Source organism: Hordeum vulgare, chromosome 3H, assembly GCF_904849725.1.
Source record: "Hordeum vulgare subsp. vulgare chromosome 3H, MorexV3_pseudomolecules_assembly, whole genome shotgun sequence".
NCBI classification, from domain to species: domain Eukaryota; kingdom Viridiplantae; phylum Streptophyta; class Magnoliopsida; order Poales; family Poaceae; genus Hordeum; species Hordeum vulgare.
The window spans coordinates 12356480-12419796 of NC_058520.1; the positions used below are offsets into that span (position 1 = coordinate 12356480).

The window sequence follows — 63317 nt, forward strand, 5'->3', positions numbered from 1 at the left end:
AACTATTTGAAGCGAACCAACTATGATTCCAATGGAACATATTAAACACTAGTTGATTCTAATACGATTTTTCAGATTATGAAACACTATTCCAATGAGATTGTGCTCCCCTTCAACTAATCAAAATTGTTTCACTACAACTATTTGAAGGGAACCAACTATGATTCCAATGAAACATATTAAACACTAGTTGATTCTAATACGATTTTCAGATTATGGAACACTATTCCAATTAGATTGTGCTCCCCTTCAACTAATCAAAATTGTTTCACTACAACTATTTGAAGGGAACCAACTATGATTGAAACAAATAAACTTACAATGTCATTACCTTGGATCAAAGAAAGCCTCAAAACTTACCTCGCCCATTGGAAGATCAAGACATGGCGTGCGAAGCATAGTTGGATGACGGCAACACCGTGTTGATCGGCCGTGTACTCCAGATCAAGCCCCAAGGACTTCTCATGATCCGCTGCGTGGTCAAACCATTTTTCCTTCAACTGTTGAAGAAAAAACGGCACCTCGTTGCTCAGGTTCGTGTACATGACATCGAGCATCGTCGTGCCATGTGCGAGCACCTTACGGAAGCTAGTTGGCATGGTGGAAGAAGAGAAGGGAAGAAGAGAGGAGAAGAACAGAGAGGGTGACGCGAGAGAGAAGAAGAACAGAGAAATGGCGACTGTACGCTTCGGTTCGTGCTTTTCATCGCCCGAAACGACGCGGGATGCAAACCGTTTGGGCCTTTAGTCCCGGATTGAGCCACCAACCGGGACTAAAGGGGGATACCAACCGTCGCCACCACTACGGCAGGCCACGTATTAGTCCTTTAGTCCCGGATTGAGCCACCAACCGGGACTAAAGGGGGATACGAACGGTTGCCACCACCACTGCCCACCACGTAGCCCTTTAGTCCCGGTTTGGGACACGAACCGGGACTAAAGGCTCCTTACGGGCCGGGACTAAAGCCTCGAGGGAGGCATTGAGAATTGGGGCGACGTGGTCGGGCCTTTAGTCCCGGACCAGAGACAGGCCGGGACTAAAGGGTCCAGGCCAAAGGCCCGTTTTCCACTAGTGGCCGCGAGTCATATCTATAATAAGAAGGTGTTTTAAAAATATTCTTAGACTTGAACCTCAAAGTTACACGCACACTAAATCTTACTTTTTAGAGATACTATCTCGTTATCAACTTGTACAATCTAGTTTGGAAAGAGTATAATAACTGCAAAAAATGTTGAGACCAACTAACTAAAAATACATCAAAGTAAAATACATGACGTATACGGTTCTGTGTACCGGCGCAGAACATCATTACATAGTTTAGCAAAGGTTATTCAAACAGATATGGTGAAAAATTTCAGTATCACAAATTTAGTTATTTTGGCCATTTATGCGCAAATAACTCAGCCAAAAGATGTTAAAACAACCTTATTTTTTATTACATGGAAAATATTATCGATCCATTAATTTAATTCTATACAAACATTAATTTAATGATTAGCGCAACAGTTAATATGACTTGAAGTAAAATGTTACTAACAGAGCTGAGGTGTCCAACAAAATATTGTAAGAATACATAAATTATAGTTAGAATAATAACTTTTATTGAGGAAGATGTATGTTGCGCTAAGAATAGCCGTACATGCAAACTGGTTTTTCAGTCCAGCTATTTCATCGGCCTGAAAACAAAATGACATAAATTTGCCAAACAAACCATAGCACTTTAAACACCAATGAATGGTCGATCTGACATCGTACTCTGGTTCAATGCATTGTAACATCATCAATACCTTGCAAAACTGGAAAACGAAATTCTCGTAATGGGTGTGCTCTTATACCCAAGTAGCAAACTATTAGCAAAATATATAGATTGTTGCAAACTATTGTTGTGAGGTATTACTGAGGTTCTACAACCTTCCGTCCAGAACCTCACTAATACCTCGCAAAACCTAAGGAGACAAAATCGTAAAGACGATGATCTCACATTCCTTAGTAATGGAGTATTGACAAAATAAAGGCACATAAAAGAAAAACTAAGGCACACATATCATTCTTGCTATATATGATGAACAAAAGAATGTATCTTGCAAACCTAATAAACCTGTGTGGTCCATGATAATCAAAATAGCTAACCACAACATACATGACGACCTACTTAACAACATAATATAATGTTAGTGATAAGGTTTAGAAATATCCGACTCACATAAATATAAGAAAGCAACAATCATATCTAGATCTATTTTATGTGGTTTATACTTGGCTATAACTCCCATGTTCAAATCCCATGTAGCAAAGCAAAATCATATCAGTCTTGTTCTTACACACAACATCACATCCGGTAGCCCATGCAAATATTGCAAGAAGAGAATGAAGTACACAAAAGGAAGTAGAGTAGATGCAGGGAACGGCAGCGAACCAGTGGATATATGTAATGCACCTTTGATTTTCCGGTTGGAGTCGAAGAAAACATGGGTGGCCGCCATTGGCGTACCAGACAATCTGCACGACACAGAAAGATCATGGAGAAGAAGACATGGTTTCTGTGGACAATGGGATGGTGATCAGCTGCGATGAGACTTGAATGATCACCTTGTGCGTTTTTAGGAGATAAGCAAGGCATGTCAGTTTAAAATAAAAGAGACACTTACAGTTAGTTTCTTTTCGTTTTCAATCTGTACATTCATGCAGATTTTTTTGGGAAAAATACATGGACGCGGATGTTTTTTGTACGTTCACAAATCTTGTATGCGCTCTCAGTTTTTCTAAGACCTACATAGCAAGTACATTCTTGTTGTGTTATCCAGAGTTTTATATAATTCTAAGATGTAATACTTGGGCCAATCAAATCAATGGCTAGAGAGACACACGTGAGATACATGAGATATTTTATTTTATGGAGATACGTGCGATTTTGGGAGGAGTGTGCCATGGAAAAAAAATAGAAGGGAGAGACATAGTATATACTTCCTCCGTCCCAAAATTCTTGTCTTAGATTTGTTTAAATATAAATGTATCTAGTCAAGTTTTAGTATTTAAATACATCCATTTTTAAACAAAGTTAAGACAATAATTTTAAGACAGAGGGAGTACAAAGGTTGAGCCAGGAAATAAAAGGATATGTGAGACGTGAGAGTTTGGGTCATGTCTTGGACGCGAGATTGAGCGAGTAAAAAATAGGGATGCCTGAGAGATTGGGTCAGATTTAGGTGCGGTTTTAGTTGGTTGATTCTTTTTTTTTTTGGCACAAGAATAACCTAAATCATAGGGAATTTTTTATTAATGTGGAACTTTTATCAATTAATCTAGACCGTAATAACTCAGCCCCACAAGATTAACGGTTCCTAATTTCTAATTAACATGAGAATTTGTAGGAAGTGCATAATTAGTATAAGTAAGTATAGATAGAGACCATAATGAGACTGGACGTTTGGAGGCCGAGCTCCATGGAGCTCGAAATTTTTTTTAAAATCAAATTTCAAACTTTCTGGTTTAAAAAAAACTGAAAAATATGCAAATAAATAAGGATGGTATGTGTATGCGTATTAATTTTGAGGATGAAATACTTTTAAATACGACCTGCACTGAGACGATGAATAGTATCTTGTGTTAAATACGATCGAGAGCAATTGGAAGGCACTATGCATGCTTGCGCATACGACCAGCGGAAGCTGGGACCGGTCAGCCGATTTCAATCGAATTCGAACCGGCCGGAGTCCAAGAAAATAACGGGACGAACTGCTTTCTATGTAAGCTAGCATACGCCCGGCGCTGCACGCACAACCCTACCCTCGACTCCCCGACTGCTCAAATCCCGAAACCAGGGACCGCCGTGGCTCCTAGCTAGCGGTAGCGGAGATCGACCGACGATCGAGGACGACCACCGCCGGCAGGCCGAGCAATGTCGATTCCGTGGGAGAAGCGCAGGTTCTCCGAACCGATGCCCGAGTACCGGCAATGTGTCACCCTCGTCGTCAAGGACGAGGCGGGGCGCAGGCTCACGCGCACCATGAGGAGAACCGAGAACCTGCAGGTCCTCGTCGACTTCTACTACTCCACCATGGCGCCCGCCGTCGAGCGCGGCTCGGGGGTCTTCGAGTACCGCGGCACGCAGATCGTGTTCCCCCTGCATCAGAAGCCGGTGGACTTGGGCATGAAGGACGGCGACGTCGTCGACTTCGTCCCGGCCGCCAAGGCGCACGCGCTCGTCACCCCCGTGCTCAAGGAGCGCGACGGGGTGTTGCGCAGCTTCGCCTGCACCGTGCGGAGGACCGATCAGCTCATGGGCTTGATGTCTTTCTACCGCACGACGGCGGGAATTGCTGGGGCTGTTTTTGAGTTCAACGGCAGACCTCTTCTTGGCGAGGAGACGCCGGCGGACTTGCAGCTTGAGGATGGGGCAGTCATCCTCGTTTCTCCATCTTGACACGTGGGCCTATGGGCTTGGACACATCCCTATATCTTTCATGTTGCATGCAATTCCTGGGGTATAATTTTGTTTTGGAACTTATTAGTTAACACCTTTTTTTTTGTGTGTGTGTATGTGTAAAAAGTAAGCATGTTATGTGAATTACTGGAAGTGGTACGTAGTTTATAACTATACTAGTACAAATGCCCGTGCGTTGCTCCGGGCTAAAAAAAAAATGCAAAATCTACTTGTTTTATCATTATGCGGCATTAATTTTAATAAATGTTAAATGTAAGACATCTATTTTTGGACGGAAGGAGTTTCTTTCAAAGTTTTAATTTCTGTGGGATGAGTTACAACAGAAACAACAATGATGGCAGTTCACCCATTTGCTTGTGACACCAATACGGCAGTAAACACAATAGCAAAGGAAAACATGACCCTATAGAGGTAAAGATAAAGATACACACGGCAGGAGCGCTGCCGTCGCAAACAGAGCGGGGGCTCGAGAAACAGAGCAGGCGCCATGGATCCGCCGCAACCACCACACCACCACCACCGGCTCCACCTCCGCCTCGACCGCGGCCGGGCGGCCAGGAGGGCGCATCGACGAGGGGCGACGGCGGGGAGGCTGGCGGTGGCGGAGAGCCCGGTGCTGGTGGTGAGGAGGCGAGGATGATTGCGAGGGGGTTCACATAAAAACGAAACGTTTTTTAACTCATAAAAGGACCGCGGGTTCAATACAGGACAATACATCACAACAAATAAAACACAAACAGACCAAGTGCTAAAACGGCATTTGTGGGCGCAAATCAAAATTACCTTTGCTGAAAATTGACACTCCCACTAAACAGGCAATCCAGACTTCAGAGTTTAGAGAAATACCTTCACAGGATGAAAAGCAGACAACAATCCAGAAAGAAAAAAAAAATCTCTGTGTAAACTCATGAGCATGATCTTGGGAAGAAACAAACACCTCTCATGCAAGAAAGAAACGACATCTGCCGAATGCGATTCTTTCCTTTTTTTGCTGCGTATATATCTATAGTTGATTATCACTGCTAATCTGCTACTGTATATAGGAGTATATCTGAAATGAATAATTGGATATGGATATGGCTATGGATGGATCTGTGGGTGGCTGGCCGTATGCACAAAGTCACAAGCAAACAGGAGCACCACGTGCGTGCGTACGTACATGCTCAGGTTCACCGATCACGTGTGGACGTGTGTAGGTGTAGGTGCCCGTGGCCCGCTCACGACCACGCCCTCTCGCCGTGCGCGGTGCGCCGCCGCGTCAGGCTCCGGATCCAGCCCCGGCCGCCGCCGCCGCCACGCGCCTTCGACCGCTGGTACGCCGCCGCCGAGGACGACAACTGCTTGCCCGACGCCCGCTTCCACCGCGCCAGCTGCAGCCGCCCCACCACCTGCTTCCGCCACCGCGTAACGCCACCCCGCCGCCCCGCGTGCTCCACCACCAACGCCGTCGTCTTCGTCGTGGCCGCCGCCGCCTCGCGCACCGGCTTTGCTCCGGCCCCGTTCTGGCTGTCCACCCACGTCGCCTTGCCGTTGTCCTCGAACTTGATCGAGATGAAGGAATCTGCAGACCAGCCGACCCGTGAGCGAGAGCATGGAAAGAAAGAAAGACAGCCTCGGATCAATCATTGCGTCCGTACCGTCGAGGCTGGCGACGGAGGTGGCGTCGTCGGCGTCGGTGTCCTTGTCCTCGCCGGCGAGGTCGTGGTCGTGGACGACCTCGTCGGGGTGGTGGTGGTGATGGTGGTGGCGGGAGGAGTCGAGGCGCTGGAGGAAGGAGCCGAGCGCGAACACCTTGGGGAGCGAGCTGGAGATGCTGCCCGTCCTGCGCCGGAGCGCCCGGCAGTAGGGCCGCGCCGACAGGTAGCTGGCGCCGTCCGCCGGCGGGCGCGCGCGGCCGTTAACGTTGTTGCTTTTGGTGGCGAGTAGGAGCAGCAGGCGCTCCCGGAGGCAGTGCGCGCACACGCCGACCAGCAGCTCCCTCGGGTGGAAGTAGCACAGCACCGTGCCGTCGGCTCCCCCATGCTGCTCCCCTCCGCCACCTCCATGGCCGCCAGCGCCGAACATGTTGCTCATGGCGCTGCTCGCTGTTCTGCACTTCTGCTACGGCTAGTGGGTACGAAGTGGTGTTGGCATGCACAGCTCGTAGCGAAGCTAAGAGGCTCCGGCCAGGAGGTGGAGGGACCTGCTGCGGATGCGGAAGCAGCAGGCGTCGGCGTCGGCGTCGTCTTCCTCCTCTTCCTCGACGGAGACCAAGCCGCTCCGCCGCCTGCTCCGCCGCGGGCCGAAGCCGCCGGAGCAGGAGCCGTCCCTCAGCCTCCCCCTCCTCCGCGACCCCAACGACGCCGACATGCCGCCCGCGTCGGCTCCAACTCCATCACCGACCCCGCCGCCTCCCGTGAGCACGTCGCAACACCAGCTGCCGCCAAAGATCCGGCTCACGGCAGCGCAGGGCGGGCACCGTGAGCCCGCGACGGCGCCACCAGGAGCAGGAGCTGCCCACGACGCGGACTCGCGCGCGACGTCCCTCTCCTCTCCCTCACCGCACACGACTCCCGAGCGCAGACCCTCGCGAGGCGAGGCCGGAGAAGGCCGGGGCGAGGTGGATCCGGGTTGGGGTCAACAGATCCGAGCGGCTCCAGTTCGGATCTGGCAATAGACGGGCGCGAGGTGGCCGACGGCGGAGCTTTGAGCTCGGGCTCCCATGGCGGCAGCCTCGCAGCAGGGAAGAGGGAGACCGAGTGAGAGAGGAAACGTTTTTTTCCAGATCCATATAGGGACTGCGGGTTGAATACCCAGAAATGGAGGGGGTTTTGTGCAAAACTACCGACGACGTATGACAGAAGCGATCGGCGCTTTATTATTAGGGGAGATATATCAAGACTTAATTTGCTTGGTTGATCTAAAAAAGAGAGGAGACGTACACTATGATTGGATTTGTATGCAAGTTCAACTCTTCATCTGTCATCACTCGATCGCCTCATTTGGAATTCTTGGTAGCATATGCTTGTTGCTATCAAGTAATGCTTGATATGTTTGGATTCGATCGGTGCTGGTTTTCAATAGATCTTTTTAGATCGTGTTTTTGTTTATCTTTATTTGGGTGCTTGCATATTTGATTCCTTTCGATCTATGATTTTCTTCGTCGGCGATGGTTGTTGCTCCGGTAGCACGACAACTTTTTGACAATTACTACAACAAGATTTACCCGGCTGAAGAAGGAGGGGGGGGGGAGGGGAGGATAACGGAGGCACACTTTCAGTTTCTGCTTGTAGTTGTCATTAGGTTGTCCACAAACATGCAGGTTGTAATTTTTATTAGCTCTGGTGTTTTTTTGTTTTATCATGATTGAAAATGAATGGATTGAAATTTTGTAAAAAAAAATGTTTTTTTGTTTGCTCAATGATTATATATATATATATATATATATATATATATATATATATATATATATAAAGTGTGCAAGTTTATCGGAAAACGAAGATCTCCCTATTCGATAGAACCATAACTAGAATGTTCCCCGCATATACACATATGACCGAAATGTTTTACGTACTCATGCCCCTAAAATTCCTCTTTTACGGTTCTCATAGATAAAGTTGTCCATTATCACATTGCAACTCTTCTTTTTCTGTAACGCTCATGGTAGAATTCAACCTCATGGAGGTCGGAGTAAATTCATCATTTGGCATGCTCCTGGTTGCTTAGCTTTGGTTTCTCTACCAACCCACATTTATTTAGAAAAGGAGGAAGACCCCGGCCTCGGCATGTGAGCGATACATGCAGTCAATTTATTTATTATTCACAAAAATCTTATAAAGTAATACATCAGTAAGTCTGAAGTCATCATTTTGGCAACATATGTCGCTACTCCTATCCATTTGATGAAGAGGTGATGATAGTCCGAGTCGAATACCAAATAGAACTCGCAGCAAAGCCTAACATCTAATACCGGAGGGCCTAACCAAGCCACATTGTCGAGTCTGGGTCACACACCGGTTCGGCACACTCTCATAGGCGGCTGCCACCGTCTTCCGCCGATCAATCTTCAGGGCAGTTACTGACGCATCGACCTTGTCAGATCTACCGTCGACATCACCACGACGCGAGACAGCGATATCCTCCTGCGCTAATCCGTCTACATGCAACGGACGCCGAAACTCCAGAGCGCCACGCCGCCGAGATGCGATGTCGTCAATGCGGAGGAAGTAACACCGCTCCACCTCTGGACCCCCTCCATCCAGTACCTCTTGCATCATCGACCACTTGATGTGATGCCGTGCAAGTCTAGCCCCGGGAAAGCATGCAAGAAATGACGATTTCAAGATAACGTCCTCAAGAGGGAAAGCGACGTGGATCGACACCATTGTCCGGCCCTGCACCGCAGGACCTAGGTTTTCACCCAAAAAACTGGCCCAAGGGCGAAAGAGGCCGGAGAGCTCCATGACGGCCCCTAGGAGGAGAACGACATCCGCAGCCGCTGAGCCATTGGCTATCGCCCGATGCAACCGTACCTCCACACCCTCATGCTGCTAAACGAAGACGGGGAACCCCCGCGCCCCCAGCCTGTGAATCCACTAGCCCAAGAACCTCATACACGGCAACGGTGTCATCACCACGTAGGACCACCCACCTCATCGCCGACCGGAGCCGTCGGGCCAGATCGGGCCGAGCCCACCGCGGCCAAATCTGACACCTCGAGAGGCCGTCGTGCTGAGGCAGCCACGAGCAGCGGGAGGGGGAGCCATGCTGAAGGGGGACGATGGCGAAGCAGGTATGGATCAAGGTTTTAAATTGCCGGCTATTGGATTTAGCTCCTGGCTTTTTCGTTGAGCTATTTGGGGCTATAGCTGGGTTATTTGAGGCTATAGCGGTAAGATTGTAAAGGAAAGCAAAATAGCTGAACACTGCAGAAACAGCAATAGCGGCAGCTATAGCTGATAATAGCCGGCAATTTAAAACACTGGTATGGATTCCCCGAGCCGACCTAGGGACGACGCGGGGTCACATGCCATCACCTCCACCAACCCGCATTAAAGCTAGAAAAACGACACCTTGACCGTGTAGTAGCCCCAATCGAGTCTTGATCTGACACTTTGAGATTTGCATTGGAGTCGTGCATGCACGGTGGTAATGGCTATTGGTTATGCGCGCCTAAGTGCGCTCCCAATACGTTGCATCTTAACGCGATACCTTAGGTGGTGTACCATTCCAATGTATTACCTCTTAGGTCATGTATCTAAATGTGTTGCATTTAGTAAGTTCAGTGATCATGTTTGCATCTCAACACTGTGGTCTAATTTGAAGGAGAAAGGATGCAGAGAAACGCAGGGAGAGAAGCCACAGCAGATCAGAGCCTTAATTACTATGCATACGGGAATGAGCTAAGAGTTGCATCTCCACTAACTTGCAGCTCCCCTCTATATCCACTTTAGTTACTATGACACCTCAACTTTTTTCCTATGAAATTGTCCTGGGAGACAAGCATTCAGAGTGCCCTAAATAGTAAGACAATGTGATCTCTCCATGAGGAGACAAGTAAAGATCATGCGCACCATGCATGGGGAAAACCGAAAATCTGCAGGTTCTCATGGACCTCTACCACTCCACCACGGCGCCAATCATTTACGAGTAGCCCGGGGTCCTTCGAGTACGGCGGTACTAATATTGTGTTTACGAACGATTAGGTGACGGTGGAGCATGCCACGAAGAATGGCGACGTGATCAACTTGGTCAAGCTATAGAACCTCGTTGATGCCGCTTTAAGATCGGGTTCGGATGGCAGAAAGGTTCCCTGCCGACCTTTTCCCGAAGGAGTGGCCGTGGGTTATTGAACCACGAGAGGATATGGACTACGACAAAGGCTCTCACAAGTTCTTGCTATATGACTTGATTCCAGTTTTTAAACCAGATAGTTAACATTAGAGGAGTAAACACTAGTACTAAAAACTGGCATGTCTATGAGTTCTTACACTTACAACATTATGTTTGTGCTTGTGATTATCGCAATACTAAATTGTGCTCCGGAAGATAATAACTGTTATAATCTCTTGTGACATGATGATATGGAAATGTGTCCGAAGTACGTCTTGACCGATACGCGACTTGTACCAAGAACCGGTTGTCCAACTGCAGGCCTTTACCGCATCGAAGGGTTAGCTCGATAATTAAGAATAAATATTTGAACAAAAGCATTGGACACCTAGGGGGCTCTGTAGATAATGTATGATGGCTCTTCGGCTTGCATTCGCTAAGTTCTCCGATGCAACTCATCACAAAATTATATGTAGCAATTGAGCCGTGGAAAATCTGTTCATGTAGTGCCTTCCGCCGAGCATGCCAGATCGACCATAGTGTATGAACCATGCGAACCACCATCCGGCCGGGGTCGCTGCCTCGTTGTCCAAAGCTTGAAACAACGTCAATCGCCCACTTCACAGCGCACCAACCATGGTAAGAAGAGCAGAGACACCTCCATCCACTCCTAGCCAGGCATCAGCCACCAAGTCTGGGTCAGCACCTCCACGGTAGAAAACGCCCACTCATTTGTGCCCAACCTATCATGGTCAACCAGAGGAGGACATGATCCAGTGACTGCCAAGGGCCGTGGTCGAGCAAGCCCTAGACATATAGCTTGGTGGCCTTGGCACAAGAGAGCTCACAGGACGCCATCTTTGTGTTCATCGACGCCGATCCATCCATCAGTGTATATAGCCATGTCACGACCCCCATCAAGGGATGGAGCCAGCATTTATGCATAGGGGGCAAGTGTGTTCATGAAGTAGGCAAAGTTCATATGAAGTAAGATTTTTTTTACTGCAACAACCATAATTATAGTAAAAGAATCAATTTGTTAGGAGGATTTCGCCTCCCTCGTCCCTCCTAAAATCGTCCATGCCCCCACCACTGCCCACTCTGCTCACAAGGAGGAAAACCTCTGCGCCCACGAACATCATCCAGACCAAGCCCAAGCTCGCCTACCAGAGACGGCGTCCATGACCCGCCTTGGGCCCAGTATGGTCCCCTCGAGCACGAGTCCTAGGCCATAGCCAACTCCACCGCAAGAAAGGTGCTTAGAAAATCTCTGAAAAAAGAAAGATATTACTATATGAATATGTAGGCATGTGGTCTAAGTACTTGTGAAATTTCATTCAATAATTCGGTGTATTACGTGCTGCGTACAAAAATGAATTTTCGCCCCAAAACAACAAATAAAAACTCCTAATTTGCATATATTTTGTCTTTTTTATCCTTCACATGCAGGCACGTGTATTGCTAAAATTTTGGCCCCTTATACTGCATTGTTAATTTGCTATACCTGATTGGACACAAAAATTTAAAAAAAATCAAGCCGTAAAATCTATTTTTGTTACACTTCAAAAAAACAAACACAATGTGGGTGCTCAGATGTCAATTTTCAGATGTGAGCTCTAAAAGCAATTGTAATAGACCCCATAAAAGCTCGCGCCCATAAAATTCCGACGAGTATACCGGTTTGGCCCAATTTCTTGGTCAGACCAGAACTCGTATACTCGGGCCGGCCAATAAAAATTTACAATGGCCCAGAAATGCAACCCTCCCCCCCCCCCCCCCCCCGCGCCCGCCACGCGATGTATATCCGGGTCCGCGAGGTCGATACGGGTTGAAACCCTATCCCTCTGTCGTCGCGATTCCCCATTTCTTACCTCCATTTCTCACCGTCGGTGGCCAAAATCCGCAGCCTAGCTCACCGATCCGCGAGATGTGGAGCTCCGGTTGGCGCGGCGACGACGACCCTGATCGGAGGTGTTGCGTCAAAGCCGACGCGGCTCAGAAGCACTCCGCCCTGCAGTACAAGAATCACGTGCTTCAGCCGCCGCCGTCGCTCCTCCATCACGAGACGGAGGAATACAACCGTGCGCGGGCGGCTCTTCTCTGGCACAGGCAGCTCCTTTGGGGCGTCGAGCTCCCGCTCGTCGCTCACCCCAATGAAAAGGGAGCCGAATGAGCTCCCCCCACTCGGTGCGGTAAAAAGGGAGTAGGAAGCTTTAGCGGCGCGGTGGTGGCGTCATCGGGCCGGAGGACTTCCTCCCCCCGACGAAGGCGGACGCCATCGAGGTTGCCATTCTCGCGCGCAATGCGCGGGAGGAGGAAGAGAAGTTGCAGTGCCGTCGGCGGGAGGGGGAAATCAACGCCGTGCTCTACGAGCATGACCTCACAAAGGCCCTTGCATTCTACAAGAAGGTGGGAAGAGAGGTAAAGCCATTGCATGCGCCATCGGGATGCAAAGTTTCTCAACCCAAGCTCAAATGAGTTCGAGTGAACACTAAAATCAAAACAAATTAGAAAAATATGATTTTTTTTGTAACAAACATTTACAAAAGTTTTAAGTGCTTGCAAAAAAAACTCCATGGAATCACATTCCGAGATGGCATGGCAAAAAAAAAATCTAGTTGCTCTAAAAATGCGACTTTTAAAAGGCATTTTGGAGCACTGATTTTGTTTTTGGCACACCTTATAGGAATGTGATTGCTTTTTTTTCAAAACTAGCACCAAATTTATAATAAATTCGAAATGAATGGTAACGTTTCTAAAAATGTCAAAAGTACCACCCGGTCGGCCTGTGGGTGGCCGACAGGCGACGGGGGACCTGTAGGCCTCTGGGTGGCCGATGGGGGCCTGTCGGCCTGCGGGTGTCGGGAAGAGCCACATGTCAGCCTGGGGTTGGCCAAGAGGGGCCGTCGGCCTCCAGGAGGCCGAAGAGTGTCAGGGGCGTAAAATGTGATTAAGTTGATCTTAAATGAAAAAGATACCAACATGATAAATCTTCGTCTCGTTGAAACGGTTGATTTTGATATAAAAATCGTCTTAATCCGAGATCGTATGCGACCTGTAGAGCCGAAACAAAAATGTTCAGTTTTTTTCAAAAAAAGTTCCTAAAATTCGAGAAACGTTTTTTAGAAAATATTCCGGATTTTCAAACAATGTTCATAATTTTCAAAAAAAATATAATTTAAAAACATTTGAACAATATTTAAAAAATTGTTCAAAAAATTTAAAATTTGTTCTTAGTTTTGAAAATGTTCATGTTTTTAGAAAATGATTGGGAAATTCAACTTTAATTCGTTTTCATAAACAAATGATAAACCGAAAAAAGAAAGAAAAATGTACCAAGAAATTAAAAAAAAAAGGAAATAAGCACAAAAGGAAAAAAAGAAATAAAAAAAAGGAACTGGGCCAGCTCAGTCGGGCGACCTCCCTGTGCGACCGAGGGACTCCCTGCCGCAAAAGGCGCAGGTAGGAGCTCCCCTTCTCTGCTTCTTCATTAGTTACGTTTTTTCTTACTTTGTTTATATTTTCTAAAACATTGCAAAAACATACATTTCGACTTTCATTAACTTTTTTTAATTCATGGTGTAAAAAATTTATTTAAGCATTGTTTTTAAACATTGATGGCTTTCAATAAATCTTTGTTAAATTTGAAAATGTTCATGGATTTTACGAAACAGTTTATAGAATTCACACAATGTTCATGTAATTCAAAAAACATTTTCTTGTAATATTTGAAAAATATACGTGATATTTAGAAAAACAATTATACAGTCAAACATTTTCTTGTAATATCCAAAACTGTACGTGTAGTCCAAAATAAGTTGCATATCAGTCAAAAATTTGTTCAACGAGTGACATGCATGCCCTCCATAAAGTAATATAACATCTTTTAATCACTACCTGAGTGACTAAACGATCTTGTATTAGTTTACAGAGGGAGTATTAAATATGTTAAAAATATTCATCATGTAATTAAAAGCTGTTCAACATGTATCAAAATAATAGTCCATATGTATATGAAAAATTTACAACATGTATTGAAAAAATAGTCATGTACTCCCTCCATCCCAAAATTCTTGTCTTAGATTTGTTTAGATATGAATGTATCTAGTCAAGTTTTAGTATTTAGATACATTCATTTCTAAACAAAGCTAAGACAAGAATTTTGGGACGGAGGGAGTATTTTGTAAAAATTAGAAAAACAGAATAAAAAATTAGCATGTATTTTTTAAAAATTAAAAAAAGAAAGAATAAACTGGTTAAGAAACACATAGTATAGAAAACCAACAGAAAAACCAACACATAAACACACACCAAAAACCGCACATAAAGTTCGAAAAACGGTCTAAACCAAGTGAACGTGACCAAACTTGTGTACTCCTGCAATGCAATTGCCCTGACCTTCAAGGGGAGTTTAGACCACCTGGAATGCTGCAGGACTATTTGATCTAAATTCCACTCAGCAGAATGTGTAGAGTTGGTCTGCACAAAAGCCTTGAAAGGGTGCATATGTTGGGCCTTGGCTGCTCAACATAGTATCAACATAAACAAACATGACAGGAACACAACTGCACAACTATCTTTGATCACATCCAAGATATAGCAGACGGATAACTTCAGTTGGGTCTAAGAACAAACCCCTCTTTCATGTATTTTTTTTTTTGTTGTCAGTCGAGAAAGCAGTTACACACAGTCAGTTGGGAGAACAGGCTCCACATGCATCCAGGCAATTCAAAAAATATTACAACCTTCAAGCATACCAAAATTTCGCGGCAGAAACACTTGCAGCCGATTATATCCAAAGGCATACAAACTAAAAGATGATTTTACCAACTTACAACCTATGTCCCCTTTTGCGCCCCCTTTTACTATTCTGGAAGGGGGCTTTTCGAGTGCATCAGCACCTTCCAGGGGAATACTGTCTGAGGGTACCACCAATCATTTTCTTCTTGCTTGAGATTAATATATCAGGATATCAACATCCAATGGTTGATAGGCAACTCGCGGCGCGAAGGAAAATGTGTTGCCCTTATTTGTTAGTACGTACCAGTATCTTTTTCACGATCTAAGTCGCATCGCATTTGCTGTAAAGAACAGCCACCAGATTGTGGTGGTAAGTGTACAACAGCCAAAAGGGCAAGAAACGTGCTCCAGTGGAACTCAGAAGTTTGTTAAGATTTTATCTTTGGACATACCATCAGCAATAAGAGCTCTAGTAATTTCCTGCAAATATTTAACATAGACGAAGATGAGCCTATGAGTATAGAAACAAGCCACCAATTTCAGAAGTAGAGAAATGGAGTACTACTCTTCAATGGCAACAGTCGGCAATAATACAGGCTTCAGTTTCAAAGCTGTCTTTAATTCTTACTCTATTTGTACGGTCAATTGCTACGTCTGGGCAGAAAATTTGTACTGGTACTCTGTTAGCCTATGAATGTGGCCTCAAAGATAAGAGTATTATTAACAACAAATCCAGAGCAGTAAGGATATGGCCCACAAAAGGCAATGGCACACTGGTGTCTATATTTTATAAGTAGGTTCATCTTGAGAAAGTTTAAACTGACCACAAAGTTGCCAGAAGGGTATGTTTATGATGTACGGATGTCTAAATAACAGAACACATGCAACATCTAACGCACAGAAAGCATTGAGACAATTGAACGAAGATCAGTTTGACTTGTATCATTAGCTACAAAAGTTAGAAATGAGAATATATACCTCAGTCATCTGTTTATGTCCACACAAAATCGCTCCCGTCGATGATGGATTTATAACCTTCTTTTCCCTTGAAAAGGCATTCTGAAAATGCAAAATAAATAAGAATACAAGGGAACCTGGTGAGCTAAGAACAGCCAAAAAGGAAAAATGGTAACGGTACCTGAACATAGCCTCGCTGACCAGTCCATTGATCATCTGGTCTAGAGAGAACAGGTATAATTTGTATTCCTCTCGATTCCCAGTCACTGAACCTTTCCTGTAAGAGCAAGTCTCCAGCCGTTACATAAAGAAGATTGTACTTGTAAAATGTAACTTTAGACTAACATCTACCTGATAAGCCATCCTTTGAAGGTTTCTAACCCCGTAAAAGAGGCTTACATCAATCTTCTCACTTTCGCCAAAACCTGACTCAATGAGTGACCGGATTGGACTGCGACACAGAAATATAAAAATGATGATGATGTGAGCAGACTTACATACAACAATGAAATATATCTTCTCAAAATGCACTTTCAACATCACTGATACATTTGACATGGCAATAATGTTGCTTAATCTGAGGGTGGATTGGTGTGTTGACATGGATGCAACATATGTAGAGAGCAGAAGGCTGGACCCGTGACGCTGCGCATCACCAATGGAGATGAAGAACCTCATGCTGATATCGGTGAACGAATACTTTAGTGATTTAGTGTTGATTTGGACTGGTCTGTTTTGTTCTCGTTTGAAGTTGGTTTTGGGATCATGTGTCGATTCATGGGCAGCAGCTCTAAGTGCTGTCTGTATATAGGAAGTGTGATGCAGCTGTTTACACTTTTCGGGCCAGCTATAGAGCGGCCTTTAAACCTCTAGTTTAGCTTAGCTTTTGCACTGGATGCTGCTATTTGTTCCATTATCAGTGATAATGGAATCGGACCAAGGATAGCTTGGGAAAAATGTGGAGAGCAGAATTCTAGATGTACCAACATCCCAACTCAACAAATTAGGTAAAACTATCCATGTATGCTCATCCAGTCAAAGTGCCAGGAAATTCCAGGAGAGGTCATCACCAATCAACTACAGAGTACACGGCATGGGAAATGTGGCAGTCTAAAACAGATTCTGCGGTTACCAAGCATCCCAATCATCATATTAAGAATTGCAATCTAGAACAATTGGGGTGTATCTCGCAATATAATTGACGCGGGCTTGTCAGATTCCGTTGATCGGTAGAAGCCAACGAATAAATGTACAGAGCAGAAGCAGAGGGGCAGTTAGTTAGTGAGGCACCCACCTGATCCCGGATCCGGTGGCGAAGACGAGGACGTCGCGGGCGTGGGCGATCCTGCGGACCTCGAACCCTTGGCCGACGACGCTGCCCCCAACGGGGACGAGGTCGCCGGGGCGGAGGTCGCAGAGGCGCGCGGAGGGGGTGCCGGGGAGGCGCTTGACGAGGAAGTCGAACGATCTGGGCGGGGACGCGGCGGAGGAGGCCGGGGGAGGGGAGGAGATGGCGAGGAAGATGGGGTAGGGCGCGGATGGGAGGCGGAAGGGGAGGAACTGGCCGGCGGCGACGTGGGAGGCGAGGAGGGGCCCGTGGGCGGAGAGGTCGAGGGAGACGTGGAAGAGGGAGGCGTCGGCCGTGGCCGCCCGCACCGACGCGACGGGCGCCTCCGTCCACTCGGTCGGGGCGGGGGGCGGGGCCGCGAGCGCCGCGGCCGCGTTGGAGAGGACGCGCAGGTGGCGCGGCCGGAGCAGGTGGAGGCGCCGCGGCGGCGACCGGAGGAGCATCGCGGCGGCCGGCCGGTGCGGGGAGGAAGGGGAAGGGGGGTGGGGAGGTGCCGGATCTCGGTGGCCTCCCACCGCGGGGCAGGCGGCGTGGGGGTGTATACGCACGTGCTCATGTTTGCTTTCTCCTCTCCCAAGTCAAGAGGGAGAATTTGTTATTAAAAAAAAAGTCAAGAGGGAGAATTATACTCACCCAAAATAGAAATTGATATATTTTTTTTCTTGGGAAAATGTTTCCATCTGATTGTGCGGTGCACAACACACTTCACGCCGCACACGTGTTTCGCAACATTGGTCGTGTTGTAAGATCGCAACAGAATACGTGTTACGGATCTATAAGTCGTGTGTCGATCATTTATGTAGCCTTGTCTTCTCAAGATGTCTGTTTTTCTTTTGACGTATCTTCTTCCTCTTCCTCCTTCTTTTTTCACCTTTCCATGTCCGCTCGTGATAAATGACCATAGCCGCTCGAGCGCGCACGCCGGAGCTACGTTTCATCCCAATGCTACATCACTTTATGCTTTGTTGTGAGCCATTGTCGTTGGTCAAGCTCCATGGCCCTTCCATTGCCAGTCATGATCATCTCGTAGGCAACACCGCACGTCCCTTCCCCAACCAGAACGAGCTCCTACTCAAGGTCATGATGTGAGGGGCACATCGTCGTGGATATGATCGACAATCGATGCCTCCATCGAGCTTTTGTGATCACGTAGGGGGATCTGTATGGACCACCAATATGGGTGCTAAAACCGGCGGGTCTTGGATAGGAGGTCCCGAGCTGGTGATCTTAGCTAGATGGTTACCTCCGCCTCAGATCTGCTTGAAAATCAATGTAGATGGAGCAGTTGCTAGACAGGAAAAAAAAAGAACAGTTGCAGCAGTCTGTCGAGACAATCAGGGTTCTTTTCTTGGGTCGTCTGTGGTGGTGGTCCAGGGAGTAACGGATTCGGTGGTGCTTGAGACACTGGCTTGGAGAGAGGCTCTAGCTCTTGTAAAAGACCTTAACATACAAAGTTTTTTAGTCGCTTCGACTGTTAAGAAGTCGTCAATGATATTACCAAGGGAACGGGAGGACCCCATGGGACCATTATTCATGAAATAGTAGGGCGTAGTAGTATTTTTCAGACGTGTTTTTTTACTCATGAATGTAGAAATTTTAAGCATGAGGTTCATAAACTTGCTAAGTTCTCTTGTAATGTAGGCTAGGTCGACACTTATGGTTGGATAATCCCCATGACCGAACTTTCTCTGGAATAAAGCTTGGCGAGTTTTTCTAAAAAAAACTACTAGATATAGAAAGTTTGTCTAGGTCTCAGTCGACTGAGACTTTGGTCAAGTAGTGTAATATGCAAGAAGAAAAAAACTGAAAAAATAATATCTACACGAATCTCAATGCAAAATCAACGGATTAAAGTATCGATTAAGACTTGACGACAGTCGACTGATTTTTAACAAAGCCGATAGAAATATAGATTGCCCTTTCCCCTCCCTCGTCCCAGCCGCCATCAGCAGACGGACCTTCCTCGATGGAGCATTGTTAGATCCGCCCCCTTGCCCTGCACAATCCGTACGTCAACCAAGGCCGGCCACCCTGCGTGGTTCCTCGCTGCCGCGGAAGGCTTCGCCGGCGACCGGTCCAACGAGAGGTCCTGAGCATCAAGGCGTCCTTTGCCCCCCAACCACCAGCCTCAACCATCCAAGCTGTGGGTGCACTGCCCGGAGGCCGTGCACGTCGGCACCCCCTGTCTCCTCTGCATCGCCGGCGACCTGATCCTCTTCCGGGTCGACAATCTCCGATCGTGTCCCAGACAGCCGTTTCTCGACGCGGCCGGATGGATTGCGACTATCTCATCTACCATGCTGACCCCCGGTTTGCGAGTGCTCAGCTTCGAAGACACTGAGGTTGGTCTTCTTCCCCGTGGTCTCCACCACTACACCATCGCTGCGCTGGTTCCTTGTCCTCTCTGCAGCTTCCACAAGTTCGAGCTCTCCGAGACATCCAGCTGGACCTCCATGGTGCTTCGATTGCGTCATCCCCACTAACACGGATCTTTTCTACTGTACTACCATAGTACTTCCAGCGTCATCGAAATCGGTGGTAAATAAGGCACCATGGGCTGGGTCGATCTCTGGCGAGGCATCCTGCTCTGCGATGTGCTGCGTGAGAAGCCAACTCTCAGAGGAATAACCGTTGCCGCTGCCGATGGAACAGATCATCCGCGGTGATCGTTTAGGCCGTGCAATGGATTGCCGAGGCATTGCCTTCATCAATGGCTGTCTCAAGTTTGTTCAACTGGACATCAGCGCAAGTTACCACATGGACATCATGGACCCGGAAACAGGGCATCCAACTTTGCTGCTATGGATTTTATGGTGAGTTCGGCACATCAAGCCCTCTATCGAGCCCCTATCATACATTGGCTCAAGCCATTGTGGAAGGCCCCTCTTCCTCTCAAGATCAAAATCTTTGTGTGGCAGTTACTCCGCAATTGCCTTCCCTCGGGGATAGAGGTGCGCATATGTCGGGTGATGACATGGGCCTCTTATGCGTGATCCCGGAGTCAACGACCCACATTATTTTTTACTTGCATGGCGGCAAGGGCCATGTGGGAATTCTTACGCCAGGCCCTGGGACCCGACTGGGAGGCCCAGGACCTCACAGAGTTCCTACAAACCAAAGACCATCACACTAGGTAGCGCCGACACCTGTTCTAGCTCATCTTTGCTGCTAGGGGTGGACACGGTCCGGTCCGGTCCGGTCCCGGTCCGAACCGACGTTTGGACCGGCCGCCGGCGGTCCGGTCCGGATCGGACTGAGCAGGTTGGCGGTCCTCTTTTCAGGGACCGCACCGGCGAGGCAAAAGCCCGGGCCGGACCGGCCAGCAGCGACGGCGAGGTGGTGACCATGGCATCGGCTATCGAAGGCTCTAGGCCGTAATCGGAAGCGGGGACAGAGGGAATAGGTGCGCGCACTCATGTAGAGCTCGATACCGAGGTCGGGGAGGCCGGAGAAGCAGCAACGGCGAAGGAATCGACGACGAACGACGACGGCCGGAGCTGGAGATGGAGCAAGATCCCGACTGATTCGTGGCGAATTCGATCGATTTGTTTCTCCTCGCCTCTTGTTAGTAGGCATAAGAGTCCGCTTACCTTCTCTCTCCTTCAACTAAGCAAAAAATATACTACTTTATTTCTTATAGCCAGCTGACTCAACTCTATTGTACTTACTCTTAGTCTATGTTTACTTTTTTTGCAACTCAAGCCTTGTGTAATATATATGTCCCTTGGACCTTCAATAAAGATAAGTTACTTTTCTAACATGGTATCTATAAAACGGGACAAAAACCTATTTCGTGACACTTCCCTAAAAACATTAAATAGATACAGAAGGTCTCACCACCAATAGGACCCACACCGATCAAAAGCATGGGGAATCTTGTTAGTACACATCAGATTAGGTGCACACATGACATCTCGGCCTTGTTGTAAAATTTGTGCAATTGTTTGAGCAGCAAACCTTGGTTCTGCACCTTAAGGTTTATCACACCCAAACCGCCCCTATCCTTAGGTCGACAGACTAAATCCCACGCCGCAAGCGAGTTCCTTTTGATACCATCATTCGATTTTTTCTACCATAGGCAGCATCTTTGTAACTTGTGTGGGCAAACTCGATTTACCTCTTGGATAGTTCTTGTTGTGCGTTTTGAATCATATGTTCCATGAAAATTTTGTTATTCAAGATGTGATCGTTACTCTAAAATTGGAATGAAGACAAGGGTTTAAGATTTCTACTTGGCTAAGCTCTTAACACAAGTAAGCGAAATTGATCATATACCATTATTTGAAAGATTAACTTACACAAAGAGAGAGAGAGGTAGGGAAGGAGAGAGAAAGAGATGTATCTATGTGTACTAATTTTTTTGCTTGTTCATTTCTGTCTTAGATGTCAGTTGTCTTTAATTCATGTACATAGAAGTAATGTGTTATGATTAAACACCATTTATCCATGTCGTCAAACATAATCAAAATTTAAAGTGTGGGTGTGGAAGATGTGACGATTTGAGTCGGATGCTCCATTATTAATGATGGTTAGCTTTGAAGAAGAAGACAAAGAAGCGGCATGAGGAGGAGGGAGAGAGCGACATACCCCGAGAAAACAACAATTGTTCTTGATGTGAAGGAGGAGACACTTACCCAAAAATACGACAATTTCACTTGATGTACATAAAAATGCTAACGATATATATTAGACACAATTGATTTTGAACCACTAGACTAAGTATGTCCATGGGCAATTATTTAGAAACATCTATACATGTGAAATTTGATACATATATTCATAGGTGTAGTTGGAAAAAAATTATAAGCTCATGACAACGCAAGGACATTCTACTAGTTGTATATAAAATTCGTGCCTTTTTCTTGATAGAATAACTTTTTATTTAATTTGTTATTGTCATATCTGGTGATACAGCGGCACTGATTTGTCGTGCATGGCCAATAACTCTAGACTTACGAACAAAGCTCGTTGGATCACATTACAAGATCTCATACAGTTCCACGCGCGGCACAATTCTTGGAGGCAGCTTCACCAATCATCATCTTCTCCGTCCCCCGTGCCGGCGGCCGGGGCCTGCAGCTGGACGAAGTCCTCCTTGCCGAGGCACGACTCCGGGAGGACGTCCCCGGCGTGCTTCCCGAACGCCTGGTAGCAGTAGGCGGACGTGCTCCCCCCGCCGGCCGCCTTCAGGCTCACCCCGTCCAGATACAGGCGCCTGCACGGCATGGCGTCGCTGCACGCGAACGTCACCGCCCGCTCCGTCGCCGACGTGCCGGCGATGTCGATGTACTTGATCCTATCCACCGCCGCCGCGCTCCCGTTCTGCACGGCAATCCCAACACAAATTCAGAGATCGTGCACGGTGTTAATTATATCGTGAAATGCATCGTCGGACTCAGACAAGGCGACCGGCCGGCGAGCTGATCGTACCGGGGTTCCACGGCGAGTTCCCCGGTTGGAGGCGGAGCGGTTCTGGTCGATGCTGATGGGGTTGGCCACGTTCCTCATCATGACGTGCTCGAACTTCACCTTGCGCACGAAGCCGCGGCCGTTCTGAATGAATTAATGAAAGCCAAAACCACAGCACGAAAGATGACGATGATGAAAAAGAAAACGATGTCACTCACACCTCACATAACATCTTTTATGAAAGGAAATGGTGCTATTACCTCGTAGATGCTTAGGCCGTTCTTGGTGTTGGCGATGAACATAGTGTCCGTCTTGATCTTGTGTATCCTGTGATCACTTTGGTTCTGGCTCAAGCCCCCAATGCTGACCATGGAGAAGAAGATGAAACATTCAGATTAAGATTTGACGAAGGTTTCGTCTATATACATCCATTTCAACGACAGGTAATATGGATCGGACAAAGTATTATTCGTTAAGATTGCACGTTAATTACCTTATGCCGAGGCCAGGTCCGCACGAGATGGCTTTCAGCTTGATATCCGAGGAGTCGCCCACGATCGACACGCAGTCACCACCTAATATAAAAACGACAGGCAAACAGTTAGAAACGCCAGCAAAATTTCGCCTGCCAGAAGAAATTTTGGTTGACAACCAATGCAACGTACGTACCTACGGAGAAGAGATCGTGCTTGATGTGCACGTCGGTGGAGCCGGCGACGAGGACGCCGACGGTGGCGGGGCTGTGCTCCGGCGAGGTCACCCTGAGGTAGCTGGCCTCGACGCCGTGGCAGCGGGTGAAGGCCAGGTGCTGCCGCTGGGCGTTCTGCACCGTGATGCCCTTCACGCTGACGTCCCGGCAGTCCTCGAAGTGGAGCGCCATGGGTGCGACCTCGTGCTGGCGGTGCGAGGTGCAGTTCTCGTCCTCGCAGGTCCCCGCCCACCATTGCTGGCCCCGCCCGTCGACGATGCCGCCGCCGCTCAGCGACAGGTCGCCCACGCCCCGGAAGTGGAGCCACCTGCCCTGGTCGCCGTCCGACCACTCTTCCGGGCTCTCCGGCGCGATGATGTTCCCCGAAATCTGACGACGCACACATTACTATTAGGTTGGAGTAATTAATAGCTGTGAGTCTGTGACTGATGTGGTAGAGGAGTAGGAGGAGGGAGGAAGAAGAAGAAGAATACCAGGAGGTTGATCTCGTCGCGGCAGGGGCCGGCGAGCGTGACGGGCCAGATCTGGTAGGACTTGCCGACGGGGACGTTGAGGTAGGTGTGTCCGCCGGTGGCGCACGCCGCCTTCCACGCGTCGACCAATGCCTGATGAAGAAACAAAAGAGAGGGTCAAGCCTCAAGGGAACGCCCCCGTGCCGGTGCCGCCGCCCGACATGGCTCGCGACATGGCGTACGTACGTGGGTGTCGTTGGCAATGCCGTCCCCGACGGCGCCGAAGTCGTCGAGCGAGAGCAGCACGTGGGCCTCGACGGCGCCCGGCAGCAGGAGGGCCGCGGCGGCGCCGGCGAGAGCCGCCAGCAGGAGCGTCGTCCTTGCACGAAGCGCCATGCAGGCAGGTCAGCTAGCTACCTCGCTCGGCGTGGCTGCCACTGCTCAGCCACGGCGCGAGTTCACAGTCGGGTGAGTGTGCGGCAACGCCGGCGGGGGGATGATAAAGGGGCACGGCAAGCACGGCGCTGCACGATCGAGCACGAAAGCGAAGCAAGATGCGGATCTGCGCGCGGGTGGAGGGATCGGGCATCTCATGTCTCGCCGGTGCACGATCGACCTGCAACCTTGCATTTGCCTGAGCCTGAACCACGTGCTGGTGGCTTCTCTCCTGGCGATCTGTTTGACTTTGTGGATAGACGATCTTGGCATTAAACCGCAGCTGGATACTCAGCTTCCATGATAATGTGATGAAGGAGAAGAAGAAGCACGATCTAGCCATGCGTTTGGGCATCATGCATGCATGATCCACGGATCATGCAACGGGCTCTTCGTTTTTGTTTGTTTATTATTAGTGGCCGGGAGACCTTAATTAGGCCACCCACCCTCAATGCACACTGTCATATCATAAGAGCATCTCCAACAGGCGCGCTTCGCGCCGCGCCTAAAAAACAAGTTTGCAGCGCGTTGGACGACTGGTTTTACGCGTCGCGCAGCGCTGGCTCCAGCAGCCGCGCTGGTTTGCAGCGCGCGCGCTCCGCTCCAGCAGAGCGCACAATTTTTTTTAATAAATAAATTGCATTTAAATAAAAAAGATACAAAGTTATTTTACATAGATAGCAACTAGACAGGTAGTTCGAAAACATAGATAGATAGTTCGGTGCTAGATAGTTCGATAAAAAAAAATAATCCTAGTCGCTCCAGTCATCTGCACCACCATCGTCGTCGGTGTCGTCGGAGGTTGACAGCCAAATGTCAAACCATCGTTCATCTTCTTCAGTGAAGAAGGAACTCCCGCCTGCATTGACGAGGTCGGCCTGCGCACACGCCAAAGCCTTCCGACGACGTCTATCCAACCGCTCCTCGTGGCGCCGGCGCGTGTCCTCCTCGCGACGCCGTTCCCAGTACTCCTGCTCGTAGGCGACGTCTTCCGGGTGGCGCCGGCGCCACTCCGCCATGACCCGCTCGTCCTCCTGGGCGACGAGGAGGCGGCGCTGCATCGCAGCGTGCTCCGCACGGTCTTGTGCAGAGTTAAGACGAGGCGGCGGGCCAGGTCTAATGCCTGCTGGAGCGTGCGGACGTCGGGGAAGTTCATCTGCAGTCGCGGCCTGCCTAGGTGCCACGCCGCCGCGTCGAACGCGCGGGCGGCCTCGTGCGCCGTGTCGTACGTGTCGAGGCTCAGTCGGAGATCGCCGGAGCGTATCTCGGCGTAGAACCCGCCGTTGGGGCGCTGGCGAACGCCGCGATAGCCCGACGCAGACCGGCGGCGCGGCGGCATGGTGGCTCGTCGGCGGCGGCGGCGACGCGAGAAGGGAGAGAGAGCGCGGCGTGAGAGGCAGGGAGAACGCGGCGGCGGCGCGAGCGGCAGAGGAGGAGAGAAGAGAGAACGCGGCGCGAGAGGCAGGGCAGCGCGGTGCCTTTTATGGCGCGCGCGGGACGCGGCGCCGCAAAAATGGCGCGCGGGCTGCCGCCTTTTCGCGCGCGTGGTTTTCCCGCCGCCGCTGGAGCGCGCATTTCAGTCCCGCGCGCGGTAAGCTGGCGTTTTTAGCGCGCGCGGGGCTTTTTGCGCGCCTGTTGGAGATGCTCTAAGTACTCGCATGAACAGTGAAGAAAATGAGTAGTAGGAATATATGATAGTGTCAAAATGTTTTATATTATGGGACGGAGGGAGTAGATTTCTACACACAAAGCTAACACAGTGTGTAGCACATTTAATAATACACGCATGAACAGTGAAGAAAATGAATCGAAGCAATCTGGATTTTTTGACACATAGGTTTACCCAACCGGATTTGCTTTTTCTAGCAAAACCAAATCGGATTTGCTAAGTCTCATCTAGATGAGATTATTAGCGATGTCATATCTAAGACATAGTCATAACTTTGTCCATCCTGCACAAGAACGCCTCCTTAGTGCCATTAGAGAGGGTTAACATAAGGGAACGCCCCCGTGCCATCCGAGATGGCTCGCGACATCTCCTACATGGGTGTCATCAGGGGGGTGACGGCCCCAGCGAGAGCCACTAGCAGGAGCGTCATCCTTGCACGAAGCGCCATGTAGGCATGTCAGACAAGCTACCACAATGTGTAGCACATCTAGTAATAGAGCATATAGATGGTTCTGTCACGAGGACGATGTTTTGACACCCTACTCCCATGGATGGACAGTAAATCAAAATCATATGGATTTTTTCATTGGGTTTGCTAAAGCTCATCTAGATGAGATTTAGCAGTGTCACATCCAAGTCCATAGTCATTGGACCAACTTTGTTGTATGATTTGTGCAATGTTTTAATACATGATAACAAAATCATCATTTTTTGTACATGGTCAATATTTTTTCTATATATTTTTAACAATTTTCAAATCCTTGATTAACATTTTCAAATATTGTTCAACATTTTATTACATTTTTATATACATTATCAATGTTTTTTTCATCATGTTAATACGTGGTCAATATTTTTTCTATACACATTTAACATTTTCACTTAATAAACATTTTTCAAACACTTGTTCAAAAATAAAGCTTGATTAACATTTTTTAAATACATGATCAAGCTGTTTCACACACATTTTATTTTATTTGTATACATTTTTCGTATACATGATAAATATTTTATCTATACTCATGTAACATTTTTCAAATGCTTGGTCAACATTTTAAAAAAAATATGTAGAGTGAGTTTTTTCATTTATTTATTATAAATATTTCAATTTTAAACGAGAGAAAAAAAGCAAAAAAATATAAACAACAGAGCAAAAAGCGAGTCACCTGTTCCCGCGCGCCTGGGCTGGCCCAACTTGCGCACCCTTCAGCCGGTTTAAGGGCCCGTTGGCCAGGTCTGGTTAAACCCTCCTCTGCTTCTGTCTCCCTCCCCAACTCCCCAACTCGGCGACTCCAATGGCGCCGCCGCCGCCGCCGCCGCCGCAGACGCCGACGCCGGTGATAGCGCGGGAGGCGTGGGAGGGCTGCAGCGTGCTCCTCGACATCAACGACGGCGACCGCCTCGCCTTCTTCCGCCTCACCCCCGCCGCGTCCGTACCCTCCCCTCCCCTCCCCTCTTTACCTTCCTGCTCCGAAACCCTAGCTGGCGCGGCCGGGCTAACAAACATCTCTCCGTTGTGCGGTGGCGCAGGACGGTGAAGATAGGGGACAAGAGCTGCTCGCTGCAGCCGCTGCTCGGCCGCCCCTTCGGCTCCCTCTTCCGCGTCGGGCCCTCCGGCCTCGTCCCCTGCGCCGCCACCGACGCGCCGTCTCAAGGCAAGCAAGCATGAGAATGTTCTTTCCTCCGGCCCATTAATGTGCTCTGTAAAACAAAATTCTGCTAATTTTATCTTAGCAATAACAGTGGCTGGCATTGGTATATACAGATGATAAGCAGCGAGACGGCGGCGCCGACGGCCAGGCGCAGGACGAGACCAGGGACAATAGGTCCCTGGTTGACAATAACACGGCGCAGACGCTGTCGAGCGAGGACATCGAGGCGATGAAGCGGTGAGGGTTCGACCGTGATCCACTGTGTCCTGGTTGAGTAGGATGCGTATTTGTCTGATCCGTGTTTTAATAGGGAGGGCGCGAGCGGCGACGCGATTGTGGAGGCTTTGATAGCGAATAGCTCCACATTTGGAAATAAGACCGTGTTCTCACAGGTTAGCATCAGACTACCTGTTACTGTCTAGTTTGATTCCTTGCTGTTCTGGAGGATGCTGAGGGATGATTTAGTTCAACCGTTTTGGTTGCAGGAGAAATACAAACTGAAGAAACAAAAGAAATATGCACCTAAAGTGCTTTTGCGACGCCCCTCTGCCAGAAGGTATATCCTGTGCTGCCCTTTTTGCAGCAGGACAAATGTCACATATCTTTTGAAAGTGTATACTATCAAACTTGTGGTGCTGTACAGTATGACAATCACATATGTAGTTGTTCGTTTTGAATACAAAGATAATCTTCGGATTTGCTCTTTCTAGTGGATGGGGCTGGGTAATATTCGTGCTGTTCTTTTGAATATTCGTGTATCCTCTGTTTAATTAGAAAGTGGTGGTATAGGGTGTTCACAACAAGAAATAACTTGTCACATTATAAAATTCGCAGTGCAAATTAATTTTTTAGGTTTGTTGGGTGGGGCTGGGTAAGTTTTGTTTTCTCTTAATAGAACATGTCAGTTTTCCAGCTTTTGGTTTGAAAGATTACCGAGTGAACTGGATTCAACTTAGCTATCTGGAAAGTTGGTGTAATTTTGAAATAATTCTGTTGTAACTCATATTTGCAAAGTGCTTGGCACTTGAAAAGATAATTGCCTTTTTTATTTCGCTCATTAGACCTAGTGCAAAATTATCTAATATTGTTGTTCCCTTTTATGCTACAGCATTTGTGAGACATATTTCAAGAAGTACCCAGCTCGAATAGGGTAATTATTATTTCCCTTTCATTACTTGCTAGAGCTAATCTATTTTTGTCCTTATCATCATCATAGTAAATTTCTTGATCTTGTTGTCTAGAAACAACAGAAGTGCATAGCTATAGCACTTAGTTAATGCTGTCTTTTCTGTGTTCCCCAGGTTTATGCGAGTTGATGCGCTCTCCCTCTTGTTGTCTATGGCAAATGTTGGTGCATATTCAGATGTGCTTGCCGTTGATATGGTGGGGGGTTTAATTGTTGGAGCTGTAGCTGAACGCTTAGGAGGTGAATTATGCTTTCTCTTGTGACACTGGATATTATTTGGTGTTAACCAATCGAATGGAATTTAGTTTGATTGAGATTGTGCTCCATTTAATATGTTTTGTCAAAAGACACTATTTTAACCTAGCTGTTTGTTGAAAAATCACCCTGATTTCAGTGGAAAGCTGTTACATATCAATCTTTTACTTGGTATATGTGCAATAGAAAATGTTATGGCATGTAATCACTAATTCTCACAAGTCGTGCTTGTTTCCACCAAACTGCAATATACCTCTACGAATATAAAAGCTATAGACTGATCTGCCACTGCCAGCTCGAGGTGTTTGTAAATATTTGTAAATGTGTAAAGTAAACCTGATTCTTGTGTTTGTGCATTGCCATTTTGATGCATATGTTAGTTACACTCATTATTGATTGTCTCTGTTATTTCTATTATAGGCACGGGATATGTTTGCAGCACATATCTTGGATCAGCGCCCAGCTCCATAGATATAATAAGAATGTATAATTTGAGCAGCGACATGGCCAGCAGGTAAATCTACTTTTTGGCACTACATGGCTTCTCATTTACAGAGGGTTCTCATTTAAGGAGATACTCCTTTGTTAGAGAACCTTCGGAATACAACCAGGAGCATAGTGCCATACATTAATCTGTAACACTACAGTGTATCCTTAACTGGCCATAAGAGCATACTAAGAATGTTGGCAATTACATTATCTACGATTTCATATAATATATGCAGTACCATTTTACCATTTTCTATTATGTCTGAATTGACATCTAGTACTTTATCCCTATGTAATGGAACTGTATGAAGCAGTTGAAATTATAATTGAAGTAGCAAGTGTCCAATACTTCAATATATAATTCATATAATGCTCAAGAGTTGAAATTATAATTTCATAAACACTCCATTCAGGATTTTCCAGGCACCACTTGGTGACCTCTTCTCCTTGCAAAGTTCTGGTGACCTTTGCTCCTTGCAAAGTTCTGGCGATGCTCCTTCAGTCCTCAGTGGTAGCATTCAAGGCGATGTGGTCGAAACTGCTGCTGTACCAGATGAGGCTCTTCAGTTGTCCCCGGCAAAACCAGTTGATACAGCAGTATCAGATGGGAATGCGCAGTCAACAACAGCGCAGCCAATTGATATAGAGGTCCCTGAGCCTGCAACGGATGAGCACCTTAATCAAGGTGACATTTCTATGTTGGGTAAGCAGCGATCAAGCTAATATGAAGAACTTTCCACAAAAACGCAGTGTTCCAACTGTTGATGCTATATTGATCTGCAGATTGCAAAGGAAGTAATGGCAATTCAATAGCTCCCAAAGCGCCGAGAGCAGGAAAAGCACCCTCACCAGAGAGGATGAAGTATTGGGGAAAACATGGGTTTAGCAGGTAACGCGAAATATACTCCATCAGTAGAAGACAACTGCAGTATGCGGCTAAATATTTGCATTGATATACTGATTTTATGTCAACACAGTTTGATTGTTGCTGCTCCGGGCCATGAGGTAGAAAGTGTGGTTGCCGATTTGCTTCCACTCCTGTCTTACTCGGCCCCATTTGCTATCTATCACCAATATCTTCAGGTAAATCATAATCCTTTACAGTTGACACACAAGCATGACAGTTCTTACTTAAATGTAGCTTACGGCATTTCTGCAGAGAGCTTACCTTTCTAGGTTGAATTTTATTTAAAAATTATTATCCTGTTGCTTGCCTAAAACCATCAACTTACGTGTTAAATTGACTGTGTTGTTTCATCCTTATTTCTGTTTGCTCCTTTTGCAAAGTGTGGTTTTGCTGTTACTTATCTTTTGTTTTCTGGGATCTACATGCAGCCTCTTGCGACATGCATGCATAGTTTGCAAGTGTCGAAAATGGCAATTGGGTTACAGATTACTGAACCCTGGCTCCGAGAGTATCAGGTCAGTACATTAGCAATGATGATGTTACACCGGAAATAATTATACTTCAGAGTTTTGTTTGAGTTATTACCTTGCTTGTCTTTTATAAGCCTGATTAATGTGTCGTGCCAGTAATAAGGAATATAAGAAACCTATCTGAAGCCTAAACTTCGAAAATGTGGCTGTTAACTGTGCAATTTTGGGAGCCGTTCTACTTAAATACTAATAAACTGATGAGCATTATGATGTGAGGAACATACTCAATACTAATAATCGAATGCACAGATTTTTATTGCATGTTGGTTTGACACACAAGGTCGGTCTGCTATCACCTGAGGCCTATTAGTCATTTAGGCTTGAAATACAACAAAGGATATGTGATTAGTGCTTACTACTTCCGCATGTAAAAAGTTGTGATTCCTTTTCTTTTTTCAATCTTCCTTTCTTTTCTCTGAATGCAGGTCCTTCCATCGCGCACCCACCCACACATGCAGATGAATGCATTTGGTGGTTATATCTTGAGCGGCATCCGGATACACAAGCCTGACCCATCGGAAGCCCGAATGCCAGAGAAGTCATCTTGCGTGACTGGCGTGACGGAGAGCATGCTTGTCTTGTGATTTATAGTTGGTTCATGCAGCTGTAGCTTTTCTTTGCGCTGATATGGTTTGGTCGCGGCTTTTTCTACATGTTGCAGTGTGATACGGCTTGGTCGCGGCTTAGGTCAGAGAAGGACAATATCTATACCTGAAAACAAGTATGCCATCCCTCCCTCCACTGTGGGAAGGAGGTGTAACATATGCCTTCATTAATTTCTCCATGTTGTAACTGTGGTCGATTCTCACCCCAGTTTGATCCATTCACTTTTCTACAAGCAATGGAACATTTTATTACAAAGAGGGGTACACAGCAGGATTATATGCGGCGATCGGAGGAGCATAGGGGAGGAGGAAAGCTGCCGGATCTCGCCGGCCTCCCGCGAGGCAGGCAGCCTTGCTGTATACACATGTGCTTGATTTCTCCTCTCCAAGTCAAGATGGAAAATGCTCCCCAAAATAGAAAACAAATAGAGTGTTTCTTTTCTTGTATTGAATTGAACATATGAAAGCCAAAGGCAGTCACCGATTTTTCTTTTTGATAATTACAATGCACTAACATGGATTTGAACATTTACCATTGGAAAAGAAACGCCCACCTCATAGATTCGCCATTGATTGTTGAAGTGCCTACATAAATTGTTTGGGTTCCTACATTATTCGACGCATCCTATTAACATTTTGAAGCTACAACTGGGTTTCATCTTCCTGCAAAAAAAAAAAGAACAGTTTTTTTTGGCAAAACTACATTAAACATTGTACAAAAAGTTTGCCAATCAGATTTGTGGCTAAATATATGAAGGGCTATCTTAATTCTTACCATGTGGCACATGTGGTGTGAGAGATCAAAACTTGATGAAAGAAAAAGGCTAACTAAATCGTTTTGTTTCTCACTTATTCGAAAGAATCATATTATTCAGTGGATCATGTGAGTATTCTAAGCTACAACTCGTACATTTCATCATAAATCATAGACAAATAGCATCGCGAGAAATGTGTGCCTAGATTTAACGCATTCAGAAACTGCCCTACATACTTGAGATGTGTGTGTCTACAACTTTTTTAATTTTGTTGCGTTTGAATACATGGATACTGGCAGGAGGTTTCTTGCATGTGCTGTTAAGGTATGTTGTTGCCAATTGCATGTGCTGAATTACTGAATTTTTGATGGCACTCCTTAGTTCAAACTGATTTTTTGGCTTAAATAGAGTTCCTTACTATTTAGTTGACGTGTTTGAGTTCACATAGACACTCACGTTGTCGCCGTGAAGTCCATGGTCGTCGTCGCATGCTGGAATGGCCATGGGGAGCGCAAGAATGAAACAGAATCAGGAGAATTGGGGGGTGGGGGGGGGGGGAGGGGGGGTAGACCTAAAAATGTTGTACGAGATGACCATGTGTGACCATCTAACAATGTCCGTCAACGCATGCCATGTCAGCCTGATAGGTGGGTCCTACTTGCCGGTTTGGTTGTTTTCGCGACCAAATTAGAACACCAGTGCTTCGTCTTACAGGTTAGGCGCAATTTCAATGGTTTTTTTGTGTCCTGACACAATTTGATACAAAATCATTATCCTACCACCAGCTGTGATGGTTTGCATAAATAACCTGATAACCAGGCAGATGTAGTGGCGGAAATATAGTTCCAATCCGAGCAGGGTGTAGAGCAGTACTGGACTATGCTAGATTGGGTACCACATTACCCAGGAGGCCGATTTCACTGTTTTTCTTTTTGACATAGTTTAGCCCGATCTGACCTCATTCATGATTTTTTTTTTGGATCTGGTCCTTTTTTTTCTACCGCTATCCGCTGTGGCGGTAGGCATCCACACCCTATCGCCACTCTCTGTGACAGTAGGGGTCGGGTCAATGCAGATAGTGTCATCGGGTCAGCGCGGTCAAACGGCACCGTCTGCATTGACCCGACCCCTAGTGGCGGTAGGGTGTGCATGCCTATCATTACAGCGGGTGGCGGTAGGAAAAAAGGCCAGATCTAATTTTTTTTTCCCGCAAACGGGCCAGATCAGGCTAAAGTTAGCAAAAGGGTTAAAACCGTGAATTTGGCCTACCCAGGATGGGAATATAGCCAATTTAGGGGACTATGTTACCATATACTTTTTATAGTACTTGTCCGTTCATGTTGTATCTTTGTACATTCACTCCTGTTGTTCTTAATATATTTGTTTGTTCCTTCAAAAATAAAAATAAAATCCAAAAGTACATCTCGTTCTTCTTTGTTTGTTTATTTTTTTTCTTCTTTCTATTGGTTCTTATGATCCTTTTGTTCTTTTATTTCCAAAGAAAATAATATACCAAACTATTTTATTGTTTCTCTTTGTTCTTTATGCGGTTCTTTTTGGATCTTCTCTCTGCTTTCAAAAAATAAAAATAAAAATCTTTCTTTATTCCTTTTAATTTCTCTTTGGTTGAGTATATTATTGCCTCTTGGTTGAACTTTGAAAATAAATAAAAAAATCTTTGTTCTTCCTTTGCATTTTTCTTCTTTAAGAAAATTAAAAACAACAACAAAAATTCTCGTAGTATTTCTTGGATGTTTGTCTTCTCTTTTCGATAAAATACTTTAAAGGAAATACAAAAATAATATCCCTTCATATGGTTTTTGTTTGACTCTACTTTGGTTTTATTTGGCTTTTACTTGCCCCCTCCGCCCCGGGTGGGTCTTCGGGGCGAACTGGGCAAGCGCGGGCACATGCACAACATGAACGTGTTGGAGGAGCTACAAACCTTTTGCTTGGTGCGATCTGTTCTCACTGTTTGGACCGGGAGCGGCCAACATGACCTTGGTCCTCGCGGGTCCATGTCGAACAGACCCGACATGTCCATGTAGTTCTTGTCGATTTAAATAGGATTCTTTCATTCATGTAAGGTATTTTGGTGTTATTACGTTTTCCCCCATATCATGTGTTTCGACAACGAGTAGGTGTAGTGGGTTCCCCCTTTGTCTAAGACTGATGTACTTCCATTGAGTTTTTAGTGAAAAGCGGTTGAAGCCCAGTCAAAAAGAAGATTCATATGACTGTGGAAGATGCACTACGATGGTCGAGTTGAGGGGCGAGGCGGCAGCTGTCAAGCTGGGGTGAGATTCGGGTAGAGAGAATGGAGAACAAGGGATGAAGCAGGGGACAAGGATGGGTCTAGGTTGATGCGGATGGGGTTAAGGTCTCCGCACCTTGAGTACTCATTAGGCGTTTCGAATACCACTTGCTCCTCTCCTTGATTTGGTATCATATGAAAGTGAGGGCCACGAATTCGGATAATTTATAGGAAAGAAGTAAATCAAGTATAATATGGATCGAAGGGAGTAATACAAAAAAAGTATACATTCATTATAGAGAGAAGGTTTTGAAGCCGTGGAAGTACACTGGTGTCACATCCAAGATGCGACCCTATCCTCAATTTGGCACGAGAGCCTCGTCAGGTATAGAAGTGCATCTCGTCGAGTCGCAAGAATGGATATCGTTACAAGTACATGTACTGAAAAGAAGAGATATATATATAGAATTGGCTTACACTCGTCACAAGCTACATCAGAGTCACATACATACAATACATCAACATCATGAAGAAGAGCAGGGTCCGACTACGAACAAAAACAAACGATAAAAGAAGAACGACGTCCATCCTTACTATCCCAGGCTGTCGGCCTGGAACCCATCCTGGATCGATGATGAAGAAGAAGAAGAAGCAACTCCAAATGAACAATCAACGCGCTCGCGTCGAGTAACCTTTACATGTACCTGCAACTAGTGTTGTAGTAATCTGTGAGCCACAGGGGACTCAACAATCTCATTTCCAAAGGTATCAAGACTAGCAAAGCTTATTAGGTGAGGCATGGTTAAGTGGTGAGGTTGCAGCAGCGGCTAAGCATAATTGTATGGTGGCCAACTTACGAGTACAAGAATAAAGAGGGGGGTGATCTACGCATAACGGACGTGAACTACTGATGATCAAATGAATGATTCTGAACACCTACCTACGTCAGACATAATCCCACGTGTCCTCGATCGGAGAAGGAACTCACGAAAGAGACAGTCACGAATTACAAATTACCACAAGCCGCATAGAAATCCTCAATCACGAAGCTCGCGATCTCGTCGGATTCCCTAGGGGAAAACCTTAACTCTGAGATTACCCAAAGCATCACCGGAATCCCGATGCACAAGATATTTTGTCAAAGGTGAAACTAATCCAGCAAGGCCGCCCGACGTGTCGACGATCCCGATAGGAGACGCGTATCTCGTTTTCAGGACACGACGGATGAGCGATGGTTACCACGCCAAACTCCGAGTTGTCTCGGGTAGCGTTAATAAGCTGCTCTATTTTGGACCAACACTCATGAGGAGCACTCGCCGGGGGTTGATTAAATTTCCTCGGGTTAATTACTCCCTATGCAGTTCATTAGTTATTAGGCAAATGTAGTATCAAAGTTGGGCCTTGCCAGACCAACTTTAATCTAAAACGAATTATCAAGGGGTCTCCATAACAACCCCGATCGTGTTAGGAGCACTCAATTTTGGAACATAACACCGGTAGCGGAAACTAAGGGGACAAAGGTGGAACAAAACACCAGGCTAGAAAGGCCGAGCCTTCCACCTTTTACCAAGTATATAGGTGCGTTAAATTAAATAGCATTTAAATATGGTGATATGACAAGGAACCCATGTTATCACATGAAAGCAACTGCACCTGCAACTAGCAACGCTAACAACATGGTTAAGCAAGCGGTAACATAGTCAATCAGTGGTTTGCTAGGTCGAACAGGTTGAAGGTTATCATGGCATTGTTGAGAGGCTGATATTTAACATATGGTAGGCAACGAGACATAATCGATAGAAGCGATCAAACTAGCATGGCAATGATTGTAATGGTATCTGTGGAAATGTTCATCTTACCTGAGATCCTGCTTGGAAGAAGAATGACTCTATGAAGTCGGCGAACCAACGTAGTCGAACGGGTCCTCACATTCCGACTCGCTTGCGGAACTCTATCAAGACGGAGAAAACCGGAAACAAACATCAACACAAATATTCACCACACGATGCACAACATGATGCATGATCAGTTCAATGATGCAAGGGATGGCATGACAATTCACCTCACGCAAACACTACACATTAAGTGAAGCTCGATATGCAACGAGTTGCATACCGACGAAACTCCACATTAATTATTTAGTTCACTCCCGTTAATTTACACGGCAATATTAAATTGTTGTTAACATGGCAAGGGGTGAAGCGAGTGATTCTACAAGTCATCCTAGTCGATAGCACGCGAGACTTAGAACGGAGCTACGGCACAAGAGACATGCAACACAATATAATTATGCCATGAATGCGTCATGCATGCGAGTTACAACAACACGGGCAAGAAGAGAAAGAAACATGTGCCGCCATGACAAGCGAGAGGGAACCATGGCGGCAAGACGGAAACGAAGCCACGGCAACGTTCCTATCCCGATAACTCGTCGAGATATCGTGCCAACGTATAGGAAGCGTGTGCGGGACAAACAAAATATTGATGGGGTGATCCCGTTTATCGGGTTCCCATGTGTCGGGGGCACAACAAAAGAAGAACACGTGCAACGAACAATAACTATAGGCGCAAACATGCGGTTACATCTCATACAACATATGTGTTCGATACACGACACGTCCCAACGTTATACCTTCGAAGCGTGCATATCGGAGCGGATCGGTTCGTAGCGGACGTCGTGGAAGTCGTTGTCGTCGTGGTACTCAGGTCTCGTCGACGGTAGTCGTTCGCTTGGCGTTGGTACACCGTCTTCTCGTCGGTAGTCGTGCACTAGGCGTCGGGAGACGGGTCTTCAGTGACGGTAGTGGAACACGTTCCGGCGGTCGTCGAGGATGTAGTTGTACACGCGATCTTGTCGGGTCCACGGTTGCGAGGAGGGTGCTTGCGAACTTCGGCGACGGTCCCTGATACGTCTCAAACGTATCTATAATTTTTGATGGTTTCACGTTGTTATCTTGTCAACTTTGGATGTTTTGTTTACCTTTTATATCTTTTTTTGGGACTAACTTATTAATTCAGTGCCAAGTGCGAGTTCCTGTTTTTTCTGTGTTTTGGACTCTTTTCAGATCTGATTTTGGAACGGAGTCCAAACGGAATAAAATCCCCGAAATAAAATTTTCCAGAACGGAAGAAGATCGGGAGGCTTCAGGGCCAAGGCAGGGGGCCCACAGGGAGCCCACAATCCCTGTTGCGGCAGCCGGGGGGGCCCGCGGCAACCATGCTTGTGGCCTCCCTGGCGCTCCCTGCCCTAGCTCTTTGGCCTATAAATTCCCTAAAAATCCAGAAAAAATCAGGGCATCCACGAAAACACTTTTCCGCCGCCGCAAGCTTCCGTTTCCGCGAGATCTCATCTGAAGACCCTTCCGGTGCCCTGTCGGAGGGGACTTTGGAGTTGGAGGGCTTCTACATCAACATCATCGCCTCTCCAACGACTCGTGAGTAGTCCACTTCAGACATACGGGTCCGTAGTTAGTAGCTAGATGGCTTCTTCTCTCTCTTGGATCTTCAATACAAAGTTCTCCATGATCTTCATGGAGATCTATCCGATGTAATCCTCTTTGGCGGTGTGTTTGTCGAGATCCGATGAATTGTGGATTTGTGATCACATTATCTATGAATTATATTTGAGTCTTTGCTGATTTCTTATATGCATGATTTGATATCCTTGTAAGTCTCTCCGAGTCTTGGGTTTTGTTTGGCCAACTAGATCTATGATTATTGCAATGGGAGAAGTGCTTGGTTTTGGGTTCATACCGTGTGGTGACCTTTCCCGGTGACAGAAGGGGCAGCAAGGCACGCATCATGTTGTTGCCATTAAGGGTAACAAGATGGGCTTTTATCGTAGATATGAGATTGTCCATCTACATCATGTCATCTTGCTTAAGGCGTTACTCTGTTCTTTTGGACTTAATACACTAGATGCATGCTGGATAGCGGTCGACGTGTGGAGTAATAGTAGTAGATGTAGAAAATATCGGTCTACTTGTTTTGGACGTGATGCCTATAGATATAATCATTGCCTTAGATAATGTCACGACTTTCGCGGTTCTATCAATTGCTCCATAGTAATTCGTTCACCCACCGTCTACTTGCTTTCATGAGAGAAGCCACTAGTGAACACTACAGCCCCCGGGTCTATTCACAACTATCGTCTCCACTTTCACTTTTACTTTGCTTTGTTTTCTTTGTTGCTTTCAGTTCTCATTTTGCAAACAATCTATAAGGGATTGACAACCCCTTCATAGCGTTGGGTGCAAGCTCTTTGTGTTTGTGCACGTACTTGTGACTTGACGCAATCCTTTCTCTGGATCGATACCTTGGTTCTCAAAACTGAGAGAAATACTTGTCGCCGTTGTGCTACATCACCCTTTCTGCTTCGAGGGAACACCAACGCAAGGCTCCAAGGCCACGGGGGAATCCTTTGCATATTTGCCAAGGAAGTCCCTAAAGGCGTAGCCGTAGCAGAAGGATTGCTGGCGCCGTTGCTGAGGAGTATCAAGACAAGAATAGTCTCCCGTCAACACGCTTGTTTCTGGCGCCGTTGGAAGGTCTTTTGTTGCAGTAGCAACCCCGAAAGGCGACAGCAAAACGCAACACCGGCGGCAGCAACTAACACAAGCTACGGCAAGGCAAGCAACAACAATCTACAACGGCGACTAGCAGCTTGCAGCAACACTCTGGCAGCAACAGGCTACATCATCGGCTAGCAAGGCAACATCTAGCAGCATCAAGCAACTAGGCAGCAGGCATCGACACAACAATCAGCAAGCCTAGCAGCGAACAGCTAGCAACTGCAAAGCATCTACAGCAAGCACTAACAGCAGCTACAACTCTCGGCAGCAGGCAACAACAAGCATGTCACGACAGCTAGCAACCGGCTCGGCAGGCTACACAGCAGCTACAGCATCTACCCGCAGCAGCAAAACGGCAAGCATCAAAGCAACAACAACAAGCACTAGGCAACGCTAGCAGCTATCTAGCATGGCAATGCAACACACAGCAACCGGCACGATCATCTAGCAGCAACCTACAGCATCTACAACAAGCGAGAGCAATAGCAAAACGGCACGCAGCAAGGCAAGCAAGCGACATCGGGCAACTACACCTAACAGCAACGACATGCATCGACAGCCAGCATCTGCTAGCAGCAGCACGCGGCAACAGCAGCCAGCATGGTGATAGGCAAGCAATGGCAGGCAGCAGCGCCAGCAACACAGCCACACCGACAGCAACACACGGCCACATCACCATCACAAAGCGACAGGCCAGCAGGCAAGTAGCAGCGGCAACGGAAAGCAGCGCTTCGGCAGCAAACATACAGTACAGCCAACCGGCACAGCGCAGCAGCAGAGCAGCATGGCGGCGGGGCGGCGCGGGACCAAGGGCGCTGGGACGGCGAGGCCACGGCGGCGCGGCGAGGGAGAGCACCCGGAGGAGGAGGTCGGGCACCGGCGGATGACCTCGGGCCGAGGAGGGCCATGGCCAGGGCGACGAGGACGGCACGGGGGCAGTGCGGGGAACGGTGCAGCGAGGCGCAACGAGGAAGAGGAGGTCGGCCATGGCAGGGCGGCGCTCCAGCAAGAGTAGGCAGCCGGCGGGGGCTGCGTGCTCAGAACGAGGCCGACGAGCGGCGGGTCGGGCTCCTGCGGGGGCGGACACGGGAGAGGCCATGGCATGGCGGCTCCGACGGCAGGGGCAGGAGCACAGGCGGCTCGGGCGACCAGGGGCGTCGCGGGGGGGGGGGGGGGCAAGGGGATCGGGCAGAGGGGGAATCGGGAGGAGAGGAGAGGGACGAGGGGAGGCTGAACGCACGGGGGGAACGACGAGGGGATCGGGCAGAGGAGGCGCTAGGGTTGGAGGGGAGGCCTTGGGCCTTGGTCGGCTGGGCCTTGGGCCTGGGGTCCTCCTCTCTCCCTCTTTTGGTTTTCTTTTTTTATAAAAACAGAGAACAACCACAAAAAAATGTTTTAACAAAATAAAAAATGCCTTTTACTCCTTTTTTTAAAAAAAAATACCCCAACTATAAGAAATAGTTTCGTTTAACGAATAAAAATAAAACCTTTTTAGAGAATAAAATAAAACCTCTTTTATTTAAAGAATAAAATAAAGCTCTTTTACAAATAAAATGAAACTATAGTTTTAAAATAAAACAAAATAAAAGAAAATAAAATAAAGAAAACCCAAGGGGGTTGCCTCTACATTTAATAAAAGGATTTTTTTTAAAGAAGACGAACCTTTTTTTAAATAGGGGTTAAAACTGAAATCAATCGCAGCCACAAAAGAATAAGAGAGGAAAGAGAAGGCTTTAGGTCCACGGTGTAACAGGGGTTTGAAGCGGCTCTGTTGCACCCACTCTCATCACGCCAACGAACAACGCCACACTCACAAAGCACTCACAAGCATTAACACCCAACAACACGGAGCAACAGCAACACCGACAAAACACAGTTCACATGATGTCATGCATGATGCCATGATGCAAACTACATGATGATGCAACAAATAAAACTAATCACACGACAGAAACGGAAATAAAGGGGAACCTTATGGAACGTCGGCATCGGGCTGCCACAAGTGGCCTTGCGGGCTCGCGTTTCCTACCCTAGCTGCCTCTAGGAGCCAGGCGACGAAGGGGATTTTCTTTCACCGCATCTCAATCGGCTAGGGCGTTGGTCCCTCTCCCTCCGGTTGCTGCTCCGGCGGCAGGAGGGAGGGGGGACCCGTTCCTCCGATATGTAGTTAGGGTTTGGATTTGTAGGTCGTGATGCGTTGTTGGGGTGGTGGAAGCGACGTGTCGACGAATAAATCTGCTTTAGCTTCACTCCCATACCGGTGATGTCCTTCATGGCGGTGTCTCGGAATTGATGGCATCGTGCGTTTGCCGATCATTCAAATCGGTGGCATTATGGTTCATGGATGGTGTTGGGGGGGGGGGGGGATTCCATCAGGTGTGTCTCTCCTTCTGCTTTGTCCCCGTTGCTGCGGCTTTGTCTCCGACGTCATGGTGGAGCAGGGAGGTTTTGTCGTTCAGGAGTACGCGCAGACGGTTGTCTACCCAAGTGACAGCTGGAAGATGGTGCATCTTGTGCTGGTTTTGTGGTTGGTGGATGGCGGTTCTGGTTTCCCTCTCCGATGTTGTCGTCATGCGGGGTTGTTGGATCTGGAGTTGGATGGCGTGCCCGGGGACATGCTGCCCCCGTCTGATTCTTTCAACGACAATGATTTTGCTGCTGGCAAACTACTTTAGATGTCCGTAAAGCTGTTGATCAGCTATAGAGCCGCGTCAAGCTGAGGTAAAGAGGTGAGATGGCTTCTTTTCTTTTGATGACCGCTTTGATGGTGTCGAAAAAGAGGGACAGACGATGGTATTTTGCATAAGATTTTTCTATCTTTTCAGTCTTATAAGAACGATGTTTACGTGTCTTGTAACTTGATTCTATTTTATAAGTAAGACACGTATTATCATGAAAAAGAAAGTACAATGGCCTTGTCCACGTGTGCTCCCCAAGTGTCCACTCCACACTCGCACGGTCACACCACACGGACCTCGTTCGTCCACACGCCACAGCCACACACACTCCAAGCTAGTGGTTACCATCTCAGCACCTCGTCGGAGAACACAGCAACCTGCCTGCCAGTCCGAGCAAGATGAAGACGATGGCCTCGTCCGCCTCCTTGCTCCGCCCTTCCACGCTCGCTCCAGCCTCCTCGCCTCGCCTTCCGCGTCGAGCGCCCGCCCCCGCGCAGCTCGTCCTCCGCTCCAGCCCCCGCCGTCCCCGCGGCGTCTCCCTGACCGTCGCCGCCGCCGCGTCGCCGGACGTCCAGAAGCAGCCCTCCTCGTCGCCCCCTCCGCCGCCGGTCGAACCCTCCGACCTATCGGTGAGCAGCGAGCATCGGCACGACGGCACGCGCCCAATTTTGCTGACATTTTAGCCATGCTCTGACAAGAACAAGATGGTTTATTGGCTCTGGTTTAGCGTAGGCCGTGGCGGAGAGCGTGAAGGTGCTCAAGGACGCGGCCAAGACGAGGAAGGTGCCGGCCCCGGAGGTGCTGGCGGCGCTGGCAAAGATCAAGAAGGCGAAGCTCGACACCTCCACCTTCTTCGAGACGCTCGGCGGGGCCGAGTCCCCCGGCAGGACGTGGATGCTCATCTTCACCGCCCAGGCGAGCAACACCCACAGAATTCCAGCTTCAGATCTGCGGTTTGCATTTGGTGGTTAATTGATCGGCCGGTTCTGGATGTGTCGCAGGGCAGCAAGCTCGAGAAAGGCAGCTACTTCCCGGTGACCGCCGTCCAGCGCTTCGACGCCGCGGTGAGTGAGCTCCTCATGCCTCTCCCGCATCTCAGCCATGGCATCCGGTTCTTCTAGACGAAACAGACGAACACAACTTCTGTCACTGAATCTGAAACAAACTCTGAAGGAATGCTCTGTAACTGACACTCTGAATCTTGAGTGATGGTCGTTCTATAACTGAAACTCTGAAGCCATTTTCGGTGACCAGGGGCAGAGGATCGAGAACGGCGTGTACCTGGGCCCGGCGGGGAGCTTGACCTTCGAGGGGCGGCTGTCATGGAAGAAGAAGATGCTGGCCTTCGTCTTCGAGAGGGTGCGCGTCAAGCTCGGGCCGCTGCCCTCCCTGGAGATCCCCTTCGGCGGCGGCGACATGAGCAGGGAGCCGAGCACCAAGGACCCCTTCTTCTTGTGGTTCTACGTCGACGAGGAGATCGCCGTCGCGCAGGGCAAGGGCGGCGGCACCGCCTTCTGGTGCCGCTGCAAGCGCGTCCCGGCATGACGGCCAATGTCCCGTTCGGTTTAGCGCCGGAAGCATCAGGCTCCCTCTCGCTTAATTTCTCTAGTCTGTAGCCATTGTTTCCATGTTCTTCAGCTTACTGTACACTGTAATGTAGACGGATGACGAAATATTCGAACGATACGATGTAGTACTCCATGTTCTTCTTTTTTCTTTCTGTAACAGTGGAAGACTTTTTGTATGTATATACGTATGCTATTTTGTATTCTCTTCTATAAGCTACACTCTCCTTCCTATGGTGTAACATGATTAGAGCAATCCAACCAGCCGATCCAAACGAATGCATGTTTCGTTCGGTTTTTTTGACTGTTTGGATTGACGACGTATATGTCCATTTTTTTATTTAGGTCGTACGTGCAATGAGACAGACGCATTTCCTAACATGTCCGTCATGACATTTTGTCAAACATCGCGAGCTCCCGCACCACCACCCCACAGCTACCGACTCACCCGCCCGCCGCGCCGGTGAATTGCCGTATACCCGGCGCGCTCGTGAGCACGCCTCCGCCCCGCCTCGCAGCTGCCCGCGTCGCCGCTGCGCCCACGCAGTCATGCCCAGCAGGCAAAAGCAGGGAGCCAGGAGGAGGAGGAGGGATGGCCCTTCAAAATTATTCATACCAAAAAATGATGTGTGCTCCAAACATTTCGGGTATTTTGGGTACGTGAATTACGCGAGCAAAAAATCTCGGTAATATGGGTTCGGGTATTTTTTTTGAAAGAAAATGTTCCGTTCCCATTTTAAGCATCCAAATTACCCATAAACCGAACTACCCAAACCGAAATAACCTAACGCCCAGGGTGATCCACGGCGATGGCGGACTCAAGTCTCCTCTTAGCTCTACAGCGCGCTAGGTGTGGCGATGGCGGCGGTGGCGGCCACGAACATGTTGAAGCAGGGGGGCTCGCTGACGATGTCGATGCCCTCGTCGTCGGGGGTGTTCGAGCTGGGCTTCCACGCATAGGACCCGCACGATCGACTCGCCTCTACCACTGCGTCTGGTGGGACACCTGGCCGCTGTGGCCGCGTTGTCGCTCACGCTCATGGCCAGGTGTCACGAACCGGGCCAACACGACCGTCGTAGCCGCGCCATCGCTCACGCTCACGGCCGGGGGCGAGCGTCGCATCGTTGACGGCTCCGCTAAGGATGGCGCGCCCATGCTCTGGTCCTCCATCGCCACCACGTGGGCCGCGTCATGTGGGGGCTACAAGGTGGTCATCCTATACTCCGACAGCCTCCAGGTGCGCAATGTCGACGGGTGTGCTACCGTGGAACACGACAGCAACGGGGTCGGACAACACCTGTTCTGCACGACCACGAGATCCACATACTCGTAGGGTGGATGGAAGAAAGAGAAAGACAAAGATGAGATGGGTGGGTGGATGACAGGTGGGGTAGGAGGGACATGCAACGGACACACACGGACGAGGCGGACGCAACAAACGTTCGCTCTGTGTCCGCCTCCAACCTAAATGTATTTCAAATTTGGGTCTAAAATGGGCCAACACGGACACGAAACAGACATAATTTGGGATTGGGTCTTTGCATTGGGTCATCGTATTTGTCCGCAAAAACCAAAAAGACATGGGCAGATGGGTCACACGGTTGGAGTTGCTCTTAGGACATCTCCATAGCCTAGTCACAATTTCTCTTCCGCATCTGTCTGGGGGACCTTCCGCATATACGAATACATGAGTCAGCCATCCAACACTACTCGCTTACATTTGAAACACGGTTAAGTTAAACCAGACAAAATTAATGCAAACACCGTGAATTTTCATATAAACTTGATGAAATTCATTACATTATGGTAGAAATTCATTAAAGTTTTGACAATTTTTAACTAAACCCTACTATAAACCTAATCCGAATAATCGTCGACGTCCGAGAAAGCTCGATCCGCTTCTCCCGCTTGATCCCCCAGGACTGATTTTTTATTTCCTTCTGCTGAAAACTGTAGTACGTCCGAGTTTTTTTCTTTCTTTTTTCACATAAAAAGGTGCACGTAACATGATTCAATCCTTGACCCCTCATGAGGTAACTCAACTAACCAACCAGCTCACCTATGTTCCTTTTTTTAGACGAAATGAAACCAAATAGGCTATTTAACTTGTCTTCTCTTCTATGTTGGCACAAAAGTTAATGCAATGTTCAATCTTTTCAGCACTTAAGTAGACTATTTTACCAACTCATCTAGAGTTGATGACACCGTGGTCATTACATGGTTGAGTTAATGCCATCATGGAGGTAGTTTCTAGTAACGACAGCCCTTAACTACAAGAGTTACTGGCAGCTATCACTACACTTGATGTGTTGTTTAAGTCCTTCGGCCGTTGCGGCTCCTTCGTCATCCACGCTTGTCCTACTCGGAGTGCTGGTGCATGTCCGACTGACTGGAAGATTGGTCAGGTGACTTCATGGGTCCGAGTGAAACCTGAGTTGCATCGGTAGTCCTGAAATGTTAATAGTCGTGTGGGACCCCAGATGGGCCTTGGATGGCTGGTCCATGACCCTACCCCTGATAGGCACCCCCATCAGTAGCTCCTGAATCGGTTGGGGTTTAACTGGTCGAGTGAAAGACCCTTCGTGATGTCTCCGGCGTCTCAGAGGCGTCCGGAAAGTAGTTTGAGGTTTTTCTACTCGATTACAAAATAAAGTCGCAACGGATTCAGGATTAAAATTTTCCAAATGATCGGACAACTCGACAACATTTTGTGGGGTGACGTGGCCGCTTAGCGGGATGTCCCGCGCCACTTGCATCCCTACTTTGTGGTGATGGCCTAATGGGTGGCGTGTTGGAAATATGCCCTAGAGGCAATAATAATATGGTTATTATCATATTTCCTTGTTCATGATAATCGTCTATTGTTCATGCTATAATTGTATTAACAGGAAACAGTAATACATGTGTGAATAAATAGATCATAATGTGTCCCTAGCAAGCCTCTAGTTGGCTAGCTCGTTAGTCAATAGATGATCATGGTTTCCTGATCATGGGCATTAGATGTCATTGATAACGGGATCACATCATTGGAAGAATGATGTGATGGACAAGACCCAATCCTAAGCCTAGCACTAGATCGTATTGTTCGTATGCTAATGCTTTTCTAATGTCAAGTATCTTTTCCTTCGACCGTGAGATTGTGCAACTCCCGGATACCGTAGGAGTGCTTTGGGTCTATCAAACGTCACAACGTAACTGGGTGACTATAAAGGTGCACTACGGGTACCTCCGAAAGTGTCTGTTGGGTTGGTATGAATCGAGATCGGGATTTGTCACTCCGTGTGACGGAGAGGTATCTCTGGGCCCACTCGGTAGAACATCATCATGAGCTCAATGTGTCTAAGGAGTTAGTCACACGATGACGTGCTACGGAACGAGTAAAGAGACTTACCGGTAACGAGATTGAACAAGGTATAGGTATACCGATGATCGAATCTCAGGCAAGTTCTATACCGACAAACAAAGGGAATCGTATACGGGATTGATTGAATCCTTGACATCGTGGTTCATCCGATGAGATCATCGTGGAGCAAGTGGGAGCCACAATGGGTATCCAGACCCCGCTGATGGTTATTGGCCAGAGAGGTGTCTCGGTCATGTCTGCCTGTCTCCCGAACCCGTAGGGTCTACACACTTAAGGTTCGATGACGCTAGGGTTATAGGGAATTGTTATACGAGGTTACCGAAAGTTGTTCGGAGTCCCGGATGAGATCCCGGACGTCACGAGGAGCTCCAGAATGGTCCGGAGGTAAATATTGATATATAGGACGGATGGTTTCGGATACCGGAAGTGTTTCGGGCATCATCGGTAACGTACCGGGACCACCGGAGGTGGCCCCGGGGGACCACCGAAGGGGGGCAACGACCCTGGGAGGTAAGGTGGGCCAAGTGGGGGTGGGAACCAGCCCCTAGGTGGGCTGGTGCGCGTCCCCACTCAGCCCATTGCGCAAGGGAGAGAAAAGGGGGGCAAACCCTAAGCCAGGTGGGCCTAAGGCCCACCAGTGGGTGCGCCACCCCCTCCTCCCCCCTCTAGCCGCCGCACCTCCCATCTGGAGGGGCTGCCGCACCCCCTAGGGTGGGAACCCTAGGGGTGGCACCCCCTCTCCCCTTCCCCTATATATAGTGGGCACTTTTGGCCATTGGAGATTAGACTTTTCCCTCTCCCTCGGCGCAGCCCTGCTCTTCTTCCTCCTCCTCTCTGTCGGTGCTTGGCGAAGCCCTGCCGGGAGACCTCGTATCTCCATCGACACCACGCCGTCGTGTTGCTAGAGTTCTTCCCCAACCTCTCCCTCCTCCTTGCTGGATCAAGGTGCGGGAGACGTCACCGGGCTGCACGTGTGTTGAACGCGGAGGTGCCGTAGTTCGGCACTAGATCGGAATCGCTGCAAGTACGACTCCATCAACCGCGTTCTAGCAACGCTTCCGCTTAGCGATCTTCAAAGGTATGAAGATGCTCTTACCCCTCTCTCGTTGCTGGTCTCTCCATAAGAAGATCTGAATATGCGTAGGAAATTTTTTGAATTTATGCTACGTTACCCCAACAGTGGCATCCGAGCCAGGTTTTCTATGCGTAGATTCTATGCACGAGTAGAACACAAAAGTTGTGGGCGATGATTTGTCAATTTGCTTGCCTCTACTAGTCTTATTCTTTTCCGGCGGTATTGTGGGATGAAGCGGCCCGGACCGACTTTACACGTACGCTTACGTGAGACTGGTTCCACCGACAGACATGCACACCGTGCATAAAGGTGGCTAGCGGGTGTTTGTCTCTCCTACTCTAGTCGGATTGGATTTGATGAAAAGGGTCCTTATGAAGGGTAAATAGCTTTGGCATATCATCGTTGTGGCTGTCACGTAGGTAAGAAGGCGTTCTTGCTAGAAACCCAAATCAGCCACGTAAAACTTGCAACAACTATTAAAGGACGTCTAACTTATTTTTGCAGGGTTTGACATGTGATGTGATATGGCCAAAGTTGTGATGTTGCATGTATGATGTATGGGATGATCATGTTATTGTAATAGGTTTCACGACTTGCATGTCGATGAGTATGAAAACCGGCAGGAGCCATAGGAGTTGTCTTAATTTATTGTATGAGATGCGACGCCATGTGCTTACTACTTTTACTTCATTGCTAACGGTTAGCTATAGTAGTAGTGATAGTAGTAGTTGGCGTGACGACTTCACGGAGACACGATGATGGAGATCATGGTGTCACGCCGGTGACGATGATGATCATGCGATGCCTGAAGATGGAGATCGAAAGAGCAAAGATGATAATGGTCATATCATGTCACTATATGATTGCATTGTAATGTTTATCATGTTTTACATCTTATTGCTTAGAACGACGGTAGCATAATAAGATGATCCCTCTTAAAAAATTTAGAACGTATTCCCCTAAGTGTGCACCGTTGCGAAGGTTCGTTGTCTCGAAGCACCACGTGATGATCGGGTGTGATAGATTCTAACGTTCGCATACAACGGGTGTAAGCCAGATTTACACACGCGAAACACCTAGGTTGACTCGACGAGCTTAGCATGTACAGACATGACCTCAAATACAAGAGACCGAAAGGTCGAACATGAGTCGTATGGTTGAATACGATCAGCATGGAGTTGCTCACCATGGTGACTAGTCCGTCTCACGTGATGATCGGACACGGGTTAGTCAACATGGATCATGTATCACTTAGATGACTAGAGGGATGTCGATTTAAGTGGGAGTTCATACTTAATTTGACTAAATGAACTTAATTGTCATGAACTTAGTCTAAAAGTTGTCTTTATAAATATTGTAGATGTCCAACGTCAACCTCAATTTCAACGCATTCCTAGAGAAAAACAAGCTGAAAGATGATGGTAGCAACTATGCGGACTGGGTTCGCAACTTGAAGCTCATCCTTGAAGCAGCTAAAAAGGCTTATGTCCTTGATGTGCCGCTAGGTGACCCTCCCGCTCCCGCAGCAGCCCAGGACATTCTGAACGTCTGGCAAACGCGGAGTGATGACTACACTCTGGTTAGGTGTGGCATGTTATACAGTTTAGAAACGGGGCTCCAAAGACGTTTTGAGCAACACGGGGCATATGAGATGTTCCAGGAGCTGAAGCTAGTTTTTCAAGCTCATGCCCGTGTCGAGAGATATGAAGTCTCCGACAAGTTCTTTAGCTGTAAGATGGAGGAGAACAGTTCTGTCAGTGAGCACATACTCAAAATGTCTGGGTTACACGGTCGTCTAACTTCACTTGGAGTCGAACTTCCGAATGATGCTATAATTGACAGAATCCTCCAGTCTGTCCCACCAAGCTACAAAGGCTTTGTGCTTAACTACAACATGCAAGGGATGGAGAAGACCATTCCTGAGTTGTACTCGATGCTCAAGTCTGCAGAAGTAGAAATCAAGAAAGAGCATCAAGTGTTGATGGTCAACAAGACCACTAGTTTCAAGAAAGGCAAGGGTAAGAAGAACTTCAAGAAAGATGGCAAAGCTGTTGCCGCGCCCGGTAAGCCAGATGCCGGGAAGAAGAAAAAGAACGGACCCAAGCCTGAGACTGAGTGCTTCTATTGCAAGGGAAAGGGTCACTGGAAGCGGAACTGCACCAAATACTTAGCGGACAAGAAGGCCGGCAACGTTAAAGGTATATGTGATATACATGTTATTGATGTGTACCTTACCAGCGCTCGTAGTAGCTCGTGGGTATTTGATACCGGTGTTGTTGCTCACATTTGCAACTCAAAGCAGGAACTGCGGAATAAGCGGAGACTGGCCAATGACAAGGTGACGGTGCGCGTCGGGAATGGTTCAAAGGTCGATGTGATCGCCGTCGGCACGCTACCTCTACATCTACCGTCGGGATTAGTTTTAAACCTTAATAATTGTTATTTAGTACCAGCTTTAAGCATGAACATTGTATCAGGGTCTTGCTTAATGCGAGACGGCTACTCATTTAAGTCAGAGAATAATGGTTGTTCTATTTATATGAGTGATATGTTTTATGGTCATGCTCCGCTGGTGAATGGTTTATTCTTGATGAATCTCGATCGTGATGTTACACATATTCATAGTGTGAGTACCAAAAGATGCAAAGTTGATAATGATAGTCCCACATACTTGTGGCACTGCCGCCTTGGTCATATCGGCGTTAAGCGCATGAAGAAGCTCCATACTGATGGACTATTAGAGTCTCTTGACTTTGAATCATTTGACACATGCGAACCGTGCCTCATGGGCAAGATGACTAAGACTCCATTCTCAGGAATAATGGAGAGAGCAAACGACTTATTGGAAATAATACATACTGATGTGTGTGGTCCAATGAACGTTGAAGCTCGCGGTGGTTATCGTTATGTTCTCACTCTCACCGATGATTTGAGTAGGTATGGGTATATCTACTTGATGAAGCACAAATCTGAGACGTTTGAAAGGTTCAAGGAATTTCAGAGTGAGGTTGAGAATCAACGTGACAGAAAAATTAAATGTCTACGATCTCATCGTGGAGGAGAATATTTGAGTCACGAGTTTGGCACACGCCTAAGGAAGTGTGGAATCGTTTCACAACTGACACCGCCTGGCACACCGCAGCGCAACGGAGTGTCTGAACATCGTAATCGCACTTTATTAGATATGGTACGATCTATGATGTCTCTCACCGACTTACCGCTATCATTTTGGGGATACGCATTAGAAACTGCAACATTCACTTTAAATAGGGCACCGTCTAAATCCGTTGAGACGACACCGTATGAACTATGGTTTGGCAAGAAATCTAAGTTGTCGTTTCTTAAAGTTTGGGGCTGCGATGCTTATGTGAAGAAACTTCAACCAGAAAAGCTCGAACCCAAAGCGGATAAATGCATATTCATAGAATACCCTAAGGAAACTATTGGGTATACCTTCTATCTTAGATCCGAAGGTAAAACCTTTGTTGCCAAGAACGGATCCTTTCTAGAGAAAGAGTTTCTCTCGAAAGAAGTAAGTGGGAGGAAGGTAGAACTTGATGAGGTAATTACACCCCCTCTCGAACAGGATAGTAGCGCAGCGCGGGAAGTTGTTCCTGTGGCGCCTACACCGACTGAAGAGGAAGTTAATGATGATGATCATGAAGCTTCGGATCAAGTTACTACTGAACCGCGAAGGTCCACAAGGGCACGCTCTGCACCAGAGTGGTACGGCAACCCTGTGATGGAAAACATGTTGTTAGACAACGGTGAACCTTCGAACTATGAAGAAGCGATGGCGGGCCCGGATTCCAACAAATGGCTTGAGGCTATGAAATCCGAGATAGGATCCATGTATGAGAAGAAAGTATGGACTTTGGTGGACTTGCCCGATGACCGGCGAGCCATAGAAAATAAATGGATCTTCAAGAAGAAGACTGATACAAACGGTAATGTAACCGTTTACAAAGCTCGACTTGTCGCAAAGGGTTTTCGACAAATTCAAGGAGTTGACTATGAAGAGACTTTCTCTCTCGTAGCGAAGCTGAAATCAGTCCGAATCATGTTAGCAATTGCCGCCTTTTATGATTATGAAATTTGGCAAATGGACGTCAAAACAGCGTTCCTTAACGGGAACCTTAAGGAAGAGTTGTATATGATGCAACCAGAAGGTTTTGTCAACCCTAAGGGTGCTAACAAAGTGTGCAAGCTCCAGCGCTCCATCTATGGGCTGGTGCAAGCATCTCGGAGTTGGAACATTCGCTTTAATGAGGTGATTAAAGCGTTTGGGTTCATACAGGTTTACGGAGAAGCCTGTCTGTACAAGAAAGTGAGTGGGAGCTCTGTAGCTTTCCTCATACTATATGTGGATGACATATTATTGATGGGAAATAATTAAGAGATGTTGGAGAGCATAAAGGCCTATTTGAACAAGAGTTTTTTCAATGAAGGACCTTGGAGAAGCTGCATACATGTTAGGCATCAAGATCTATAGAGATAGATCGAGACGCCTCATAGGTCTTTCGCAAAGTACATACCTTGACAAGATATTGAAGAAGTTCAATATGGAAAACTCAAAGAAAGGGTTCTTGCCAGTTTTGCAAGGTATGAGATTGAGTAAGACTCAGTCGCCGATCAAGGCAGCAGATAGAGAGAAGATGAGTTCTGTCCCCTACGCTTCAGCCGTGGGCTCTCTAATGTATGCCATGTTGTGTACCAGACCTGATATAAACCTTGCCATAAGTTTGGTAGGGAGGTACCAAAGTGATCCAGGTATGGAACACTGGACAACGGTCAAGAATGTCCTTAAATACCTGAAAAGGACTAAGGAAATGTTTCTCGTTTATGGAGGTGACGAAGAGCTCGTCGTAAAGGATTACGTCGACGCTAGCTTCGACACAGATTCGGATGACTCTAAGTCACAGACCGGATACGTATATGTGTTGAATGGTGGGGCAGTGAGCTGGTGCAGCAGCAAGCAAGAAGTCGTGGCAGCATCTACATGTGAAGCGGAGTACATAGCTGCTTCAGAAGCGGCTCATGAAGGAATTTGGATGAAGGAGCTCATCACCGACCTTGGAGTAGTTCCAAGCGCGTCGGGTCCTATGACACTCTTCTGTGATAACACTCGAGCCATTGCCATTGCCAAGGAGCCCAGGTTTCACCGGAAGACGAAGCACATCAAACGTCGCTACAACTCCATCCAGGACCATGTCCAGAGTGGAGTGATAGATATTTGTAAAGTACACACGGATCTGAATATTGCAGACCCGTTGACTAAACCTCTTCCACGAGCAAAACATGATCAACACCATAATGCTATGGGTGTTCGATACATCACAATGTAACTAGATTATTGACTCTAGTGTAAGTGGGAGACTGTTGGAAATATGCCCTAGAGGCAATAATAATATGGTTATTATCATATTTCCTTGTTCATGATAATCGTCTATTGTTCATGCTATAATTGTATTAACAGGAAACAGTAATACATGTGTGAATAAATAGATCACAATGTGTCCCTAGCAAGCCTCTAGTTGGCTAGCTCGTTAGTCAATAGATGATCATGGTTTCCTGATCATGGGCATTAGATGTCATTGATAACGGGATCACATCATTGGAAGAATGATGTGATGGACAAGACCCAATCCTAAGCCTAGCACTAGATCGTATTGTTCGTATGCTAATGCTTTTCTAATGTCAAGTATCTTTTCCTTCGACCGTGAGATTGTGCAACTCCCGGATACCGTAGGAGTGCTTTGGGTCTATCAAACGTCACAACGTAACTGGGTGACTATAAAGGTGCACTACGGGTACCTCCGAAAGTGTCTGTTGGGTTGGTACGAATCGAGATCGGGATTTGTCACTCCGTGTGACGGAGAGGTATCTCTGGGCCCACTCGGTAGAACATCATCATGAGCTCAATGTGTCTAAGGAGTTAGTCACACGATGACGTGCTACGGAACGAGTAAAGAGACTTACCGATAACGAGATTGAACAAGGTATAGGTATACCGACGATCGAATCTCGGGCAAGTTCTATACCGACAAACAAAGGGAATCGTATACGGGATTGATTGAATCCTTGACATCGTGGTTCATCCGATGAGATCATCGTGGAGCAAGTGGGAGCCACAATGGGTATCCAGACCCCGCTGATGGTTATTGGCCAGAGAGGTGTCTCGGTCATGTCTGCCTGTCTCCCGAACCCGTAGGGTCTACACACTTAAGGTTCGATGACGCTAGGGTTATAGGGAATTGTTATACGAGGTTACCGAAAGTTGTTCGGAATCCCGGATGAGATCCCGGACGTCACGAGGAGCTCCGGAATGGTCCGGAGGTAAAGATTGATATATAGGACGGATGGTTTCGGATACCGGAAGTGTTTCGGGCATCACCGGTAACGTACCGGGACCACCGGGACCACCGAAGGGGGATAACGACCCCGGGAGGTAAGGTGGGCCAAGTGGGGGTGGGAACCAGCCCCTAGGTGGGCTGGTGCGCCTCCCCACTCAGCCCATTGCGCAAGGGAGAGAAAAGGGGGGGCAAACCCTAAGCCAGGTGGGCCTAAGGCCCACCAGTGGGTGCGCCACCCCCTCCTCCCCCTCTGGCCGCCGCACCTCCCATCTGGAGGGGTTGCCGCACCCCCTCTCCCCTTCTCCTATATATAGTGGGCACTTTTGGCCATTGGAGATTAGACTTTTCCCTCTCCCTCGGCGCAGCCCTGCTCTTCTTCCTCCTCCTCTCTGTCGGTGCTTGGCGAAGCCCTGCCGGGAGACCTCGTCTCTCCATCGACATCACGCCGTCGTGTTGCTGGAGTTCTTCCCCAACCTCTCCCTCCTCCTTGCTGGATCAAGGTGCGGGAGACGTCACCGGGCTGCACGTGTGTTGAACACGGAGGTGCCGTAGTTCGGCACTAAATCGGAATCGCTGCGAGTACGACTCCATCAACCGCGTTCTAGCAACGCTTCCGCTTAGCGATCTTCAAAGGTACGAAGATGCTCTTACCCCTCTCTCGTTGCTGGTCTCTCCATAAGAAGATTTGAATATGCGTAGGAATTTTTTTGAATTTATGCTACGTTACCCCAACATGGCGTGGTGGCGCTGTCGTTGTCACACGCTTTTGTCGGTGAATGTGAAACATAGAAACCTAGCAAATGGGTAATAAATGAAAGGGTATAGAAAATATGAAGAGTAAAGGTACAAATTTATTAAAAAAATATTTCTAAATTCTTTGACAATGTACAATTCAGTGATGCTAGTGGTATTTTCATATTGTGAATTTGATTTGATATCTTATCATAATGAAATTTACGCCTTGGGGGGTGAGCCTTGATTTTCTCATTATATGACGAAATTTGATGTCAGTTGATTTCAAATTTATGCAAGAGTTCAACAACAACGGCTGTAGCTCAAGGGCGTTGATCCTTCGGGGCACATGCATGTAGTCTTTTTGGTTGTAATCGATGAGATCTAGTCGACTGAGGTAAAAGAGTGGCAACAACAACGTGAAAATGGCTCGACCGCAGCAGTGATTGGTGATATTATATTTTTAGTAAACTTTTATATTTTTTGTTCTGAAATAAATGTCTTAATTTTATTATAGTTTTGTACTAGAATTAATATAAAATTAAGACACTTACTTTAAAACGAATAGAGTAATATATTTGATCCTTCCATAGGAAAAAAAATGTTGAGGCCCAGAATTACGGTCGATGTGTGCGCCACAAGTGTTCACTCCTAAGTCTGGCCAAACGGGCCGGGCTAAACAGGCCGGCCTGCCAGCCCGCCACGACGGCACAGCACGGACCCGGCCCGACACGATTTAAACGGGCCGTGCCTGGGCCTGAGGGCTGGGCACGCGGGCCGGCATGGCACGACCCGTTTATTTTTATTTATTTATTTATATATATATATATATATATATATATATAATAACCTAATAGGCAAAAATCGGCACAAACCACAGCCCAATATATTAAAATAGGTCCAAAAACAACCTGACAGGCCAAAATCAACCCAAATAATAGCCTAAAAATAAAAAACTAACTAACAGGCTAGCGGGCCTGGTGGGCCTACGGGCCGGCCTATATAGCCTCTGTGCCGTGACTGGGCCGGGGAGGCTGCGCCGGTGGGCCGGCCCGGCACGGCCGGCTAATAATCGAGCCCAGGCATGCCGTGTCGTGCCTGACACGATTATGGTGGGCCGGCCGGTCCGTTGGGCCAGGTCTACTTAACTCACACGTCACACGGTCACACTGACAGCCGTGGTTCCTCCACAGCCACAAAGCCAGACTCCAAACTCGTGGTTATCGGCACCTCGTCGGAGAACGGAGCAACCTGCCTGCCTGCCTGCCCGAGCAAGACGAAGACGATGACCTCGTCCGCCTCCTTGCTCCGCCCTTCCACGCTCGCTCCAGCCTCCTCGCCGCCTGCGCCCCGGCGCGGGCACCCCCCGTCACAGCTCGACCTCCGCTCCAGCCGCCGTCACCACGGCGTCTCGGTCTCACTCGCCGTCTCGTCATCCGCCGCGTCGCCGGAGGTGGAGAAGGAGCCCTCCTCGCCGCCCCCTCCTCCGCCGGACGAGTCCTCGGCCCTATCGGTGAGCAGCGAGCATCGGCACGCCCCCAATTTTGCTGACATTTTACCATGCATGCTCTGACAAGAACAAGATGGTTTCTTGGCTCTGGTTTAGCGCAGGCCGTGGCGGAGAGTGTGAAGGTGCTCAAGGAGGCGGCCAAGACGAGGAAGGTGCCGGCCCCGGAGGTGCTGGCGGCGCTGGCCACGATCAAGAAGGCCAAGCTCGACACCTCGGCCTTCTTCGAGACGCTCGGCGGGACGGAGTCCCCTGGCAGGACATGGAAGCTCATCTTCACCGCCCAGGTGAGCAAAACACCTGAATTTGAACCAGAATAGCGCGATTTGGTCAGACTTGCAGTTTGTGTGAATGTCTCCGCAGGGTAGTAAGCTCGAGAAAGGCAGCTACTTCCCGGTGACCGCCGTCCAGCGCTTCGACGCCGAGGTGAGCGAGCTCCTTCCTCGTGCCTCTCTCGCATTGCAGCCATGGCATCAAATTCTAGACGAACAGACGAGCAACGACAGACAGACAGACAGACAGACAGACAGTTCATTTCTGTAACTGAAACCCTGAAGGATTTTTGGTTGTGACCATCAGGGGCAGAGGATCGAGAACGGGGTGTACCTGGGCGCGGCGGGGAGCCTGAGCTTCGAGGGGAGGCTGTCGTGGAAGAAGAAGATGCTGGCCTTCGTCTTCGAGCGGGTGCGCGTCAAGCTCGGGCCGCTGCCCACCCTGGAGATCCCCTTCGGCGGCGGCGACATGAGCAGGGAGCCGAGCAGCAAGGACCCCTTCTTCTTGTGGTTCTACGTCGACGAGGAGATCGCCGTCGCGCAGGGCAAGGGCGGCGGCACCGCATTCTGGTGCCGCTGCAAGCGCGTCGAGGGGCAAGGGCGGCGTCCCGCCTTCTGGTACTTCGGTTTCAACATAATTTAGATAGATCAGCATCATAGCGTCCACCTCTCTCTCTCTCTCTCTGTCTAGTCTGTCTGTCTGTCTGTCTAGCTGAATGTCTTGGTGTTCATCGCCTTACTGTATAGGAGGATCATGCATGTATAGGGATGGGATGGGATGGGATGGGAGTACGCTACTTGCACAGCTTTTCGCTCTGCCTTTGTATCAAAAATGCTAGACGTATAAGGAATTATAAACGGTTACTCGTTGATTATGGTTCTTTCTTTCTAACTAATCTCTTCTTCTCTGATTTTTAGGGGGTGAGACCTTATCCCTCGTAACCTTCAATCAAAATCCACCTGTCCTTAAAACTCTTGTAAACTTATGTACTTCTAGCATTACTGCCTTTGTATACAGAATAAACAGGAACATCGTGGTCCTTCTCGCGTCAGGCTGCAAGTGGGACTCTAGATGGGTGTCCCACTTCATCTCACAATTGTTTGCTGGTAAATAGTGGACATTGCACTAAAAGTTTGATGGGATAAGTGGGATTAAGTAGGATCCTATTTAAAAATCTCATACAAGTATGCAACAAAGAAATTCACACAAAAGCTTCAGCCTTCAGAATTTCATATATGTATGCTACATGCAACAAAGGAATTAACACAACTTTTTTTCACTACATACATGTAACCACATCATAGCACCATTTGCTTTGAAAATGAACATTACAAACGCCAGGAAATTTTGAAGATTGTTTGCTCTGGGCATGGGTGACACACTGACATGAGACATTCCTTTCTTCATGTTTTGAATCCTTTGGTCGCTTGGACGATAGCACTATTCGAAAGGAAGATCAAATATGACAAAACCTGCAGCACAAAAGCAAATAAAACTTTAAAAAACAAGAAAATTAACAACCAGAACTAAGAAGATCATAACTGCAAAATACATTAAAGTTAATTAACAACCAGAACTAAGAAGAATCATTTTTGTAGAATTTAAAGCATTGCCAGTTCATAATGGAAGAGCTTCTTGCTGAGGTTCAAACTTCAAAACTTAATCCAGTACATGAGAATTTAAGGCAACATGAAAAATGTTGCTGCACAAGAATTACATAGGTTGTTCCAACATCATTTTGAGCACCACCATGGTCTCCAAATGTTGGTTCCGTCTTTTGGCGATCTGGAATATTGGAGGCATTCAAAATGAAACATTCAACAGAGACAATATTAGATAAAGTATGAAAAAATAATTAAAAACATATTACCGGCTCATCGAAGCCAATCCTCGAGGCACGTCAGCGTCTCAAGGGTACTCGGGCTCAAACTACTTCTATGGTCAGTTATAATCCTTCCAGCGTTGCCAAATACAGCTTGTGCAGGCACTGTAGATGCGGACATTGGCAATATGTATCGCGCTATAGCCGCAAGCACTGGATACTTTGGGGAGTGGATTTCCCACCACTTCAAGATATCCAACTTCCGCCGGCGAGGAAACAAGTCTTCTTCAAGATATTGTTGTAGCTCATTTGAGTTGTGGGATCTTTTCAATCTCAAATGGTTATCCCAATCATCAAGACTGTCCTCCTCATCCTCCCGTGCAAGCTCATCACCTTCATTAGAAGTGTTTTCAAATTCAGATACTTATTCAGCAAATAGGATCTTCATCGCATTCTTTATCATGGTAAGATATTTCTCGACGCCATCATCAAAAGTTGCAATCAATCGAAACTCAACATATTCATATTTGTACCTCGGATCAAATATCACCGACAAACAACTTGTTAAGAATGACTCCTCAAAATAATTGATCCGTTTCTTCTCCATCTCTTTCACCATGGCAACCATGTTAAGATTTTTACTTTAGAATTCTTTCTCCATTTCCTTCTTCACGTCCCACCTGCGCAATCATATATATCATCAAATCGCTCCATTCTACCTTGAGAATTCTTGACATACTGCACTGATTCTCTTATTCTATCAACAACCGATGACATTGCATCTAGCCCAGCTTGCACCACAAGATTCAGTATATGTGCAACACATCTAACATTCAATAATTTTCCACTATGATGGATAAGATACCTATCTACGAAATTCTTTCTCAAGTGGCCAACCATTGATGTATTAACTCGTGCATTGTCCAGGGTAAAGCTAAATATTTTCTCTTCAATGTTCTAATCTTTCAAGCTCTTTTGCACCATATCAAACATGTTATGGGCATTGTGTGGGGTTTCCAAGAGAAAAAAATACTGATTATTTTGTTTTCCACAGTCCACGAGTCATTAATACAGTGGGCGGTTATGCAAAAATAACCCACTTTCTCATTTGACGTCCACATGTCACCCGTTAATGATACTCGGGAACTTAGATTGCTAAAGAATGCTTGAATTTCTTTTTTGTGTCTATTATATCAAGCAATGCAATCCTCTTTAATTGTTGTCCTGGATACCACGTCAAACCATGGATTCAACGTATTAGCAAAGGACCTAAAGCCAGGGTACTCAACAAAAGTAAAAGGTAATTCATGTAGCACAATCAACTTTACCAGTGCTCTACGTGCACGCCCTTGGTCACTTCACATGAGTAGTTCGTTCATCATCATAATGGTTTGCATGATCATATAGAGCTGACATAGTATTTGTGGCAAAACCACCATTCATCATGTTTTTGATACATGTCATGCTAGATCTTTGCACATGCTGATACAGTGCCAGAGGCATTCATTCAAAGTCATATCGTCCTATCAGTTTTCATGATGAGTTGTAAGTAAATAGAAGTGTGATTTATCATCATTATTAGAGCATTGTCCTAGTGAGGAATTAAAAATGGGAGGGGGGGTGAGCCCACCATAAAATAAATAAATAAAAATGATGAGAGAAAAAGAGAGAAGGGACTTTGCTACTCAGTGGCGGAGCCAGGAATGAAATGGAGGGTGTGCACACCTAAATTTTTTTTCCTACCTAATCCAAGTGTCACACAAAAGTTGGCAACAATATAATACATATAGCTCAAAAGTCAGACAACATTATAGTTCCCACATGTAGCAAATTTGCAACGTTGCAAATACAAAGTCTTACATGGATACAAATATGTAGCAAACTACTACACTAAGTAACTCTACGACGTTCCTTTGCCATGAAAGCTTCAACAATGTCGTCCTCGCTTACTTTCAAGAACACATCTCGTTCAATGAATGTCACTAAGCAATCATTCAGGAGATCATCACTCATACTATTTCTCAACTTATTTTTCACTAGATTCATTGCCGAGAATACTCTTTCAACACTCGCTGTGGCGACCGGTAAGATCAATACCAATTTGATAAGCATGTAGACCAAATCATAGAGAACATGTTTGTTTGTACAAACAAGCATAACAGACAGTTCACCAATAGTATGCACAGATCTGAACCTAGCATCTTGTCTCATATCATCAATAAAAGTAGCAAGTTGGAATTCTAGCCTTACCAAATCCATGCTTGATATGTCCTGAGGGTAGAATTCAGCAAGTTTCATTACCTTGAGTGCATCATAAGAAGCAAATGAATTGGCGGGGTTCAAAGCAGACATGCAAATCAACAACTCCATATTAACCTCGTCAAACCTATTGTCAAGCTCTTGAATGATTTGATCAAGGATACCAAGATATACTTCTCTTCTATAACGATCATCATTTGTTTGCACTTCATAATACCGAGGTGATCTTCCATGAGGCACATAACTATCCTCCGGTGTAGGAACTTGAATGCCATGTTTGTTGCAAAACAATGTTACCTTTGCAAGAAATTCTTCCCAACCATGAGACCTCATATGCCGCATTTTATTCTTTGCCAAACTAACAAGTGCCATTGCATTGACAATATCTTGATCCCTCTTTTGCAATGACTGAGATAACTCATTAGTGTGGCCAAGAATAACAAGCATCACATGAAGATGGAAAACAAAGTCATATGATTCCAAGGCAAAAGTCACTGCACGTATTCTTGTCCACTCACCCCTTTGTGAAGGATCTTTTCCAATAGCATCAAGTACTTCTAGTATTGTGGGATACATGGTAACAATGTGCAAAATGGTTCGAAAATGAGAACCCCATCGAGTATCACCGGGTCTAGGTAATCCCATCTCTTGATTTAAACCAGTTCCACTTTCAATTTCACCCATTTCAAGTGCTTCCAAAACCTTTTGAGCTCTAACATCTCGAAGCATGTCATGGCGCTTGCAAGAAACTCCAACAATATTGAGCAAGTAAGAAACATGATCAAAAAACCATTTACATGGTTCATTTCCCTTTGCCACGGCAATAAGAACCAATTGAAGTTGATGTGCAAAGCAATGAATGTAATAAGCAGAGGGTGACTCATTCATGATCAAAGTTTTCAACCCTTTTATCTCCCCTTTCATATTGCTAGCCCCGTCATATCCTTGCCCACGGATTTGAGTAAGAGACAAATGATGATCAATAAGCAAAGATTCAATTGCAGCTTTAAGTGACAAGGAAGTTGTGTTGGCAACATGAACAACACCAAGAAATCTCTCACACCCCTTTCCAACTTTATCAACATAACGTATGCAAATAGCAAGTTGCTCTTTGTGAGATGCATCACTAGACTCATCAGCTAGGATTGCATAGTGCTCATCACCAAGATCTTCAATAATTTGTTTTGTAGTTAGTACAACACAACATTGAATAATCTGTTTTTGTATCGTTGGACTAGTCAATATGCACTAGGAGCATTGTGCAAAACAATCTTATCAACTTCTTCATCATTTTCTGCAAGCCATTTTAGAAGTTCAAGAAAGTTCCCCCTATTACTAGATTCTTCACTCTCATCATGTCCACGAAATGCCAATCCTTGGTTCAAAAGAAACCTCAAGCATCTAAGTGAATAGGTTAGCCTAGCCTTGTAAAGACGCATATCCTCTTTAGACACCCTCACAATGATATTATCAATTGCCGTTTGAGGTGTCACAAATGAATTATACTTCTCTTGAGCTTGGTTGTGAATGCTACCAATACCACCTACATGCTTGTCCAATGCATCAGGTTTGTTCCAATTTCTCCAACCATTTTTAACAAAGGCATCACCCCTAGGCCCCCCATTAGTTTTCTCTTTGAACAAATAACACACAAAGCAATACGCCGCTTCCTTTGAGACACTATATTCTAGCCAACTATACTTTTCAAACCAAACAAAACTAAAGTGTCGGTTTTTACCATAGATTTTCCTGACTTCAAAAGCATGTCCATATGGACGACATATATCTTCTCCGAACACTATCTTGATCATTAAAATCATACTCTGAAATAGGAGTTCTTTTCGCTGGATCACCTGAAAAGACATGTGCACTTGGTTGTTGAGGTGATGGAAGACTTGGCGTTGCCTCTTCGATTTCAATATCCGAATGGATAGGATATGGGGAATTAGGACACCCCGCATTTTCAATATCTTCAGTGTGATGTTCAGTAGCAATCTTCCTCACTTTCTCTTCATGTTTTTTAAAAAGATCCAGAATGGCACTTTTCCTCTTCATGTTCTGCTTTGCAAGTTGCAACTGCAAGTCTGCAATTATATCCAATCCAATGTGAATGTGTGATTATATCTTCACAGACACTGGCTGCAATGAGAAATCCTACAGGCTATAGCCAGAGAAAAAATCTGTTCCCAGTGTGCTTACCACTTTACCAGACAGAGGAGGGGATCTCACGATCTGTGCCGACCGGCTGAGGCCTGAGACTAAGAGGAAGGGAGGGGCGACCGTCGAGAGGAGGGGAGCTGCGGGCGCGGCGACCGGCGGGAGGAGGGGAGCTGCGGGCGCGGCGACCGGCGGGAGGAGGGGAGCTGCGGCCTGCGGGCACGGCGGCCACGGGATGACGGGAGCTGCGGGCGCGGCGACCGGCGGGAGGAGGGGAGCTGCGGCCTGCGGGCGCGGCGGCCACGGGATGACGGGAGCTGCGGGCGAGCAGGCGGCCGACGGGAGGGGAGCTG

At 47.1% G+C, this 63317-nt stretch overlaps 7 protein-coding genes across 8 annotated transcripts; 4 read left to right on the forward strand and 3 right to left on the reverse strand.

Moving 5' to 3' along the window:
* Positions 1-5330: 5330 nt before the first annotated feature.
* Positions 5331-6523, reverse strand: LOC123439240. The gene is made up of 2 exons (XM_045115978.1): positions 6082-6523; positions 5331-6005 (listed from the first exon to the last, which is right to left on the reverse strand). The coding sequence occupies exons 1-2, from the start codon at positions 6515-6517 to the stop codon at positions 5662-5664; spliced, it is 780 nt and encodes a 259-aa protein (XP_044971913.1). The 5' UTR covers positions 6518-6523; the 3' UTR covers positions 5331-5661.
* A 112-nt stretch (positions 6524-6635) lies between these two features.
* On the forward strand, positions 6636-7411 carry LOC123439241 (pectinesterase inhibitor 10-like). Its single transcript, XM_045115979.1, has one exon. It carries the CDS (start codon positions 6636-6638, stop codon positions 7098-7100), a length of 465 nt encoding a protein of 154 aa, XP_044971914.1. The 3' UTR covers positions 7101-7411.
* A 7456-nt stretch (positions 7412-14867) lies between these two features.
* Positions 14868-17807, reverse strand: LOC123439242 (fruit protein pKIWI502-like). The gene is made up of 5 exons (XM_045115980.1): positions 17247-17807; positions 16304-16403; positions 16134-16229; positions 15974-16054; positions 14868-15475 (listed from the first exon to the last, which is right to left on the reverse strand). Exons 1-5 carry the CDS (start codon positions 17741-17743, stop codon positions 15413-15415), a joined length of 837 nt encoding a protein of 278 aa, XP_044971915.1. The 5' UTR covers positions 17744-17807; the 3' UTR covers positions 14868-15412.
* A 4329-nt stretch (positions 17808-22136) lies between these two features.
* LOC123439243 (probable polygalacturonase At1g80170) lies at positions 22137-24342 on the reverse strand. Its single transcript, XM_045115981.1, has 7 exons — positions 24117-24342; positions 23892-24023; positions 23379-23787; positions 23203-23284; positions 22970-23072; positions 22731-22853; positions 22137-22622 (listed from the first exon to the last, which is right to left on the reverse strand). Exons 1-7 carry the CDS (start codon positions 24264-24266, stop codon positions 22329-22331), a joined length of 1293 nt encoding a protein of 430 aa, XP_044971916.1. The 5' UTR covers positions 24267-24342; the 3' UTR covers positions 22137-22328.
* A 2902-nt stretch (positions 24343-27244) lies between these two features.
* Positions 27245-32141, forward strand: LOC123442524 (tRNA (adenine(58)-N(1))-methyltransferase non-catalytic subunit trm6-like). Of its 2 annotated transcripts, none has more exons than XM_045118591.1 (13): positions 27245-27403; positions 27505-27629; positions 27740-27863; positions 27937-28018; positions 28112-28182; positions 28735-28776; positions 28928-29052; positions 29488-29581; positions 29970-30259; positions 30340-30445; positions 30534-30639; positions 30892-30978; positions 31419-32141. In XM_045118591.1, exons 1-13 carry the CDS (start codon positions 27270-27272, stop codon positions 31575-31577), a joined length of 1545 nt encoding a protein of 514 aa, XP_044974526.1. In that variant the 5' UTR covers positions 27245-27269; the 3' UTR covers positions 31578-32141. The 2 variants fall into 2 exon arrangements, with proteins under 2 accessions (XP_044974526.1, XP_044974527.1); XM_045118592.1 differs by having other exon boundaries at positions 29970-30241.
* Positions 32142-42115: 9974 nt separating this feature from the next.
* LOC123442525 lies at positions 42116-43637 on the forward strand. The gene is made up of 4 exons (XM_045118593.1): positions 42116-42485; positions 42589-42771; positions 42858-42920; positions 43111-43637. Exons 1-4 carry the CDS (start codon positions 42255-42257, stop codon positions 43399-43401), a joined length of 768 nt encoding a protein of 255 aa, XP_044974528.1. The 5' UTR covers positions 42116-42254; the 3' UTR covers positions 43402-43637.
* Positions 43638-56370: 12733 nt separating this feature from the next.
* On the forward strand, positions 56371-57600 carry LOC123442526. The gene is made up of 3 exons (XM_045118594.1): positions 56371-56740; positions 56817-56879; positions 57033-57600. Exons 1-3 carry the CDS (start codon positions 56507-56509, stop codon positions 57366-57368), a joined length of 633 nt encoding a protein of 210 aa, XP_044974529.1. The 5' UTR covers positions 56371-56506; the 3' UTR covers positions 57369-57600.
* The last annotated feature ends 5717 nt before the right edge of the window (positions 57601-63317 follow it).

Coding starts and splice junctions, on each gene's coding strand:
- LOC123439241 (XM_045115979.1), top strand. CDS start 6,636: ATGCGGAAGCAGCAGGCGTCGGCGTCGGCGTCGTCTTCCTCCTCTTCC.
- LOC123442524 (XM_045118591.1), top strand. CDS start 27,270: ATGGCGCCGCCGCCGCCGCCGCCGCCGCAGACGCCGACGCCGGTGATA. Junction 27,864..27,936: donor GACATCGAGGCGATGAAGCG/GTGAGGGTTCGA, acceptor GTGTTTTAATAG/GGAGGGCGCGAGCGGCGACG. Junction 28,777..28,927: donor AAGTACCCAGCTCGAATAGG/GTAATTATTATT, acceptor TGTGTTCCCCAG/GTTTATGCGAGTTGATGCGC.
- LOC123439243 (XM_045115981.1), bottom strand. CDS start 24,266: ATGGCGCTTCGTGCAAGGACGACGCTCCTGCTGGCGGCTCTCGCCGGC. Junction 23,788..23,891: donor GCGACGAGATCAACCTCCTG/GTATTCTTCTTC, acceptor GTGCGTCGTCAG/ATTTCGGGGAACATCATCGC. Junction 23,285..23,378: donor GCACGATCTCTTCTCCGTAG/GTACGTACGTTG, acceptor TTTTTATATTAG/GTGGTGACTGCGTGTCGATC.
- LOC123442525 (XM_045118593.1), top strand. CDS start 42,255: ATGAAGACGATGGCCTCGTCCGCCTCCTTGCTCCGCCCTTCCACGCTC. Junction 42,486..42,588: donor TCGAACCCTCCGACCTATCG/GTGAGCAGCGAG, acceptor GGTTTAGCGTAG/GCCGTGGCGGAGAGCGTGAA. Junction 42,772..42,857: donor TGCTCATCTTCACCGCCCAG/GCGAGCAACACC, acceptor GATGTGTCGCAG/GGCAGCAAGCTCGAGAAAGG.
- LOC123442526 (XM_045118594.1), top strand. CDS start 56,507: ATGCATGCTCTGACAAGAACAAGATGGTTTCTTGGCTCTGGTTTAGCG. Junction 56,741..56,816: donor AGCTCATCTTCACCGCCCAG/GTGAGCAAAACA, acceptor ATGTCTCCGCAG/GGTAGTAAGCTCGAGAAAGG. Junction 56,880..57,032: donor TCCAGCGCTTCGACGCCGAG/GTGAGCGAGCTC, acceptor TGTGACCATCAG/GGGCAGAGGATCGAGAACGG.
- LOC123439242 (XM_045115980.1), bottom strand. CDS start 17,743: ATGCTCCTCCGGTCGCCGCCGCGGCGCCTCCACCTGCTCCGGCCGCGC. Junction 16,230..16,303: donor TTCAAAGGATGGCTTATCAG/GTAGATGTTAGT, acceptor TTGCTCTTACAG/GAAAGGTTCAGTGACTGGGA. Junction 16,055..16,133: donor GTCAGCGAGGCTATGTTCAG/GTACCGTTACCA, acceptor TTGCATTTTCAG/AATGCCTTTTCAAGGGAAAA.
- LOC123439240 (XM_045115978.1), bottom strand. CDS start 6,517: ATGAGCAACATGTTCGGCGCTGGCGGCCATGGAGGTGGCGGAGGGGAG. Junction 6,006..6,081: donor CTCCGTCGCCAGCCTCGACG/GTACGGACGCAA, acceptor GCTGGTCTGCAG/ATTCCTTCATCTCGATCAAG.